Source organism: Puma concolor, chromosome F2 (genome assembly GCF_028749965.1).
Source record: "Puma concolor isolate L17-30 chromosome F2, mPumCon1.1.hap2, whole genome shotgun sequence".
In the NCBI taxonomy this organism is placed as follows: domain Eukaryota; kingdom Metazoa; phylum Chordata; class Mammalia; order Carnivora; family Felidae; genus Puma; species Puma concolor.
Genome location: NC_141684.1, coordinates 45943408 through 46015496, shown reverse-complemented (window position 1 = coordinate 46015496; position 72089 = coordinate 45943408). Strand labels below are relative to the sequence as shown.

At 39.7% G+C, this 72089-nt stretch overlaps 1 protein-coding gene across 2 annotated transcripts; it reads right to left on the bottom strand.

Moving 5' to 3' along the window:
- Positions 1 to 25034: 25034 nt before the first annotated feature.
- On the bottom strand, positions 25035 to 52557 carry TMEM64 (transmembrane protein 64). 2 transcript variants are annotated; one of them, XM_025922546.2, is made up of 3 exons: positions 51549 to 52554; positions 34358 to 34513; positions 25035 to 28891 (listed from the first exon to the last, which is right to left on the bottom strand). In XM_025922546.2, the coding sequence occupies exons 1-3, from the start codon at positions 52344 to 52346 to the stop codon at positions 28700 to 28702; spliced, it is 1146 nt and encodes a 381-aa protein (XP_025778331.2). In that variant the 5' UTR covers positions 52347 to 52554; the 3' UTR covers positions 25035 to 28699. The 2 variants fall into 2 exon arrangements, with proteins under 2 accessions (XP_025778331.2, XP_086551765.1); XM_086695639.1 differs by lacking the exon at positions 34358 to 34513 and having other exon boundaries at positions 51549 to 52557.
- Positions 52558 to 72089: the final 19532 nt, after the last annotated feature.

The window sequence follows — 72089 nt, the reverse complement described above, 5'->3', positions numbered from 1 at the left end:
AACAAAGTGCCAAATCATCACAAACACTCCAGACCAATGCCTCCTAATACAATCATTCACAACAGTTTCCTCAGACCTTTAAATTGAGCACGGCCGTCCCTTTGAGAATGCATGCCAACATCCTAATTTATTTTCAATTAGTAGGTAATTTGCTTTAAAATGTAAGTTATCAACACTACCTGGTCCTGAGAGTTTTCAGAGTATTGGGAACCCACCTCATTTCCCTTTTGTGAAGCGTTAATAGGTCACAGAAAACCACAGCCTACTCTGAGCAAACTTCTAGAGAGACACATGAGGCTGCCCAAACCTCAACATCCTTCTGTGGCAGCTCAACTCACGGCTTGTTTCCTCCTCAATGGGGAACTGAAATTATCCGCTTAAAAATAATTGTTAGATGAGATAGTCCCCCTAAAAGATGGTATAAATAATAGTAGCTTTCCTATATAGGAAAGATGACACTTCAAAACTGTGATCCAAATAAATGCCATTTGAACACCTGGACCATCCGGGGAAAAAACAAGTAGATGCTTACTCTAATAATTTAGAATAAATAAATTTCATATGGATTCAATATTTATATAGATACGTATATAATACCCTACCAAAAAATATGTAAGTCACTACTTTTATATTCTTGAAGAGGGAATGGCTTTTCCAAGTGTGACACAGAACCCAGAAGCCACATAGAAAATATTTGGTGATTTGCAGGTTTGATTACATAAAAGATCAAAATTTCCATACAGTGAAAAGACAGCACAGAGGTAAACTACGTGAACTATAGCCCAAAGGTAACAGGACGGGAAAAATAGTAAGCTCCTACAAATCGATAACAAAACAAGGTAATAGGCAAATGAGCAAAAACCATGAGCAAGCAACTTATTGATGAATACAGGGGCCAATTAACATAGGGAAAGATGCTCAACCTCACCCCCTTAAAAAGTAGTCAAATACCTTTCCAATCAGACTGAGAAAAGGTTTAAGATTATATCTGGTCTTTTAAAAAGATAAGAGAGCTAGCATTCTCTAACGTTCTAGGTACATTTTTGGAGCACTGTTTGGAAAAACCTATTAATATTTCAAATGGCATGCCTTTTGACCCACCCAGAACTATCAGAGTATTGGGAATCTGTGTTGGCACAAGAGAACAAAGATATATCTGTTAGGGTATCCATTTGTTGGCAATTATAATGGGTAAAAAGGGGAAGTAATATAAATTTATCTGAAGAGGAGGTGAATAGGTAATTTCATTATGTAATCCTAACAGTGAAAAACTCTGAGCCCGAAGGAGAGGAAGAGACAGATGCCGAAGAACATCTACCTACACTAGAGTGTGCAAGCACTCAACTATGGTCAACTTCAAAAAGCAATTTACAGAATAGTAGGTGTAACATGTTTCTGGAGACATACATCATCTCGTTAGCCATGCATATCTATAGGAAATGAGGTTAGAGGGCAGAAGGATTTCCGTTTTTTTACTTCATATCAGAGACTACAAACTAGTGACCTATCAGCCTAGATTTAACCAGCAGATTTATTTTGTACACGCAAACATATAGACAGAGAGAGGGAGAGAAAGAGAGAGAGAGACTGAGAATCAAGGTTTTAAAAATCAAAAGAATTCCTGAGAAAGTCTGGATTTCCTGATCTCTCTTTTTTTTTTTTTTTTTAATCTTTTTTTTTCAACGTTTATTTATTTTTGGGACAGAGAGAGACAGAGCATGAACGGGGGAGGGGCAGAGAGAGAGGGAGACACAGAATCGGAAACAGGCTCCAGGCTCTGAGCCATCAGCCCAGAGCCTGACGCGGGGCTCAAACTCACGGACCGCGAGATCGTGACCTGGCTGAGGTCGGACGCTTAACCGACTGCGCCACCCAGGCGCCCCTGATCTCTTTTTTAAACAGTAAGATTCAGAAACCCAGGCCCTGTATTGGCCGGAGCCGAGAAACACTACTCTTTTAAAAGAGGTGTGCCCTCTCTCAGTGTCAAACTTGACTCACGATGTTACCGGCCAGCTTTCCAGGGGCATCAGAATTTGTTTTCCTTATTCCATATGCTCTTGTATTCTGTGAATTTGTTACAAGCAAGCATTACTTCTGTAAATAAAAAATAAGGATTAAAAGAAACGATGGCATACTCTGCAAATTTGGAAACAATTACAGAAGAATCACAATGATAACATTTTGATAGTATCGTGGTACAGTTCAATTTCCAGGGGTTATAAATCCAGCATTTTCAATTAGCGGCAACGAAGTCAAGTCTAGCTAACCCAGAAACATCCTACATGGTGAAATCGGATATTAATAGGTACAAGCACTAAGGGCTCATGCGCTTTCTGCTATGCACAGCTCGTGGCCTATCATTTAGAGCCTCTTGATTCCATATTTATCAAATACCTATTATGCGCAAAACAAAATGATAGAGGCTGCACAGGATGCAAAAAAAGGGGTAAGACACTATTTCTTTTCTTTCTAAGTCACTATCAAGTATCTCAACACCTCGCTGGCTGCCAGACATTGAAATATTTTTTTCAGTGTTCCTCACATAACTTATTTTACATCCCAACATATAACACCATAACAGAGGTTTACTGCTATTTCAGTAATCTTTTTATTATTTTCCCATCTTTGCTGACCAATCAAGTCTGTATTCTACGATCACATTAATCTCTGAAACTCTAATCCTGACATGTCCCCCTTATAACTTCCGTTAATACTTTAATTGTAATTTTATTACTTTTTAAAAAGCAATTTTACTTAAATTACTTTAATTAATTTTATTCAACTCCTTAATTTAGAAAATCAAAGCATGCCTCAGTTTGACCCTAAAATGTCTTTTCAGACTTAAGTTGAATGTACTAGTTGTCAGTACTCTCTTTTTCGGTCAAAACTTAATTGCCGACTGTTTTCTGAACAATATAACTTCAGACCTTCTTGCACTCGCTTGAATAGTTCTTCTGCCTGGATTGCCAACCCCCTCTTCTACTTATGGTTCAAAACCCTAGCCAGTCTTCAAATCTGCACTCAGAATGCCACCTCCTCCATGAAACTTTCTTTCACTCCAGTCAGAGACCTTTTCCTCCGAATGGCGGTCGCGGTTTGCTAGGATTCCTAATACAGCACACTATCAACTGATTTGCATCATGGTAACTTAGGCATATGTCTTTTCTCTCCTAAATGTAAGTTCCTGAAGGGCAAGTATTGTCATTTACAAGCATGGAGCTTTGCATAGTGTTAAAGTTCAAAAAGTCCATTGGAAAAGTCATGAGATGTGCACAGTAGTGTTGAGTAGAAACAGAGCAGGTGGAACTGTCATGGGGAAGCTAAGAAGGTAGACCTGGTAAGGACGTGTCCTAGGAATTCAGGCTGCATCGGGGTGCTTGTGTGGTGATGGGAGGCACGTGTCATTACACATGCGTAACACATGAGCCTGGTACCTCCTTGACATGATGGCAATAATGAACCTCTTCTCAGTAAAAACATGTTCCAGCTGACATCGACAAAGGATGTGGGACGAGTGGCTGCTTCAAAATTCTGAAGGGGAGAATTGCTTATGGGACAGTTTCTGAGGAAGGTCAGATAAAGCTTGTAGGACAGTGTCAGGTGGGCTATAGGAGGACTTGCCACAGCCCTCTGTCATTCAGAGAGCTGTTGATGGTTTGGAAATGAGTTACGTTGAAGTCATTAGCCTTGACTGTCATGAGTCCTCATGAGGAAGTGACACCAAGCCTTGGTAAAACTAAATAGTCATCAGATCTTCTCATGACTGTGACAGATATACAGATCAGTTAGTGAAATTTCCAACATGAAACTAGGTCAAACTCATCTACTGAGGCCACCAACCATGCAGTTTATTTCAGTTAGAACTAGATTTCCATAATAGGCCAGTACATACGGCATATGGCAAAGAGCGGATGCCTGATTACCAAAGCTCATGAGGGTAATTAAAAGCAAAAGGAAAAAGTTCAAATAGGCATCGGTGGAAAAGTCTGGAGGATGAATGGTTGGCAATAATGGAGTAAACAGGATGAAAGTTGGCCAGGAGTCATATTATTCATTACTCTTTTCCCACATGGGAATGGAAGCCTGACTTCTTTGAAGTAAGTCAGAGCCATTAGAACACATGCTTCCAAAAACCTGCAGATAAACAAGGACTGCAAGGACTCTGAGAATTTCCATCATTCTGTCCCTGCATAGTAGGATCTTGTCCCTCCATAGCTGGACCTGGACAAAGCCAGGACTGGGGTTATATAGGGCACTTCCAAAAATCATTGAACAGGAAGGAAGTTCAGTCTTTACTCCTTGAGGCAGGGTTTCGTGGGGCAGCTCAAATAGTATCTGGGAGGTCATTAAGAAAGGCCTGGAGCAACAGGGCGCCTGGGTGGCTCAGTCTGTTAAGTGTCTGACTTCAGCTCAGGTCCTGATCTCACACTCCGTGAGGTCGAGCCCCGCTTCGAGCTCTGTGCTGGCAGCTCAGAGCCTGGAGCCTGCTTCAGATTCTGTGTCCCCCCTCTCTCTCTGCCCCTCCCCTGCTCATGCTCTGTCTCTCTCTGTCTTAAAAATAAATAAAAACATTAAAAAAAAAGAAAAAAAAGAAAGGCCTGGAGCTGATGAGAAGAGGTAACAAAGGTTGTACTTGAGAGCAATGGATTATGAATCAGAAATAGCCAGAAAAAAAGAAGCATAAATATGGGAAGTGCTCAGGACAATTTTCTGTTCTCTCTGTCTCTCTTTGCCTCTCTCTCTCTCTTTCTCTTCCTTCCCCCCTCCCCTCCTCCCCCTCCTTCTCCTCTCTTTCTCTCTCTGTCTCTGTCCCTCTGTCTTTGTCTCTTTCTCTGTCTGCCTCTCTCTGTCTCTTCTCCCCATAAGGTCCTCCCTAATGAGACACCCCAGCACATGCCATCTTCTGTCCAATGGCTCCTTAAAGGGACCACTGGACACCTGACTGGGACTCCAGAACCACCAGTCTGAGTCTGCTGTAGAAGTGAACAGGTCCTTATGTCTCAGTATCCTCTGAGTACATCATTACACAATTAATACTGAGGGAGACCTTGAATCACTAAGTTAAATCATGTTTTCTTTTCCTGTAAATAGATAAAACTAGTCATATTTAAAGGCATACAAGTGTATTTTTCACATGAGATTCGATTGTGTTTTTATAATTCCATTTTTGATAGCTAACATATGCACTTGGTTCAAAATTGGCATTCCTGTCCCCGGCCACAGAGCAACCAATGATAATAGTTTCTGTATATTCTTCCAGAAATTATTGATGTGCTCACAATTACATATGTAGGCATCTCACATGCCTGAATAATTAATGTTAATACCTATAATGCATTATTAACGTTAATAATACAGTACTGAAAATATGCAGGACAATGCCTAACATTTTCATTATTCTATTTTCATCACTCTAATGTATGTTATATTGTGTCATGGCAACCCCCAACCTCCAGTTTCCCAAACCACATATCAACCACGGTAGAATGTTTACATATGTAGCAAAGTATCACATAAAAAATATAAATTGCTTAAAACATTGCTTCCTAATCATCAATTAAGAGAATGATCAACAAACTTTTGCTGTGTGTAGATGAATAGGGCATCTTCAGGCACCAACCTCAGGGAAGTAGATGACCTTTGTTGACACTTGTGAGCCTCCCCAAAGTGTACATTTGATTCTTAACCTACCAGTTGTGGCTGTACTATTATTTGAGGTTTTCCCAAGCATTGTTTTGTTCAAAATGTTGTAGTAAGTTTAGTGGACATAAATAATCTTTTTCTCTGTTTAAAATTAGCCAAGAAGTTTTGAATTGAGACATATATTTTTTTCTATAAGATGTCTAAAATCAGGATGTGTTCTATCAAAGAATAAAAACAAAACCAACAACCATGAACTAAGGAGATTTTGCCTGCCTTTTTCTATCATTTTTCACAAATAGGTGTTCCATATATATACTATTTTACACTATTATTTTCACTTATTTTTATACACACGAAGTTTTAGATTAAAATTTAATAATGATATAAGTATTAATATTAAAATATTAACAATATTTGTCTCTGGATGGTTGGATTATGGGTGATTATGTTCTTTTTTATGAATTTTCTACATTCTCCACATCTTGCATCAAGAAAAGATTTTTAAGAGTATATTTTTAAAAAGGAACCGTTCAATTATTTTTTTTTTAAATCACTGTGTGACCTCACTTCTCAAACCAGATAACTAAGTCATGATAGTTTTGGAAAGATAGATTCATTAATATGTAAATCCAGCTCATAAGCTATTCATAGTTTATGATTTTTAACAGAAGATGTTTCTACATATACATGGTCTCCTAATCAATCATTTGTACTTTTAGTTGAAGTATGTTATTGACAATTACTATGATAACTATAATAATATGAGCCTTAGGATGCTTACTTCATCATGTATTCATCCATTAAAAGGCAAATAATATCCTTAAATAAGAATTTCACACTTTAACTTCCAGCTACTTAAAATAATTTTCTGTATTTATTAAAATCTAAAAGAAAGCTCTGTACACTAAAAAATTGACAAATCAGGGGCGCCTGGGTGGCGCAGTCGGTTAAGCGTCCGACTTCAGCCAGGTCACGATCTCGCGGTCCGGGAGTTCGAGCCCCGCGTCAGGCCGTCAGGCTCTGGGCTGATGGCTCAGAACCTGGAGCCTGTTTCCGATTCTGTGTCTCCCTCTCTCTCTGCCCCTCCCCCGTTCATGCGCTGTCTCTCTCTGTCCCAAAAATAAATAAAAAAACGTTGAAAAAAAAAAAAACATTTAAAAAAAAATTGACAAATCAATTTGCTGTGCTTTGTAAGGCACAATCTTACAAGAAGATATTAAAGTAAACAAATCACCAGAGGCAACAAAAAATTATTGTAGAAATGAATCTTGAGAATAGCGCCTATTTGAGGACCATCTATCTATTTTGTTTCAGTTAGCCTTGGGGAGAAAGCGGTTGAGCATATCTTCAATTCAGATCCACAAAAGAAATGTTCAACACAATGAAAACTTACGTAAAACACTTTTCAAATCAACTAACAGGTATATAACATAAACCTAAATTCATGATCCAGAAAAACAGCTGAGGAATGGTTACAAGACACCATCTATTACAATTAAACAAAGTCAAAGTCATATTTGAATTAGGACGTAAACAAAACAGAATTTCAAATAATTCAGCAGTTTTTGCCTTCATAATCGTACACAGTTTTGCTGACAGCATAATTTCCAACATCTTTGCCCTAGAGTCAACGGGATGTAAAGATAAAGAAAATGCATTTCTTGATTTAAAAAAAAAAAGGATTAGGAACTGAGAAAGAAAAAGATACTTCTTTTTCCGTATTAGGGAAAATTTACATTAAAAGACTATAGATCAAGGGTCAAATGGCGGACTAAATTTAGTCTCATACAAAATCAGCTTGATCTTCACCATGCTGCTTAAGTGCCTTCTCTTGCCCCCTGCTCAGCAGCATTTCCCAGCTGGCCACTCTCTGGATCAGCGCATAAGTTTTTGCTGACACTACCTAGAGGACCAAGGTTAATTTCCTATAGACTGTAAGTATATGAACAAAACCCAGAAATACTAGCAGGATTAACCTGTCTGTCTAACAAGCTAAAGAAAGAAGAGAGGATGAAAAGAAAAAAGAAAAGAAAAGAAAAGAAAAGAAAAGAAAAGAAAAGAAAAGAAAAGAAAAAAAAGAATGGGAAATAATTGAGTTAAGTGAGGATATCAAAGCATCTAATAAACCATCCACAAAGTGCAAACCAGCTGATGAGGGAGTGTGTGCCATGCCACTTAAGGGTTGGAGAAACTTCTATATCCCGCAAGTACGAAGGCTTCAGTCATGCCCCATTATTTCGCCACCTAGACTTGGGTCCAGGGAAATGAGACCAGACGATCCAATCTGCCAGCAATATGAGGTTAGTCTCACAAGTTTAGGGCTGGAAGATAGACATGAAACTTGTATTGTGACCAATGTTAAAGCAAGGAGAGAACAGAATGCCGTGGAACACGCAGGAGACGCGATGAATATTCCAGCTGAGAATGAGGATGGGAAGAGGTTAGTCAGCCAGGCAAAGAGCAGGGAAGAGTGTTTCTCTCACAGAGAGGGGATGGATTCTGCAAATACCCAAAGGCAAGACAACTGTTAGAACGCAACACAGACTTGGAGGAGACTAGTGAAGAGCAGTGAGGTAGGACTGGGCACCATCGGAAAGAATACTAGAAGATCTTATCGGGGACAAAGGTGGCCAATGAAAGTATAAGCAAATCACTTGAAAAAAATCATTTATCAATGACTGGCACTATGTATAGTTTTACTTTCAGACTAGAGGAATTTTAGCCTAGAGGAATTAAGACCGTTAGGCTAGAGAAGAACTAAGAATTTTGCAGAGCCCCAACAATTTCGTTATGGCTTTTAATCATCATTAAACTGTAATGGAGATGAGCCCTGCATATCCTACAAGTGGCCTTTTAGCTTCATCACCTAGTATATTTATTTATGATTTAGCTCTTTCTTGTGAACATAATGTTATTTTTTTAATGGCATTGGAGTTTCTCCTACTTAAATTTTTTTTTAATGTTTTATTTATTTTTGAGACAGAAAGAGATAGAGCATGAGCAGGGGAGGGGCAGAGAGAGAGGGAGACACAGAATCCGAAGCAGGCATCAGGCTCTGAGCGGTCAGCACAGAGCCCGATGCGGGGCTCAAACTCACAAACTGCGAGATCATGACCTGAGCCGAAGTCGAATGCTCAACCGACTGAGCCACCCAGGCGCCCCAATGTTATCTTTTAAAAATGTCCTGGTCCTTTGGATTACAAAAAAAATAAATGCTTATTATATTTTAGAAGTGCTGGAAGTTCAACTCAAACTCATGAGAATTCCTAATATTTTATAGTTTTGAAAGTTCTTTAAAACATGCTCTCCAAAAAAAAAATTAAAAAAAAAAAAAGGGGAGCCTGGGTGGCTCAGTCGGTTAAGCATCCGACTTCGGCTCAGGTCAGGATCTCGTGGTCCGTGAGTTCGAGCCCCGCATCGGGCTCTGTGCTGACAGCTCAGAGCCTGGAGCCTGTTTCAGATTCTGTGTCTCCCTCTCTCTGACCCTCCCCCGTTCATGCTCTGTCTCTCTCTGCCTCAAAAATAAATAAACGTTAAAAAAAATTAAAAAAAACAAACAAACATGCTCTCCAGACTATTTTTTGGTCACTTATTTCATCTATAAAGCTTTTGAGTATGTCCTTTATATATATATAAACATTTATATGTATTTATACATATTTATATATATTTATATATATTTATACATTTATATATATTTATATATAGAAATATATATAAACATATAAATATAAATATATTTAAATATAAAATATAAATATATAAAACAAAATAAAATATATGAATATATTCTATAAGTTATACTGTATATCATAATGCATAATTTCAAATATAAGTTATATATTATGTATATTATAAAATATATACATTATAAAGCATATAAAAAATAGAAACTAAAAAATAAGCAAAAAGGAAAGAATAGAAATAGAAATTCTAATAACAGAAATAGAATCTTCCAAAGGGGCTATCTTCTGGACCCTGTCTGGAGACAACTGTTATAACCTACCCACATAAAATCTCCTAAGTGATTCTTGATTTTTTTTTTCATAGAGACAATAAATTCTACAAGTGGGACTATATATTTCTTATTTGAATAGAAAGCATTCCTAATTCTTAATTTATAGGCACACCATCACAGAAAATTGTCCAAATATTCTTCCTATTTTGCTTACAAAAGAAAAATTCCAACCACAAGAATCACTGAGGTCACCAGTTACTCTTGAATGGATTCAGCATATTAGGTTGACAAGGAATTTCAAACATGTATGTTTGTTTGGCCCTCTTGAATCCTTGTTTCCTACTGCAAGGGAACAGAGAACAGATGGATTTTAGTATTAAAAAAAATTACACCTAAGGACCTCAATAAAAGAAAAATAAAGAAGATAAAGGGGTGGAAGTGTAATAAATAATTTATGTGCAGTAATGCATCATTTAAAGCCCTCTAGAGGTTGGGGCGCCTGGGTGGCTCAGTCGGTTAAGGGTCCGACTTCGGCTCAGGTCATGATCTCGCAATCCGTGAGTTTGAGCCCTGCGTCGGGCTCTGTGCTGACAGCTCAGAGCCTGGAGCCTGTTTCAGATTCTGTGTCTCCCTCTCTCTGACCCTGCCCTGTTCATGCTCTGTCTCGCTCTGTCTTAAACATAAATAAAACCTTAAAAAAAGAAAATTAAAAAAAAAAAATAAAGCCCTCTAGAGGCTTCCCAATTTAAAGGAGTCACTCAGTGACTGCTATTGAGATCCTGCATTTGAACATGCCACTGAATGTTCTGGCACGTTGGCCAGACCACTGGTTCTTGGGTCAGCTGGCTTCATCCAGTTCTGCCACTGACTGTGTGAAGTTAGGCGAGTTACTTACCCTTTCTAAGCCTTTGTGTGTTTTTATCTATACAATGGGTATGAGTGGCATCTACCTTCTAGGATTACTGGGGTGGATTAAATGAAATAATGTATGCAAGGTGCTTAGCACAGTGCCTAGGCTGTAGCAAGACTCAATAAACACCAGGATAGTTGTTCAAAGAAATAGAAGTATATAACCAAACACAGCATCACCTTTTCTGACAAAGAGCCCAGAGTTAACATAAAATGTAAACACTTTTTTTCCCCTTTTGTTCTTGCAGAATTTTTGTCTCTCTCTCTCTTCATTATCACAGTGTCCTTTCAAATGTCTGTCTGAATCATTGGCGTTTTGTGTAGATTAAAAGCTAGAGATAGGAGGCTATCCAACTTGCTCTGCAAAGCAGCAGAGTCCTGAGGGCCAAGGGTATGGATGAGATAAAGGTAATTAAATCACAAGGGCAGTGATTTCCAGCCTACAGTCTTAGCTTACGCCAGGCAGACAGGCAGATGGGGCCTCACTAGCAGAAGGGCAAATGAGGTGGAAATTTCAGTTCCCAAATACTGGAGGGAGGAGCTGCGAGGTGGCTGTTGGCAGAGACGCGAGGAACGGTCTCAAGGAGAAAGCGTGCTGGAAAAGTACAACGCAGACTCACATGCATCTTTCCTAAATCTAATATTTACCTGCATTCCTGACTACCTGCCACACGCAGCACTAGGGATTTTCACAGGCTGTCTTTATCCACCTATTTTACAGATGAAACAGCCAAGGTTCAGAGATAATTGCTTGCCCAAGATCACACAAAGAAATTGCATTCAGAGGGTGGCATCTGTTGTTTGCAGTAACAGTTGTAGTAATGTGGGTCACGGGCATCGGAAAGACCAGGCGTGAAGGCACTGAGCTAAGGAGAAACAGTCTGCTCCCAGACACAGCAGTTTTAGGCGTTCTACTTGGTAGAACCACATTTGCACTGAAAAGTCACTCGAGTAAAGAGGTAAAAGCCCCAAGAGATTTCCTGTGGGTAATTCATCGGGAAGGAAACAACTTGCTTGGGACTTGATGGCTACAAGCTTAGCGGTTGTTACTTTTTGTCGGGGAATTCAAAATTGGCATCGTTGTACAGAAAGGAAAGCGGACTTGCCAGGCAGGGAAACACTCCACGAACTCATATGCATGATAAAAAGAAACAGGTTGTGTAATTGCTACACATCTGTGAGAGAAACGTTTAAAACAGAGCTTTTTCTGAATAATTAATCCTATCTCTTGATTTAGTCCCTCATTTTTTAGTAATGAATATTTATGTCTCGCCGTTTTGCTTACTGACTGCAAATTTGCAGTCACTTCGGGAGAGGAGCCGTGAGGCTGATGGCTAAAAAGCTGCACTACTCAGGCTGAAAACTTTTAAACTCAGCCACAATTAAAGCGCCGAAGCATTCGAGCTCCCTGTCAGAAGTATTTTCAGATTTTATAGTCTCTGGGAAAAAAAAAACAAAACAAAAACACAACAGAACTCGGCTTCTGTGATACTTGTGGAAGTGGATTGGGCATTAAGAGGCACTGAAGAGACTTTCCTACTGAGATTGTGCCTTAATTAGCAAATACTATCAGGAGGGTGGCAGAAGTTAGGCCTTTTGAATGTGGCCCATGTAGTACAGAAACACCAGGAATCAATGGCTAAGAAGCATGGATTTAGCTTTTACTGTTAATTTTTAAAAAATTTTTAATAAGCCAGACACCAAAGGACAAATGCTGACTGTTTCCACTTACACGAAGTATGGGGAATAGGCAAACTCAAGACAGAGAGAAAGTAGGATGGTGTTATCAAAGTCTGGGGGGGGAGAGAGAAATGGGAAGTTACTGGTTAATGGGTACAGTTTCAGTTTGGGAAGATTACGTTTTCCAGATGGATGGTGGTAATGGTTACACAGCAATGTGAATATATTTCCTGCCCCTTAACTGTATGCGTAGAAAATGGTTACAAGTGGCAAATTTCATGGTATGAATGTTTCACCACAATAAAAAAATCCTTAAGCCACAATAATGCCAATAATACCAACTGGTATTATTTCAGAAATATAATACAAGCTAAATGCTTTTCCTGTGCATTCTCCTGTTTAACCCCTGAGGTAAATACCAAAGAGAATGAGATAAAAAGTTTAAGTCATCTGTCTCAGCTTCACACAAATAGCAAATGGTAGAACGGGGTTTGAACCTGCGTCTATTTGCAAAGCCCGTGCTATAGGGATTCCTGGGTGGCTCAGTCAGTTAAGCGTCCAAATTAGTGCAGGTCATGATCTTGCAGTTCATGAGTTGGAGCCCTGCATTGGGCTCTGTGTTGACAGCTCAGAGCCTGGAGCCTGCTTCAGATTCTGTCTCCCTCTCTCTCTACCCCTCCCCACTCATGCTCTGTCTCTCTCTCTCTCAAAAATAAACATTTAAAAAATTAAAAAAAAAAAAAAGAAACAGGCTATACTTATATCATTATACAGATGTTAATATTTATATATAATATTAAAAATATATATTAGAACTTTAGAGAACTTTTTAAAGTTTATAATATTTTCACATTTAATAAATATTGTCACATCAGACCTAAAGCAAGTTTTAAATAAAAACAAATACTGAGGCTCAATGTTCTAATGCTACAAAGTAGCTTTATTCTCAGCTGATGCTTTTGTAACTCTCCTCCATCTACAGAATCTCAAACACACTGCAAAGACAATGTTGGGGCTCAGCATCTTTCTGACAGTAATTTTGTAATTTTGACAGTAAGAGGAGGGGGGAAAATTAATTTATTCCCTTTCCCTTCTGCCCCCTACTGTTGTTTCACTTGATGGCCTCTGTATGCTTGCTGAATGGACTTCTGTTACTTTTGTATTGTTTTTGCCCCCATATCTTCTTCTATTTTCAAAATTGTCCCCACCTCTCCCCTGGGTGGTCCATCAGGGGCTCCACATGCTCTAGACTCACAGAGGTAGGAAAGCAACCCCAGCAGAGACAGAGTCATTTTGGGGAAGTGAATGTTAACTTTGGTGTTACTTAGGGAAAGCCTGCCTTCATGAAGATGAGGCCAGTACCTAGAAAACCAGAGCCAAGAAATGAAGAGTCTTATTGACATTGTTTAAAAATTTCTGGCCTTTTCCAGGAATGGCTGACACACAATGGACATTCAGTTATTTTTCCTTGAGATAACATGCCATCTGACCAATTTATGAGAACGCCAAGATGTTGATTTCTGACATGTGGCCTGAGCACAGTCTCTTCTCATTCCACTCATCTAGTTCATTCAGTCAATGAAGATCTACTGCGTAGCAGGTGAGAAAGAAACCTGAACAGGTAACTGTCATCTGTGGTGAATGTAGCATTAGAAACAGATACAGAGTATTAATGGGAGCACAAAGGAAGCCCTCCAACTCTGTGGGGAGAGCATTCCAGGTTGAGGATGAAGAGGGGCTATGCTTGGTGGGTTCAGGAACATCAAGGTGGCCCGTGTCGCCTTTGTCAGCCTTTGTCACCAGCCTTTCTCCTCCTGTGAAGTTGGTTATCCCAGTAATGTGATGAGGCTCTTCAGTTTATCCTTATCTTTTCTTTCTTAGAGAGAATGTCTCTTTCAACCCTAATGCTACGTGTAGATATCTCCAACTGAAAACTTCTAGTGCTAATCTTTTCACATGATCCCTGCAAACATTTTTGATTGCCTTCATGAAATTGTCCCTTGAATCTCCTCCTGGTTCCTTCAGATCTCCATGTTCTCCAAAGAATTCATCGTCTTCACCCCAAACACACCCCACTAGCTCCTCTGCCTGGTAATACTTTCCTGGACAATGGCCTGTTACCACTGAATTAGTGAGGCTTCCAGCTCCAAAACCACCTTTGCTTCTTCTTCCCTGGTATTTCACATGGAATCAGTTACCCAGACCAGATGACAAATAGTCAAAGCTCCAAAGATGGCCCCCGCCAAGTTACTAAACAGGATTGGACATGTGTAAGTGGGCAATCATTTGCTGGCTATTGCAATCAAGAGGAAATGGATTTTTTTGCCTCGTTGACTCCTCTGCAACATGTTTATCTTTACCCAAAAACTTCTTGAGGTAAAATATGGAAAACCACAAACCACACTTCCAGATGAGGTTCCATGATTAATGAATTGTGAACACATCATTTTAAACACAATGAAAACATTTGAGTGCATGTGTCTATATTTTAAGCCAGTTGGGATTGATTATCAGTTGGGTTCATTCTGAGCTGTTTCTAAGGTTCCCAGGGATTCTAAACTATTTTGTCTTTATTTCATTCTGGTACTGAAGTGATGTGAAGTCTCCAAAGTCACTTTAGTTGCTACACAAGAGCTCTTGTGCAAGAACATACTTATTTTCGTCCTCCTATTTTTTTAAACCTGCACATCCTTTCTTCAAAAAGCATTCCCTTATTAACCTTATGCAGCCTTATGCACCCTTATGGTTTGTGTTTTGTCATATCTCAACATTCAAGGTGAACTATCTGTCAATTCAATTAATTGGGAAGCAGGCAGCCCAAATAAACAGTCAAAAATGAATTATCAATAATAATTAAATAACGTCAGTTTTAATGATGTTAGGACTTCATGGGAACTCTAGTCAGGGTTAATGTTGTCTAATGTGCAGGGAAGAACAATTAATACAAATTATAACAAAATATCAATGGAAGAAATGATTAGCCTTTGCTCTCAAACCTTTTTGCATTTATAATAGTTGGACAGGAAGCAACATAAAGTAGAATTATGTAAGGTGGACATGTGATCTCTTGTCAAAAAACAGTTGAATCTGAAACTTTATCTTTTTTTTTTTTTTAATTTTTTTTTTCAACGTTTGTATTTATTTTTGGGACAGAGAGAGACAGAGCATGAACAGGGGAGGGGCAGAGAGAGAGGGAGACACAGAATCGGAAACAGGCTCCAGGCTCCGAGCCATCAGCCCAGAGCCGGACGCGGGGCTCAAACTCACGGACCGCGAGATCGTGACCTGGCTGAAGTCGGACGCTTAACTGACTGCGCCACCCAGGCGCCCCTGAAACTTTATCTTAAAGTCAGTTACAAATTAGGAAACACAGTTAATATGTTTATCTCTGAGTATTTGCTTTGCTCTAGGGTGATGTGCTTGTCAAATACTTTCACACTATGGCACACATAGAAAACAGTCATCTTTGTGTAGCACTGGTATAAGTGGGTGAAGCTGTTCATGACCATGAGAACAGACTGGGGTGCTGGGCTACCATTCCTTCCAGCAAACCCCGGGGCTGAGGAGACCCATATCTTAGCACAAGCTCTAGTCTAGAAAATAGGAAGGCAATATAGCACAGTGGTCTTAATTTCAGCTCTGGACTCAAACTGTGTTCTCAAGCACCTCCTAAGCCATGAGAGCTCCCTGCTCCTCAGTTTCCTCATTTGCAAAGGAGGCTAATAAATTCTATCTCACAGGTTTCAATTATCCCTGTAAAGTGCTTAGAATTGTGCCTGATACTCAGTAGGAGCTCAAAAACTGTTAGCTGTTACCTTGGGACTATCCAAAGAGGAGGAAGCCAGATCATATGGAATAAAGAAGTACAGGACCTTCCCAGGAGATGGGTGGGTCACTAGAGAAAATGCTACATTGTTACCATGGAAATGTCCCTACTCTGCTCCTAAGAGCAGTTATCATAGCTAAAATAGATTGTGGCGTACATTTTTCCAAAGAATAATTCCAAATACATAATAGAATTCAATGGGCAAACAGGATCGAACTTACAGGATTTACAGCACAGATCCCTATTTCAGAAATGAATCTATTCTCTACATTAAAATAAACATGATTTGAATTATTTATTTTGACCGTAACAGTATTTTCTTATTAAAAATCTTAAGATAATTTGGGCTTTGCAATATAACAACTTAATGTGAAAATTTTATAAGTCTGAACGTGAATTTAATGAAGTTAAGAAATAAATTTACTTATCTTGAACAAGGCCATAATATATGAACTAAACAGATACTTGTTAATATAAAGGAGGGATAATACTTAAATAGGATTTAATTCTCAGACTTTCTCTCTCTATTTTATTAATATAATTAGCATCTCATTTAGCCAATTCATACATTCTGTGGGTGAAGGGCAAATTTAATTAGAACTTTATTTCCCAATGGATAAAATTAGAACATATAATCTATATCTGAAATCTGTTGAGAATTATTTTGAGTTCTTTATATTTTCCCTATGGAGAATTTTCTACAAAGAAATCTTGTTATAAAATAACATAATAATTCTGCTCTGGGATAATACAAATCACAAGAAGCACAAAAAAGAAAATCCAAGATGAACAAATTTCAATATTAATTTATAATGGCGCTAGGGTCAAAATACTAGAATACATTTATTGCCGTTATTTTGAGTGACAGTAATAAGTACACGAATCTGAAGCAGGAGCTATCGTGTGACATGTTAAATAGGAATTGTTCAGATGTGTTCTGAGTCACAGACATTTTAGTGACTTTTTTTTTAACGTGTTCATATTGGCTATACACCTGCCCAGTTATGTGGACAATGATGACAATAATATTCAGCTCATATAGGCAACACTTTTACCCGGAAACATAAATGCTGTGTCAAAATTTTAATCACAACCTACAGATAAGCCATAGTAATCATGAAATAGTATTTTTAAATTTAGGAAAATAAAGAATTTATTTTGAGTAATGTTAAGCCATTCATGTAACTTTCTTCCTCCTCTGATTAACATACATATCAAAAAGTTTTAAAACTAGAAAGAAAATGACACTTTTAGGGGCACCTGGGTGGCTCAGTTGGTTAACCGTCCAACTCTTGGTTTTGGCTCAGGTCATGATCTCATGGCTTCGTGGGGTCGAGCCCCATATCGGCCTCTGTGCTGGCAGTGCAGAGCCTGCTTGGGATCCTCTCTCTCCCTCTCTAGCTGCCCTTCCCCCACTCGTGCTGTCTCTGTCTCTCTCAAAATAAATAAGTAAACTTAAAAAAATTTTAAGAACAGAACACTTTCAGAATGAAGCAAATCAACCACAGTGACAGAAGTGCAATGAAGAACATTGTTTGCCTTTCACTAATTTCTATTATCAGTGGGAAAATGGTAAATTTAATAGCTTATTTTATTATAAATGTAGACAGATATTAAATCATTAACATAATCTATATAAACTCCCGTGTGCCATTGACCATACTCAGAAATCAGTTAGGTAATTGCAATACTTTTGATTATTCAGAACCCATTTAGTTAGCATGGATTCTGGTTCCACAAAGAACACATACAGTTTTAAAACCTTTTGAGAGAATGATACCTGCAGGACAGTTGACTTCTTTTCTCATTTCTAGAAATCTGACTGTATATATCTAAAATAAATTCTCTCTCCTCTTTTTTTTAAAAATAAGCCTTATAAACTTGTTTTTACTGTAGATGCCTCAGATATCCTGGAACTTAAGAAATACACCAAGTAAGATGTTCATACATTTTATTTTATAATACAGTTATTAGCTATTGACAGCCATGATTTCAGATCTTTGGAAACAATCAAGAGGAAAATATTTTTTAAATTATCGGTTATACAGAAATAACTTACATATACTTTTCAGTAGAGATAGTCCCAATTTGGGTTGGTTGGTGTGGCACTGTAGGAAGCAGGAGATGAAGTGGAGTCTTGAGCTAATTATGAAGCCAGAACATTTGGTTGCTACCTTAGGGGAGCATCATTTTAATTGTGAACAAATGAATTTTTGATGTTACAAATAATGCAGATCTATTATTAAAAAAAAAAAAAAACAACTAGGAAATAAGTGTTTGAGGCTTAGCCCTGCCATTTACACATGCCATGACTTTGGGCAAATTAGTTTAACCTCTCAGTGCTAGGTTCGCTAATCTATAAGATGGAGATAATGATAGCACTTACCTCTTAGAGTTGTTGTGATTACATAGATTGATATAGGTAAAACGCTTAGAACCTTGTCTAGCATATAATAGGTGCTCAATCAAGATTAGCTCTTACTGCTTTTACTAAGTGTACATTTTCCTCCAACGCTGCACACGTTTGATGTTATCGTGTGTGTGTGAGCGTGTGCGTTGTATTTTACTTTATAGAAAGAGAGAGAAAGCATAAGCAGGGGAGAGGAGCAGGGGGAGAGAGAGAGAATCTTAAGCAGGCTCCACACTCGGCCCAGAGCCCGACTTGGGGCTCCATCCCATGAGCCTGGAATCATGACCTGAGCCAAAATCGAATCGGACGCTCAGCCAACTGAGCCACCCAGGCACCCTTTTTTGTGTGTTTTTTTTAAGCTTTGATGGTTTAACAAAATAGCACCATCATCGTCTTCATTTACATTTCCTTAATTATTAGTGAGACTGAATTCTTTTCCAATTATTCACAATCTGGATGAATCTCCAGAAAATTATGCCGAGTTAAAAAAGAAAAAACACAAAAGCCAGTTCCAAAAGATTCCATACTGTATGATTCCATTTATATTAGCAATTTTGAAATGACAAAGTTGTAGTAATGGAGACCAGATTAATGCTTGCCAGGGTTAGGTGTGGGGTAGGGACAAGAGGCAAGTGTTGCTATAAAAGGGCAAAATGAGGGACCCTTGGGAAAGAACTCATTTATATCTTGACTGCATCAATATGAATACCCTGGTTGTGATACTGTACTGATAGTTCTGCAAGATGCTACCACTGGAAGGGACTGAGTGAAGGGAACACGGGATCTCCATTATTTCTTACAACTAGATAAGGATCTCTAATTAAATTTTTAGGTATGTGTAAGTCATCAGTAAAATGAAAACATATTGGGAAAAATACTTCTACAAATATCAAAGGGTAAAGATTTTGCAATTGCCTATCAATGGCAGAGAAGCGCTGTATTAGAAACCTCAGCAAAGGACACAAATAGGCAATTCACTCACATTTCTCTCTCCCCCCCACCCGCCTCTTTCACAACATAAATACATTAATCACCAAATTACTCCATTTTTAAGAAATATGAAAATTTCTCACATAAAAGTAGATTTTAAATATATGAACACTTGAATTACTGAAGGTAAAGTAAGAAAATGAATTTCTAGACCTAATGACGATTTATTTCCATTATACTGAGCTCTATAATATCCCTTGATGAATTTTTAAAAATATTCAGAAAGTCTTTATTGAATTCACAAGAACTTAAATGTTGTTTTCAGTAGTCCAGCAAAAGAAATATCCTCTGGTATAGCATAATTTGGAGTATTATATTGTATTCTCTGGCTTTTATATAACATATAAAAAGTGAAAAATGACTTAGAGCCAACATTTTTGGAATATTTATTAAATCCAGTGATGTAAGCAAGTCATAACCTTGCTACACAATCTACACAAGGTTATGCTGCTTTGACTACTCAGTAAGTCAACAAATATTTATAATGCACCTACCAGGTGCAGGGCACTCCTCTAGGTGCTGGCAATGCAGTGATGAACAAGGCAGAGAACAAGACAAATAGATGCCTCTGAGGAGTGAGAGTGAAACAAGAGAACTGTGCGCCTTAGTAAGGATCTCTAAGACCTCATGGAAGATGTTATCTCCAGGTATCTGCTTCAGCTGAACCCTATTCAGGGTCCTTGGTCAACTCTGGGAAAAAGGAGAAAAGCAATCACGTATAGACTGGTGACGTGGAAGAAAGACTGTCCAGTTGGCCCCTTCTTTTGCTCTGTGCAATGGCAAATACCATTCGAGTAACTCAGTCCACTACTACTCCTGATTCCACCATTAATGCTTTAGAGGGTCGGGAGCAAAGAACTCCAGCTAGGCTCATTTATAAATGTGAGAAGGACAAAGAATAGGAATCTGGGGAAAAGTCAGAACCAAAGTCCATTTAGTGAAGCTTCTCCCTAGTGAATGGCAGAGCTGAGATAGAACTCTGTTAAACTGACAGATTAGGTGAAACGCTTTAAGTCTTTCAACGTCAGCTCTCTCGAGGGCTCTCAAGGCAATCTTGAGTAGGGGTTATACAAAGTACACACCTTACAGGGCCCTGGAAGGGATTTCTTGATCACTATGAGTATTTGTGACATCTTCCTAGAAATGCTCTCACTAGGGCATCTGGGTGGCTCGGCTGGTTAAGGATCTGGGATGGAGCCCTGCATCAGGCTCTGCACTGACAGCACGGAGCCTGCTTGGGATTCTCACTCTCCCTCTCTCTCTCTCTCTCTCTCTCTCTCTGCCCCGTCTCTACTTGTGCACATGCTCTCTCAAAATAAATAATTTCTTAAAAAACCCCTCATCGAAATGTAATCAAGATCACCCCCCCCTTTTTTTTCCCACTCCTAAGGAACTGTTTTCCTGCCTACTTAGTTTTTGCTTTCCTACTCATCTATTACTGGGGTACCCAAAAAGAACTACCACCTATCTTTGTCTAGAGAATGTTGGCTATTTTTATTGAATTTGTGTAACGGCAAACATATAAAAATACATAAAATCAATCTACCTATGTTTATATCTTTCAGACACAAATCAGTTAATTTTTTTTTTTTTTTTTTTTTTTTTGAGAGCACCAGCGGGGAAGGGGCAGAGGGAGGAGAGGGAGAAAGAATTTTAAGCAGGCTCCACTCCAAGCCCAGGGCAAAGCCCAACACAGGGCTTCATATCAAGACCATGAGATCATGAATTGAACCAACATCAAGAGTTGAAACGCTTAACTGACTGAGCCACCTAGGGTTCCTGGCCCAGAGTTAAAAATTTTTAAATGAGAATGTTTTCTGAAAGAATACTTAAGTAGCCTTAAGCTAACTGTATTTAAGAAAACTGTCATTACAATTCCCTTTGATCGTAACAATTATAGTGAATTGAAAATGAGAATAGTCTTCTCCCTCATATATGTAATAAGTCAACTAGGTATCTGTTTGTTAAACCTAGGAAGCTTCTAATGAGACCCAGGAGAAACAGTAATTCCCAAAGTTCTTATGAAGAGTGAGCCTAATACAAGTGCAAATTTAACCACCTTTAGAGCTCAGCTTGTTTTCAGCCACTATTATTACAAAGAAGGATGATGCTGGAAGGCAGGAATGGTCAGCCCATGTAGCCTAAGGGAAAACTCTAGTAGAGAACATTTTCTGAGGTAGGAGCCAACAAATCCAGCACTCTGGCATGCCTTCCTTTTGGATAAACATGCAGAACCCTACCTATATCCCATCTTAAAAGTCTGGGACAGATGAGTAATTATTTAAATTTGTTTCATCATAATTGGTCTCCCTAGCTGCAGTTCCTCTTCTAACTCACCTGTAAATTTTGGAGGTCATCAGGGTTTAATTTAGGGACTTTCTTTAATGTCTACTTTTTCTCTGCAGGTGATCCCATCCATCTCAATGGCTCTATATGCCGTTAACTACTAAATTTACATCTCTGCCCCAGACTTCTAAGTTCCCGACCCATATAACCAACTGCCTACTAACACCAGGATTCTTAATTATCACATAGCTAAAAGAGAACTCCTGAATTTCTTCCCAAACCTATTATTCCCTCCATCTTCCTTGCCACCTACACCAAGTGGCTAGCCTCCGTTCAGTTGCTAAAGCCAGAAACAAAAAATTACCTTGACTGCCTCTTTTCCTTATCCCCCGTGTCCAATTCATTAATGAGTCCGGTGACTTCTATCACTTAAATCTGCCTTGGATCTCTCTTTGCTTACCAACCCTGCCGGCCCACTCGTTCTTAGCTGGACATCCGCAATAGACTTCCGACTCGTTCCAGACTTTCCTTCTTTGGTCCCTCTCAGTCCATTCTCCATATCCCACATTTACTTTTTGAAAGATGAGAATTTCAAATTTACAGGCAAGTTTCAGGAATAGTGCAAAGATCTTTATCTTTCTGAACCCGGTTTCAGACATGATGACCAATTCATTAGCCCTGAATTCTCCAGTGAACATTTTCTCCCATGCCATCAAGATGGTTACCACCATCGAACAAAAAGAACCGGTTCAAGTTTTCCAATTATCTTAATAATATCCTTTGTAACAAATTCAATACCGTATCACACATTGCATTAAGTTATCTGTCTCTTATTCCTTCAACCTGGAACAGTTTTTCAGTCATTTTATATCACAATCTTGACAGCTTTCAAGACTACAGGCCAGTTGCTTTCACAAGGTACCTCAGTTTGGGTTTGTCTGGTGTTTCCTCATAAAGAGTCACATCAGGCATTTTAGGCAGAAATATCACAGAAGAGATTTTTGTCTCCTCACTGCATCATAGATTGGATGAGTTCCAGTCTGCCAAGAAACAGATGCATGTTGAACTAAACACAAGAGACTTACTGGGAGAAAAGGCCTGTGAGGAATAAAGGGGAAGAAGCAGGAGTTGGCAGTGAGGGTCTTTTGACCAAGACTCGAGACCAACACCTGTGAAAGGAGAGAAGGCTGGACCTCAGACTGCAGTTCAGTCCCGAGAAAGCCTCAGCCAGACTGATGGGGTGTCCCTAAGAAAATGTTTCCTGTCAGAGGAATCCCACATCAGCCAGGAATGTACAGGCCCAAGCACCCCCACCTTGCCCAGTGACTGGCTGGGAGAAGTGGGCCTCAGCATTCATTGGCACACATCTAAGTTCTTTCTCTCTATGAAGTGGCTGGTTCAATCTCCACGGTGTGTGTATGCTACAATCTGAGCCGCCGATCCCCTAAAGCGGTGTGCACTTTGTTTCCAGTTGTTTGACACTAAGAACAATGCTGCAATTACTATGAGACCTCAGAAATGCCAGGGATGGAATGTGAAGCAGGCGAGCTGTGAATTCCTTGGAGGAACTTTGCAGGAAGCTTCTCCGGATATGGTCTTCCTGAATTCTCTCCTTCTCACGCAGTAGGAAATATTCAGGCTGCTTAGCTGCTCTCAGCCTACTGGAGGCCAGGGAGAGCTGACATCCTTTGGTGGGGCCCATATCAAACTTCCATTCAGAAAGCCCACGAATTTCAAAGTGAAAGTCTCCCCAAGGTCTGCGGCTCTCCCGTCTTTGTTCCCAATGGAGAAAGCCCTATTCTGTTTTTTTCTGCCAACACTCCCACCAGAAAGCAAGCCTCATCTGTGCCCAGAAGTCTGTAGATCCTAGCAGCCAAGTGGGGGGAAGGAAAGACAACCTCAGGCTCAATGTTTCCCGAATCTGTTCCAAGTCCATCTAATAATTTAATGCAGTGCTATGAAAATTACCTAGAATGTGAATTCCAAGCAAAGCTGTTCTTTTGTAAGTTTGAAGTAGAAATGCGATGACACAAAACCACTTAATTAACTGAAAGTCAGAGTAATGAACTGAAAAAACTTAATGGAAAACCATTCAGCTCCCTGCCCTCCTTGCTGAGGTCAACTTATCACAGGGCTGTAAGAGATCAGGAGTATGGAACAGGTCATGCTTCAAAACATTTCTCCTGAAAATAGCTTTATAACTAATAAAGACAGAATCAAAGAATTCCCTCCTGGCTTCTAGATGGTGGTCATGGATCTTATGCATCCTAGGATAATACACTTACATTACCACATACTACTCTAATTGTATACCTACGATAAGAATTTTGTAACTTTCAAATTATTCCTTTTTGGTTCAATGCATACTCTACTCTTTTCTATTTAACTTCTCTGCATATTTTATGATTTTTAAGCCTTTCACCCAGCAGATTACCCTACAGAATATTAGTCAAAGACAGTAGTTATCAGTAATTACTCAGTTCGGATAATCAATTTTGTTGAAACATGGCAGAATGATCAAATTTACCATATACACATATGCTGTTTTAACACTACGATGCATTTAATGCCATCTCTAAACAGGTCCAATATTGAACTCCGAATACAGTATACTGCTTATACATGTTTTCCCTGCAGTGAGTGCTGACAGGTGGCCTCAACCAAGGAGGGCAAGCATGGCAGAAAGTACTATACAACTTTGGGTAATGAGCACACACACTGCCAAATACGCTTATCCAATGGGCGCTCCACTGCACCTCTCTACTTGAAAGCAGTCTGTAATGGGTGGTATCCCCTCTTTGGCCTATTTTGTGTTCTAGCAAGCAATTTTGACCAAAAATGGCCCCACACGGTGTACACGTGATAGTATGGGACCCGCTACAAAGAAACAAGGGCAAGTGGTACTCTAGGTGCTGAGATGAAAGTGTTATGACAGCAGGAACATGCCCCCAAGGAAACAGTCACGGAAGCAGGGTAGAGATCAACCAGAAATTATATTAGTCAAAGTCTTTTGACATTATGAAGGCATTGTAAACATTACTGCAGCCTGGGACAAATGACTAACAATTTTCTGAAAGGCAGGTAGCATTTCATGACTTAGGGGCATCAGAAAAAAATAAAACGAAATGAAAGTGCAAATGCCAAGTTAGACATCACAGTCCTTTCTCCACAGGACATCTGCTATAACAGTAACCATAACCGCCCCCACCTAGGGTCAATTAGCACCACTCCCCCTTAGGAACATGTCCTCCCTTCCTCCTGACTTGCTCCCTCCCATGGCATATGTCTCTATATCCATCAAATTATACGAAGAAAGAAAGAGAAGGAAGAAGGAAAATAAAACATTACCTTTTATTTTCTCAGGCACACAAGTGATCTAGGGTATCAATTATCAAGAGATTTTACTGATTCACCTTTAGAATGATCTATTTTAAATCTTTAGCTACCATAGAAAATAGTTTGCAGCAATTACTTTGCAATTCAGAAGTACCATGTTATAATTTAGTTGTGAAATAAATGAATAGTTTATGTTCAATATGCAAGGTTATTAGAACTCCTGAGTTTCAAATATCCTGTGGAACAGATTCCTCTCCCTTCTTTAAAGGCTTTTAAAATTAAAGAGATGACCATTAAAAAAATTATTTTCTAAATAGCTAATTATAACAGAAATTAGCAACATCTAATCTGAAAACCAGATAGTGTTATTTTGACCATCATTCTGATACCCTGAGTGGCCTCTGATTCCATCACCAAAGTCATCAACCTAGGTCAGTATCACTATTCCTGAGGTCCTCATATACTTTTCTTCTTCTCTGCAAATGCCACTTGCTTTTGAATAGCACAGATTTAGTTTACCATGCATCTGAGGATTTACCTGTATCACCTGGCACATACCTAGCTGCTTTCTCAAGCATTGTAAAGCTAGTCCCACAAATACATAAATAAGCCAGAGCACCTTCCCCCAAGAACAGTCCAAATCAGCATTGCACATTAACACACACGGAAACGCCAGGAAATGCTTGTAGCTACACCACTTAGCTCAGTTACAGCAAGAACAAGGAAGAGTAACTAGTGAACTTAGCCTCTCAAGGAGGGAAATGTTTCATAGTCATATATTTGACCCTATCAAAGCAAAATCATCTTAGCAAGGTTTGCAGTTGGTTACAAAGTACATAAAACAAGAGTATGGGGAACAAACCCACACAGTCACTCTTGAACACAAACTCAAAACACACATTCTAATGACAGAGATTGGGTTCTGGTATTTTCATAAACCAGAGTACAGATTTCAACGTATTTCGCAAACCATATGATCAAACGAAAATGGACATGAAAGCACGTTTAATTATGTACATGTTTTTTAAAAAGAGGTGCTGTTTTAAAATAGTCCACATGACAAAATTTGGCAGAGTACATAAAATCATTAACAATAAACCAAAAAGTATGGAAAACTAGGGGAAAGGTCCAAAGAACCAAAAATAGAGCATATCTTTCATCAGATTTAGAAATTATGTATATTGTATGCTTTTTTTTTTTTTAATGTGCATAAAGCAACTCTATGCTGCAGTTTGAGAAATCAAAAAGATTTTATTTTACAAACACACACACTGTATGACTGGAGGCATTATTTGGGCAACATAAAAAGATCCGGGAGAAACTTGTTGCTGCCATAAATCGGGGATGCGGGGTTAAAGATGGAGTGAATGAGGCATGGCGATACTTCGCACAACTTTTAGGGAGCACATCTAAAACCCAGTAACCAAAAATCAGCTGGCAAATGGCATGAATATAACGGATTATTGTTTACTTGGAGACCAGAAATAATGATGAAAAGGAAAACTGCAGCTTTAGATTAGTATTTCAGAAACAGTAAAACCATACTATTTTAAGTAAAAATGGATGATTTTATTATATAAAATTATGATGGGCAGAATACAGAAAATTTATTTCTCTTCTACCTTTACATATTTAAGTATGAAACAAAATGCAACAACTGGGAGAACTCATTACAAACTACCAAAAGGGGTTCATTTGGTGAAATTATTCAAGTTACAAAATGCTAAGTAAATAAATGCACTTCAAAATACATGAAGTGTAACACAAGTATGAAAGTAGTGATCTTAAATGATTCCTTTAACAAAAACTAACCAACAAACAAGAAGCACAAGAAAAATATTGTCAAGTTAGACAAGAATAAATCAAACATATTGTTCACTGGGATTATTAAACAAATTCTTTTAAAAAATAAAAACACCTAAACAAGTAATTAGGATTTAAAAAAAGAATAAGAATATTCCAGTATTATATATATTTTTTTCTATCAATGAAAGAAAGACTGGAGGCCAATTAAGTACTATAGACCCAGGTGCCTCTAAGATCACTTGCACTGAGGTCTTCTTGGCATCGACATGTAAGTGAACTTCACCATTACCCAAAGGTGAGAAAATTTATGCATTATAGAGGAAAGGAAAACAATTATGACTGCAATAGGGCAAAAAACTTATGCATTAAAATGATTAAATGCAATGCATTCTCTAGCATAAGACTAGAATAACCTGCTCCCAAAAGAACTCTTTTGCACTTTAGTAAATCAGGGCAAAGGTTTTACCCTGAGGAAAAGGCAAATGGGAGGTCTCTGATAAGGTAGACTCTTCATAGCCAAAAAAGACACCAACCAGAAAATGTGCATTCATGTCTATAATCTGGGTTGTAAAAACCTAATCATTAAGTTCACAAACCATTTTAAAAACATAAGATGATAAATGAATACTACATATGTCATATGGATCATATGCCAAATTACTGTATGCTATACTCCTAAGTGCTATTAATAAATACACTCAATTCATGCTACAAGAGAAAGAATTGAGACTTAATTTCACATTTCAGAATTCCTGAGTCTTATCAGAGAAAAACAAGTACCAAAAAACAAACAAAATAAACCTACGTTATAGTAGGGCAAATAATACAAATTTGGGTATTAAGTCAATATTACATTTATAGTTTTAAAGCTGAAGACTATGGGGACAAATATATATGTAATTCGGTGGTATTATAAACATGATTTTAAAGCTTGGTTTTTTAAAAAGGCGATTTGATCAAACAAGGCCACCTGAGTGACATCTTTAATGATGGAAAGCCCATCATTTTAAAAGAGTAGATCTTTATCTCAAAGCCTAATGATGAATATAAAAAGAAAAAGAAATTTACTTTACTAAAATTTTTTAGTAAGACTGCAATGGGACAGCCCTTTGATGAAAGATCTAATGAGCGTAAAGCCAATGTAATGGAATTAGAACTTGAGTTCTAATTTGAGCCACCATCCATTAAATAATTTCCCTTTTGCCTTGCATATTACACAGTGAAAATAAAAAGGTATCTTAAGAGCACTTCAGTCCCACAATGTAGGATTTAAGCTTGTGTGAATAGGTGTAAATGGCCCTGCAATGATGCTTGCAAAAATACATTCAACCCAAAGTTAATGTCTATATTCTAACTAGTAAAGAAAAGGGAAGCAAAGTGGTCCCTCTTAAAACAACAAAACAAAACAAAACATTATCTTTTCTGGAAAGGACAAAGAACACCTAAATAATGTCATACATTTAAAATTACATACTTCTACTCATCATTGTAAGTAGGGAAGATGCAAACAACTACTCAGGGACTTTATAAATAAAGACACTAAGCAGAAAAATATTTGGGTTATTTCTTTGTTCGTAAGTACCCAGAAAGAAAACAATTAAAAAACACTAAAGTGCAGACCTATAGGCCATTGCGGGCATAATAAACGATAAAGAGGTGCAGCCCAAATTTGCATCTACGTTTACACTTACATATCCAGAAAATGATTCTTCCTTTAAAAAAATTGTGCAATTTAAAAACGAGTCAGTTTTGTTTGTGCCGTAATACAATTAGAACTTGTCTCTGCCCACTAGTAAGGTGACCACTAGACCTTGGACAGCACACTAGCTCTCGACAACCATACATTTTGTTAGAGTCATACAATATTGATTCCACCTCCGGAAAATGTTAGGGTCCTCTTGTTGTAGAATGAAGAGCCACTGGTATTTGGTTGATTGCCTTGAACCAGAGAGGTTTTCAGTTCCATTTCACAAGCTACAATAGCTGCATTCAGTTCCACTTGAGCTCGGTGAACTACGTAAAACATGAGGCCTATACTTATAATAATCTGTGGACAAAAATAAAACATGACAGTTAATCATATTTTACACAGAAAAACATGGAGAAATAAATCCCATAAATATCTAGCTTAGAAATGTTTCAAACGGGATGCCTCTCCAATATGGTCAGGTAAGATTTTTAAATGGGTTACACACAGTTTCCATTCATTCTTTCCTTGGCTGCTTCAACTGGGAAGAGAGGGCTGAAATCTAGAAGTAACCATCAGAGGATATCAGGCTAGCACGCATACATCCTTTTTAGTCCATATAAATGATGTTTGCTTGATACAAGTCAAACTCATCTCCTGGTACCAAACAGCTTCCTTCAAGGAATAAAAAAAATAAAATAAAAAAACAAAACAAAACAAAAAAGTCTAAAAAGAGGCAACAGCCGGCTAAACTTTATTAATGTAATTAATGTAATATATCTTTGCAGGACTATAAATGTCCACAGGTATTCCCAAGCCCACTTAGAGAGAAGCACTACTACCATTTACAAATGAACTATCTGGTGCAGCCAAACTTTAAAATATTATGAACCGCTTTAAAAAAGTGAAATGTCAATAAACTTCAAAAGAAATTAACAAGAGATCATGAACATGAAACTGTCTGTACTTAAGGAAAAGCAAAAACAAAGGAAAACATGATGATCAAGAAAAAAAATGCCAAAGGGCTATGAAAAAACGCATTGAAATCAAAATCCGGTGCTAGTCTTGACTTAACCGCTCAACTAGTGATGTGATTTCACATCACTAGGGAGGCTTCTCCCACTGTCCTATAGGAACCTGTGGTCCCTCTTTATATGTTAATGTGCTTTAACATTCTATATACAGTTCATCAGAATGTCTAGGCAGTACATATCTTCTAAACGGTATTTATTCCAAACTTCATTTGTAAGTCAGTTCTTTCGAATTTGGAGCAAATATTCTCAGGCAACAAGGTTAGGACAGGTAATTTTTAATGTCCCAGTAAGTTTCAAAGGCTACTCTAACCATAGTGACCCTAAAATATAACATGATATAAAATAAAAGCCTATCCATAATTTTAACAGTTTTGTGGGAAAAGTATTCTAAATAGAAGCATTGAGGGTAGTGAGGGAAGTGCCAAGGCAGAGCATAGTGGGTGTGGGTTAGCGAGGGGAACTTGGAACTTGTGCAAGGGGGGGCACTAATAAATGGGTATCCAGTACTCAATAAAATTCTTATTTAAGCTTATTTATTTATTTTGAGAGAGAGAGAGAGAGCAAGAGCAGGGGAGGGGCAGAGAGAGGGAAGGAGACAGAGAGGGAGAGACAGAGAGACAGAGAGAGACAGAGAGAGAGAGAGAGAGAGAGAGAGAGAGAAACTTACAAGCAGGCTCTGCATTGTGAGCATGGAGCCCAACGCGGGCTTGAACTAATGAACCACAAGATCATGACCTGAGCCCAAGTCAGATGCTTAACCAACTGAGCCACCCAGGTGCCCCATAATTCTGAGCAAATTAGGTATTTTAAAGGTGGGCCTTCAAATGCTGTATTTGCTCTCCTAAAAAAACAAGATATACTAACTGATACATAAGTTTGATACCTATCAGTGTTATGGTGACACCATGGAAAGATGTGGAAAACTGACTTGGGGAGGGTACGGGAAAGCTGCTGAGCTCTGCCTCAGACATGCTGGATTTGAGGTGCCTGTTGGATATCCAAGGCAGTGCAGTGAATGGGTCCAGAGCTTAGAAAGAAGGCTGAGCTGAAGATGTGTATTTGGGAGTCTTTATGCAAATAAACCTAATAGCAGCCACCATAATAACTGCATTTCCAGGAAGAAGAGTTTTCAGAGTAAGAACACAAAGCTTAGGTTAGAATCTTGAGGAATATCAATTGTGGGGTGCAAAGAAGAAGAGATGCTGACAAATGAACCAAGCACGTGGGAAAAAAAAAAATCAAAACAGCTAAGGGAAGAAAGCGTTTTAAAAAGAATCTTAGGTTGCTGAGAGTTCAAGTCAGATGACAACTGGAAAGTATACCTGATTTCGACAAAATTAATGATGACAGCCACAGAAAGTAGGCTTAGATCTAGTGAAAAACTTTTTCAGGTTTCCAGTGAGGGTAAAATCTTTACATGGGATTTCCCCCAGATGCCCTTGTAGACCCAAGGCCTGGCAATATGTGCTGATTCTTTCCCCAACATACTACCTTATTAAAGAGTAAAAAAAAAAAAAAAAAAAGGAACAAAAACCTGTTTTATAAAGTTTCCTTATGAACACAAAAGAATCAAACACAAACAAATGGACCAGCCTTCCACAGAAAGGCATCTCCTCCACCATCGACTAGACAGCAGGCTGAGAGCATGAGCAGAATACCAGACAGTTAGTAGATTTCTTAGATGGAAATTGAGGGGTTTCCCACTTGAAGGGTTCTGATTTTTCTGTTAATCAAGAAAGGCAATCTGTTGAGAATGAAGTGGAAAGTGGGGACAGGAGCCAAAATTACAAGGAGTGAAGATAGGTTTGCCATAGTCATTGAGGAAATGGGGGGTGGGAAGACAAAGGAAACAGTTAAGTTATGGGGAAATACTGAGAAACCAGAAGTTTTGCAATCATGAATTAAATATTACCAATGTGGTTGTATGACTTCCCCCAAAACAACAGGTGCGAAACATACCAAAACTTGGATTCATCCAGGGTTTTGGCTGGTGGGTACACCGAAAAATACAGGGCATGGACAAGAGACCACAGCATCTTAAGTTAGATTTTTGTACACGAAATAGTTGTTCCTTCCTCTGAACATCTATTTTGTATTGCTTTAATTTTACAGACGCTGTGGATTCTATTTAGGTGGCTATAAAGCTCAGAGGCAGACGAGTGACTTATTTCTAGCAAATATGAGAAACCTCACGAATACACTTACTCTACTAACTTTAACCTAAGCTTCATCCTTTGTTCCCATGTTAGTTTCCCTCTTCACGCGGACTTCTTTTCCCTCTTGTTTTATTCTGTGTTCTTTTGTAAGCTGAATGAAATCCTTTCTGAAATATACTAAGTTATAAGGAACATCAACAAATAAATCCGAGGTATAAACATGTCTTTATTTTTTTTGTTGTGGCAGTTATTATTGTTTTTATAAACGTCTGGGCTAAAAAATATTTGCCTTTCCCCCGTCTTGTAGCCTAAGCTGAATTTGTCAACTCAAAGGGGTAAGAAGTTGTTGGAAAAAAACAAGACCCTATATTTTTAGAAGCACTACTGACAAATGCATGAACTACTTTGTTCTATTATAACTCCACTAATTATAGTTGAGTGATTTACTAAGATACATAGAAACAAAATATCAAATAATGAAAAACTTATGAAATCTACCGATAATGACCAATTCTAATTACGCAAACATAATGTAATGGGAAAAAAGGTATTTTGAATGGGTTACTCATTTTCAGAGAACTAAAAAAAACATAAAATGTGCTTAAATGTATGCTAAAAAAAATCTATCATTCAGGGGCAGCTGGGTTGCCCACTTGGTTAGGCTCTGACTCTTAATTTCAGCTCAAGTCATGATCTCACGGTTTGTGAGTTTGAGCCCCACATTGGGCTCTGTGCTGACAGCGTGGAGCCTGCTTGAGATTCTCTCTCTCTCTCTCTCTCTCTCTCTCTCTGCCTCTCCCTTGTTTGCAGCCACTCTCTCTCTCTTTTTCTCAAAATAAATAATAAACTTAAAAAAAATCTATCATTCATGGGGTGCCTGGGTGGCTCAGTTGGTTAAGTGTCCGACTTCAACTCAGGTTATGATCTCACGGCTCATTAGTTTGAGCCCCATGTCAGGCTCTGTGCTGAGAGCTGAGAGCCTGGATGGAGCCTGCTTCAGATTCTGTGTCTCCCTCTCTCTCTGCCCCTCTCTGACTCACACTCTGTGTGTCTCTCTCTCAAAGTGAAATAAACATTTAAAAAAATTTTTTTTAAATCTATCATTCAGGTTCTTTAAAATACATACACATACACGCATGATATATATATATCATGCGTGTGTGTGTGTGTGTGTGTGTGTGTATGTACATATGTATCACTTTGTACAAACAAGTAAAAACAAAATGGGATTCCCGAATAGGAAAAATATTACAAATTTTTTCTTAAAGTAAGCCATTCAATTGATAAGCTTTATTTATGGCTCAATGTAAATATTCCTGGACTTACTAAACTTCTACTACATAAGCACAAAGAAAATCAACTCTGGCTTTACTTATCATAGTATTTTTACTATAGTAACTTAAAAATTAAGAATAATGCTAAAAGCAAATTTGTAATATGATTAGCATATATTTAATAACTATAAATTAAACCTACCAAGTGAAGAAACCAGGAAGATAAGCTGGCTATCTCAGTGTTATCTGCTCTGTAAACTATCGTCCTGGCTATGAGCATGGTTCCCATGGCCAACTACCTTGGTTCATGTCCTGGTCCAACCCCTTGCAGCTGAGACTTTAGACAAATCACTATCTACTGGTGTGCTGATAAACTAGCTCTTGGAGATCAGAGGTAGGAGTCTTGATTTGGAGCACCTGCCATTTTCCATAGTATAAATATTCCTGCCACTGCTGATGTTGCCGAAGAGTTGGGGAGAGATGTACGCAATTAGTTGGACATAAGAAAAGGACATACCTTCTAGTGTTTTGGTAGGGATTAAATGAGCTTAAATATATGGCATACAAAGCTCTCAAAAGTTATTATCATCGTCTTACTAAACCATCAAAAATTTTGGTGATTTTATATTTTCATAAATCTCAGGAAGCAAATATAGCATAACTAACGAAATGAATTTTGAACTCTTCCCGTTGCAACTTAAAGGCACTGAATAAATGTGCCTACATAACAGGATTTTTTTTCTTTTATCAACCTTTTATATGGAATTGTATTACCCTAAACTATATTACAATTTGCATGGTAATAATAATCCATTATGCAAATCTTACAGGAATTTGTAATGGAATACTTCAGACACTTTTATAAAGCAATCCTTTCTAAAAAAAAAACATTTTTTTCTGCATCAAATTGTACTGGAAAAAAAATTACATTGCCAGTATAATATTTTTTAAAAATACCAATTAGAGAGTTCAGTAATTTGAAGATAAAGTCAGATAAAAACCCAACCCTACCAAATCTCACTAAAATTATCTTCAGAAACATAGTATTAACAACACTTCACAAAAACTCGAAATAGAGCGATGACTGAAAATCACTACAAAAAGAACCCTATTTTTGTCATTCCCTTTGTTTTAAGAGAATTTTTAAGAAGCATCAGTTCAGTTCTATACACTTCCATATATCCACAGTTAAAATGTAAATGTTGTAAAAATATGAAGTATGATTGAAAGAACAAGAAAAGAAATAAAAAGGAAAAATTCTCTTAAATCATTCTCAATGAAATCTGTTAGGTTTAAAATAAGCAATGCCATACAAAAAGAAAAAAAGAGAGAGAGAGAGAGAACCCTTAGCCTTAAACTCACCTGTAAACAAAACACAAAATATCCACTAACACTCTGTTCTGCAATGACATCTTCCATTGTCCGCAGGGTGGTACCCAAGTAAGAATTCAGAAGCTGGGTAGGAAGCAGTCCAACCGAAGATGCCATCAGATAGTTGGGTAAGGAGAGATCAGTAATCTAGAAGAGCAGATTAAAGGGAATGATTCGTTATCAAGTAAAATTTCAATTTTACATAAAACTGTGCAAGTCTTGCTAATGGTTTTTCCTTGGGAGTAGGAGCTGAAATATTTTACAAAGCATTCTCATTTTTTAAAATGATTATAAAGGGTATACATGTAGAATGTAGATTGAGAATGAAATAAAAGTTTAAAGAAAAATTTTAATATTCCATGATTCTACCACTAAAAGATAACATTGGTGACAATCTTTTTCTTCGATGTAAATAAAATGTGCACACACGCGGATCACTCTGTAAAAACAGATTTGTAAGTTTTCCTCATGTCATGAGAAATCTTCATAAGCGTGTTTCAACGCCAGTGTGGTTACTGGGCTCTGAAGCCAGATAACCCTATAATGGCATGCTGGTGCTGAGAATTCAATGAACTCTTTTGTCTCTGAGAATCAGCATTTTCAGCTGTGACCTGAAGGTAATAACATGGTTGTTGTCAGGATCAGAAATATTAGCACAGTCAGGAGCAAATGCCTAGCACGGGACTGACTCTCGAAAAGGTAGACATGATCATTACTACGCAATTATACTACCACTGTGTGGATACGGTACAATTTAAGCATTCTTCTGCTATGGAATATTTCAATTGCTTCCTTATTTGTTTCTTTGTGTATATGTGATTATGTATTTATATTTTTGCTATTATAAGTTAAAAAAAAAACACTCCGATGCAAACCTTTGTATGTTAACCTGTGTGGGAGTGTCTAAAATATTCCAACCAAACCCCTCCTCTGGTATTCATGCCCTTATGTGATATTTTCCCCTAGAATGTGAGTTGGACCTAGTACTTACTCCTGGCAAACAGACTATGGCAGAAGTGAGGAGATGTTTCTCTCAAGATTAGGTTACAAAAAGAATGGACCTTCAGCTGTCCCTCTAGCAGGTAAGTAGCTCCATGGAGAGCGCCATGTGCAAGGAACTAGGGTCCTCAAGCCCACAGCTAGCAAAGACCTGAGGCCAGCCAACAGCCACATGAGCGAGCCTGGAAGCAGATTCTCCCCCAGCCAAGCCTTAGGATAACTAGAGTCCTGGCCAACGCCTTGATTGCAGGGTTGTGAAAGAAACCTGAGTCAGAGGCACCCAGCTATGCTGCACAGGAATTCCCAACCTACAGAAACGCTGAGATAATAGATGCTTATTTTTAAGTCACCCCCTTTTTGGAGTGTTATACAGGAAGAAATGACTAATACAATATGTATCTCCACTATTTAGGATGCATCACTAGGAGTAGAATTACTGGATCTAACAATAAAACCGGTTTTCCAAAAAAGTTCACACTGATTTACATATCTATCAATAAATAATGCGTAAGTATGTCTATTTCATATACTCTTACCAACTTTAAGTATTAAACTTCAATCTTTCCTAGTCGATGGGGTAAAAATGATATTTTATGATTGTTTAATCTATACATTTTAATATATATTAATATTAGTTTTAAACATACATTTTTCTGTTTGCATTTTTTATGGCTTTCCTTGTTCATATTTGCCCAATTTTACTGGAATATTAATTTTTTTCTTATTTATTCATAAGAGCTCTTCATATATATGGGCAACCTTTGTCCATTATATTTGGCAAACATTTTCCTCTAAAGTATTCCTTATCTTTTAATTTTATGTTTTGACATACAAATGTTTCATAGTTTTTGTATAATCAAATATTACCTATCTTTTCCTCTGACTTTTCTTTTTTTTTTTTTTTTTTAGCTTTAAAAGGTCTTTTTAGATTTATTTTTTTTACCTGCATTTCTCTTCTGATTCTATTTTCCTTTTTAACATTTACCACTTTTTCCTTCTGGAATTTAATTAAAGGTGAAGATACAGCCTTATTCCTCCCCTTCTCCAGTAGCCAGTTTTCCTAGCATTACTTATTGAATAATTAATAACTTCTCCTATGATTTGTGATGTTTACTTTATAACAAATAAAGTAATTATATGTAAAAGGGTCTACTGGGAGCTCTAACACTATCCACTGACATCTTAAATCTTATATTGAAACCAGATTGTCGTAAAGACTATCAGTTAATATCTGGATACAGAATTCCCTATCCTGCAAACCCCTTTATTAGTCTTCTTTTTAAAAATGCCATAATTGGGGAGCCTGGGTGGCGCAGTCGGTTAAGCGTCCGACTTCAGCCAGGTCACGATCTCGCGGTCAGTGAGTTCGAGCCCTGCGTCGGGCTCTGGGCTGATGGCTCAGAGCCTGGAGCCTGTTTCCGATTCTGTGTCTCCCTCTCTCTCTGCCCCTCCCCCGTTCATGCTCTGTCTCTCTCTGTCCCAAAAATAAATAAAAAACGTTGAAAAAAAATTTTAAAAAATGCCATAACTATTCATACCTATTCATTTTTACAGATACATTTTAGGACCATTCTATCATTCAAAAAGAAAAAAATCAGCAAATTTTCTACTGGGATTAAGGTAAATTTCTAAATCTGAATAGAACGGAAATCCCCAGAACATTCAATTATTCTTATCCAGAAATGTGTCTATCATTATTCAAAACCTTTCACATCTCTTACTAAAGTCTGATGGTTTTATTCACATATTATACATTCCTTATTCATTTATCTCTAAGCATTTGTGTTGTGGTTGCTCCTGCTTTTAATTTTGAGAGTAACTTTTCTATAGCCCCATCTAGGTTTACTTGTATGTAAGAAAGTTTCTGGCCACTTTACTAAACTTCTATTTGCTAATGTGAAGATCTGATATGTTAAAAGAGTAACCTACAACTAGTCTAACTACAATCTAATCTAATAATCCCGTAAATCCTATTTTCAGTAAAGCTACATTCATCTCTCTGCACAGATCATTAACTGGAGACATGCCACTGCTGGTCTGGAAAGAATACTATAGTGACTGGCTAACAATTCAACTAAACAATCACTGACTCCATTTTGCCCAGGCCAAGATGTTCCGGTAGGTGCCTGCAAGGGACAGAAAGCAGGGTACAACTTCTACCTCAAAGGATTTACAAACTGACAAGGACACATCAACTACCCTAGGAAGGGGGGCTTGAGAAGGACTGTGTGGAGCCTTAAAGAGTAAACAGGGATTAGTATGAGCTGCAGGAATAGGGGCCAAAGGGCAACCATGTAAAAAAAAAAAAGCAGCATTCGAAATGGACTCTGAAACCTAAATATGCATTTGGCAAGCAGAGATAGGTGGGATGAGGAAGCTAAGGCGTTCTAAGAAGAGAACGAACAAGGAAATGTGATACAGAAAGTACAGGATGTATCAGTGAAGTTGGCAGTGAGGTTTGGATTGTTTACAGAGCACACGCAAGGGAAGCCTGTACAGGACAAATACTTGGGTGATACTTGTTAGGGGCCCGGAGGGAAAAGAGAAATAAGTCTGTACCCAGTAGAAAAGTACTGGGGAATGTATAGTCAAGGAATGATGTGAATCGGGTGAAGAAAGGTTCCTCTGTCAGTTTGGAGTACTTATAGGAACAGAGACCTTTCTTTAGAATAAACATGTCAAATAAATGAGTAAATATGACAAAAAAATGAGTCACAAAAACTATGATACTGCAGTTAATAAGATGACATTGCATGTTTTGGAAGCTATCTTACTTTTTTAAAGTTTATTTATTTTGAGAGAGAGAGAGAGAGAGAGAAAGGCAGAGAGAGAATCCCAAGCAGGCTCTGCACTGTCAGTGCAGTCTGATGTGGGTCTTGAACTCACAGAACCATGAGATCATGACCTGAGCTGAAACTAAGAGTCAGATGCTTACCCAACTGAGCCACCCAGGTGCCCCGAAATTTGTCTTTAAAATAAATATTTCAATTCCCAAAATGTCAGAATGCAAAGCTTTAGTCCATAGTCTTTAAATGAAGACTTAATAAAGTAATGAAGTTTCTCTAAAATGCAAAACTGACATTCAGATAGGACATCAGTAATATCCAAATGGTGATATTAAGAACAGATCTCATAAATGTGAAACAACTCTGCAACTCAACTCTTTAGTCCTTTGTCCAAAGCAGAAAGCAAAGTTCATCAAACCCTTTTTTGACAAAACCTCATCCTAGGGAAAAAGCAAGTGTTATTGTTCAAATACATGCCCTTTCTGAAAAGATGTATATCCAAAGAAAGCATGCTACATGCTAAGATCTTACTCAGAATCTGCATCTAGCTCCATTCTTTGAAAATCATAATAAAGTGAGAATACTTGTTCCCAAAGAGACCTATCCAAACTTCTCTCAGTAAGTTCTTATCCACCAACTTCTTAAAAATCTGTCTGCTTGTCCTACTTGCCAGAAAGACATTAAATGTGAGCCCAGAATATTTCCATTGGAATTCCTGCCTATAATATCCTGGGATCTTGGCTCAAGATTGTTTTCCTACTCCAAAGAACTCCTAGATATCTCAACCTAGGATGCCATTGTTGTCCTATTAGTCGGTTTCTATGATCATAAATACTCCAGTAAGAGTTTTAGGGATGGTGAATGTTACTTGACTGCCATCCTCCCATGCTTTTAATACTCTAGAAGCACCATAAAACTATATGCATTCCTGCGGGGCTTGAACTCAGGAACCCCAAGCTCATGACCTGAGCCGAGGTCAAGGTCAGACACTTAACCAACTGAACCACCCAGGTGATCCTATGCATTCTTATTCCCAAAGGTACTGGGCTTTTTGGGGCACCTGGGTGGCTCAGTCGATTAAGCATCTGACTTCGGCTCACATCATGATCTCACAGTCTTGAGTTCAAGCCCTGCGTCGGGCTCTGTGCTGACAGCTCAGAGGCTGGAGCCTGCTTCGGATTCTGTGTCTCCCTCTCTCTGACCCTCCCCTGTTCATGCTCTGTCTCTCTCTGTCTCAAAAATAAATAAACATTAAAAAAAAATGTTTTTTAAGGTACTGGGCTTTTACTTGGGGATGTAATTCACTTCTCTGGGCCAGTGGGGGTTAATGTAGAACTTTCCCTTATACCAAATAGATCCTGAAAACAAACAGCCCACCTGAGAAGGAAAAAACAAAACAACAACAACCAAAAAAAACAGAAAAAGAAAAAAAAATGCTTAACTCTGAAGAGCAAGAGCCAACTTACGTTTGGGGCTGACAGTAAGAGAACCTCTATTTTCAGATGCATCACTCGACTGCTTGTGGAACCTTGGGACTGCTGACCTCTTAGGCACTGTACTAAATACCCTCGCCAAGGGCCTGCTGTCCTCTTAGGCACTGTACTAAGTACTCTCGCCAGGCAGCCCTGCCTCAAGCCCCTCCACTTTTTCAGTTTATAGCTATTTATACAACGGTTTTACCGGCTTTAATTTAATCCACTAAGAAACTTTATCTAATTTTTACATAGAGTATCCTGACATAGATCTAATTAAGAATATAAACGTGATCTACTGTATTCAGAGGAACTCAAATTTTATCCATAGTTCTATGAATCTAATATTAGTTTTAGTGAATTATGCTTTCCTGAATTTTCTTGGTTTATACAACATGGATGCTGTTTTATTGACAAGGTTGCATTAAGGTAAATTACAATTAAACACGTATTTAATAATATTATACAGAAAAAAATCATGAATCCCCAAAATATTTATTTTTATTTATTTTCTTATATAATTTATTGTCAAATTGGTTTCCATACAACACCCAGTGCTCATCCCAACAGGTGCCCTCCTCAATGCCCATCACCCACTTTCCCCTCTCCCCACCCCCATCTACCCTTAGTTTGTTCTCAGTATTTAAGAGTCTCTTATGGTTTGCCTCCTTCCCTCTCTGTAACTTTTTTTTTCCCCCTTCCACTCCCCCATGGTCTTCTGTTAAAGTTTCTCAAGATCCATATATGAGTGAAAACATATGGTATCTGTCTTTCTCTGCCTGACTTATTCCACTTAGCATAATACTCTCCAGTTTCATCCACGTTGCTACAAATGGCCATATTTCATTCTTTCTCATTGCCAAGTAGTATTCCATTGTGTTTATAAACTATAATTTCTTTATCCATTCATCATTTGATGGACATTTAGGCTCTTTCCATAATTTGGCTATTGTTGAAAGTGCTGCTATAAACATTGGGGTACAAGTGCCCCTATGCGTCAGCTCTCCTATATCCCTTGGGTAAATTCCTAGCAATGCTATTGCTGGGTCATAGGGTAGATCTATTTTTAATTTTTTGAGGATCCTCCACACTGTTTTCCAGAGCAGCTGCACCAGTTTGCATTCCCATCAAGAGTGTAAGAGGGTTCCCGTTTCTCCACATCCTCGCCAGCATCTATAGTCTCCTGATTTGTTCATTTTAGGCACTCTGGTGTGAGGTGGTATCTCAGTGTGGTTTTGATTTGTATTTCCCTGATGAAGAGTGACATTGAGCATCTTTTCATGTGGCTGTTGGCCATCTGGCCCAAAATAATTTTTAAGAAAGGAATGATCAAAGGAAACGAAAGTGAGTACAGTTTGATCTTTTCATCTAATTACTATTTATTGATAAACTGTGTGTTTTATCATATATATATATATATATCCTCAAAATACTTTATCAGTATTTCAGAAATAGTTTGAAATGGCAACTATTTGACCCTTGACCCTTGAACAAGGGTGTGAACTGTGCAGGTCTACCTGTACATGGACTTTTTCCAGTAAATACAATACAATACTGTAAATGCATTTCTCTTTCTTATGATTTTCTTAATAATATTTTCTTTTCTCTACCTTACTTTATTGTAAGAACATAGTGGATAAAACATTATTTGTATATAATAACATACAAAGTATTTGTGAATTGGCTCCTTATGCTTCTGGTCAACAGTAGGCTATTAATAGTTATGTCTTCTGGGGAGTCAAAAGTTATTTATAGATTTTTGAGCGGAGGGCGGGGTTCAGTGCATTGAGAGTCAACTGTAGTATTCACTTCCAGAAATATAAAAACTTCAAAACCAGTTTAAGAAAAAATATTAACTGCCCCATCTCCCTTCCTTTTCCCTCCCTCCCAAAATACCTCTCCCTGTGTCCCCTAGCTAGACACATCACAAGTCAGTCACACAGCTCATTCCTCCCTCATTCCCAAATCCAATCATTTGCCCTGTCTTGTCAATTCCACTTTCTAAATACCTACGAAATCTACCTACTGTCTGTTCTATTCCTATTCAATCTCTCCTCTCTAGTCTCCATACCCAGACTTAACCTGCACTCACCACCTATGCTAATTCCTGCTGAAATCTTTTAAAAATGCAAATGCAGGGGTGCCTGGGTGGCTCAGTCTGTTGAGTACCCAACTCTCAATTTTGGCTCAGGTCATAATTCCAGGGTCATGGGAGCAAGCCTTGCATCAGACTCTGCGTTGAGGTGAAGCCTGCCTGAGTTTCTCTCTCTCTCCCTCTACCCCTCTCTCCAGCTGCTCTTTCTCTAAAATAAAAAAAATAAAATAATTTTTTTAAAAACTTTAAAAATGCAAATCTAATCCTGCTTTAACTCTGACTGCCATCAGAATAAGGTTCACATTTTTCAACAGGCAAAGTGCTTCACGCCCTAGCCTCTGATTATCTCATGCTTCAAATCACATTATGTTCCAGGCACATCAAAATTCTCTTGTTCTTAGAACACTTCTTGCTCTTTTTTCCTTTTGGGCCATTGTACATTGTTCCTTCTGGAGAGGAAATTCACACCTCCTCCCACTCCTCTACTTGGGCAAAAGTCCTACACTGTCTTTCACTACTCAGTCATCAGTGTCTCTAGCAAACCTTCCCTAAGCTTCCAGGTCTGCATTAGGAACAACATTCGAGTTCTGTGACAGGACACTAGGCACTGTCACTCCCCAGTCCCCTTCACACTAGTGAGTAACCGAAGACTTCACCATCTGTTTGCCCTTCACCCCTTCCCCAGACTATAAATTTTGTAAAGAAAGGGACCTATCTGTCTTATTCTTCACTGTGTCTCTAGTCTTCAGCAAGATGCCCATTATATATTATTAGGTGCTAAATATATGTTCGTTGGATGCTGACTGTATCAACATCAGAACTGTTTTATAAATGTGGAGACTTACAATAATTGCCAGTTTTTAAACAGGTTAGGATGCAAGTCTACTTGTAATCATCTGTTCTGAAATTGAGAATACCTTCCTCTGTCCCCCAAAAGGAAATCATGTTATAAATGGAAATTATCAGCAAAATGATTGCCATAGTATACCCAGAATGCGATTTCTCCACTAGACTGTAAGCACCTTAAGGGATTTGGGATGAACTTTACGTTATGTACTGCGATAACTCTAGCATCTAGAACAGCCGTGGGCACAGATTAGACACTTACTAGTTACTTATTAAGTGAACACTGAATAAATACTAAAAGCATTTCCAGTAATCTCTGAGGTCAAACTAATGTCAAGGCTGAGACCTTCTGGTTAAGTGGCAACTGGGAAAGTACTGAGAAAGTCTTGGTACCGGAAAGAAAAAAACAAGGCAGGGGCTCTGAGAGACCCTACTCTAACAGCTGAAGAGGCTTTCAATGTACAGGCTTCTACTGACAAAGATGGTTAGGTCAGTAGGTCTATTTACAATGCAGAGGCCATCTTCACATACACAGACTTTTTCCTTAGTTTGATGTCCCTAAATGAGGAATTGTTTTTAATGGTTCCTAAATATTTTAAGAATCCATTTGAGAATCTGATTAATACACACACATACACACACACACACACACACACACACACACACACACACACACACACACTAAACCCTTTCCCCAGAAAATAAATACACTCATACTTCACTGCATATAATTTCTGGAACACAGTCAAAAAGATCTTATTATAGAGTTGAAAAACTATATAGGCTAATTATTTTTACTCACCCAACAAAAATTTATCAAATGCCTTCTATACATAAGACCCAGCTCTCAGCAGGGATAAAAATACAAAGAAAACCATAGTTGACTGTGTGGTCACTGTCTGTCATTCTGTGCCAAATTTAATAACCACAATGTTCATTACATCCAGTAAGCGGCCACAAAAATCATTTACAACATTTACTCACAATGTTATATAAGGAAAGCACATGCAGCCATCAAGGCAAAGACTAGAAAAATAAACACTAAAATGTTAATGACTGTTTTCTTCTTTGTACTTACTATACTTTGCAAATTTTACAATGAACACTGCTAAAGAAATATTGTTGAAGTAAGTTTTAATAAGACTTGTCTGCTTTTAAAGAATTTTTTTTTTTTTTTTTTTTTTTTACCTAGGAAGGGGTAATAAGACATTCAGTATGTGTTAAAAGATGCAGTAGGCTAGAGATACTGATTTGTGAATTGTAAGCCCAAAGATGAAGCATAAAAACCACAGAAACTGATGAGATAACTGAAGAAAAGCACAAAGAGGGGCAAACAGTTTCAAGGAAGTAATGGCCAGTTGTACTCCGTGTACTGTGGGGCCTAAGGGTGTGAGTTGAGGTGGCATCACATTTGTCAACTTGGCCATATGTGACCCTTCAGAGACAGACCCCAAGCTCCTTCAAAATACAGCCTGATCTCCATCTTTCTATTCCCTCCAAACTATACCACTGGCAGTGAATCAGTGTATTTTAACAGGGAGAAGAAAGGATCATTAGATACACTGGTACAGTGACAAGTATCATAACCCATCAACTATACTTGAATCTGTGGTTATATCCATGATACAGACAAAGAATTTAAGACGAGAAAACATTTTTTTTTTAACATTTATTCATTTTTGAGAGTGAGAGAGACAGAGCACGAGCGGGGGAGGGGCAGAGAGAGAGAGACACAGAATCCGAAGCAGGCTGCAGGCTCTGAGCTGTCAGCACAGGGCCTGACGCGGGGCTCGAACTCACGAACTGCGAGATCATGACCTGAGCTGGAGTCGGACGCTTAACCGACTGAGCCACCCAGGCACCCCAGCTAACGCATACTTCTTTAAAATGAACGGTTCCAATGAGAAGTGAGCCAGGGTGAGGGGTCAGGCTGTGCACTTTTAAATTTACTAAGTTATTCATTTCTATTTTGTTTGCATTTTACTCACAGTGCACATATATTTATTGCTTTTGTTTTCAAAAACATAATTTGTCAGGGGCACCTGGTGGCTCAGTCCAGTAAGCAGCCGACTTTGGCTCAGATTGTGATCTCACGGTTCATGAGTCTAAGCCCCAGATCTGACTCTGAGCTGGCAGTGAAGCCGGCTTGATATTCTCCCTCCCTCTCTCTCTCTCTCAAAATAAATAAACCAAAAAACCCCCCAAAAAAACAAAAAAACCCACACTATTAAAAAATATATTTAATTTTGTTAAATACAAAGGTAAATAAGACACATAGCAGAGCATAAGGGTCTCTTCCTACAGTTGCAGGGCTCAGCTTAATGGTTGCTTTATTACAGTGACTGATGAAGCTCTAATACAAACTTTTTCTATAAAATGCCAGGCAAGAAATATTTTAGGCTTTGTAGGCCATAGGGTCTCTACTGCAACGGGGCCATTTTAGCTTAAAAGTGAGCCACAACTAATATAAATATGAATGACCATGGCTGTAGTCCAATAACACTATTTAGACACTGAAATTTGAACTTCATGTAACTCTGACATGCACAAAATAGTCTTTTGACATTTCTTCCGATCATTTAAAAATGAAAAAACCTGGGGTGCCTGGGTGGTTTAGTTAGTTAAGCGTCTGATTTCAGTTTAGGTCATGATCTCATGGTTCCTGAGTTCAAGCCCTGTGTCAGGCTCCACACTAACAGGGCAGAGCCTGCTTGGGATTCTTTCTCTCCCTCAATCTCTCTGCCCCTCCCGACCCCACCCCAACCCCCCTCCCCTGCGTGCAAGTTCTCTCTCTCTGTCTCTCTCTCTCTCCAAATAAATAAATAAACTTTAAGAAGATGAAAAAAACATTTTTGGTTTGTATACCATATAATATCAGACAGTGGACCTAGTCAGGGACCACAGTTTGCTGACCCCTGTTGTAGAGTCCTGGGATGATGTCTAATTCAACTATGTAGGACTGTGCCTAGAGCCTGACACGTGGGAAGTCCTCCATAATATTTATGTGATGCGCTATAGGCCAAGTGCTCTGAAACTAGAACCAAGAAATCTCTGATAAATTCAGCTCTTCTTGGAACAACAATGGAATACTGGGTAAGTTCATGACTACCGTTTACTAACTGTATGCTCTTGGGTTACTTTGCCACTTTGCATCTCAGTTGCCTTAGTGGTAAGATGAGGTTTAGGGTTGATATGAGCATCAAACAAGTCACTATGTGCCTGTGAGAACAGTGCCTGGCAGTTAGCAAGTGCAATACAAATATTTCTGTTAAATTACAAAAGAAAAAAAACTCTGAGTTTCCATGCCCTCCTTTTGGAATGCAGAGGATAGAGAGAAGGAAATGGTAAATAATGAGCAAACTATATATTTAATCACATCACGTAACAAGTATTATTAAACACACTTTACAACAGAAAGTATGGCTCAAAAGAGTAACTATAAGTATCTCAAGACGTCACACTGAATGTCAGGACCAAATCTGATTTCAAGGGTGTGATATCTGTCCTCTATATCACTCCACCTTTTAGGCAAGGATAGCCCCTCAAAGGACTGCTGTAACGATTAAGGAGGATCATGTATGTTAATTTGTTCTGCAAACTGCAAAGTGGTATATAACATATGAATAAGAGAATCTTTCACGCTTTGCTTCATGTTTTTATTTTAGGTTTCAAAAATTAAATGATGATGGAAACAAAATTTCCCATGGGGAACTATGTAAGAAAAGGAACCTACCAGACCTTTGACTTTTTAAGTTTTTCTATGACCAAAGTAAAAAAAGAGAATGACTTTTAGGATTTCCCTTCTGGCAGCTGCAAGTATCATTATGAATTCTGTTACTCATAACAACCAATTATCACATAATATTTTGGGGATTAAAATTGACATTTCACAGAAGGTAACTGCAAACTGTAGAAAAGTCCAGATGTCTCCAAGGGGGCATCTTAGAACAGAACTTACAAGACCATTCTAATGCTCATTAAATATAGGATGGGATGTTCTTGTGAATGTTTTCAGTTTTCAACTTTACAGACAATTTTCTGCTAGACGGCTTTACTCTTTTAGGATTCCAGCTCCTTCTACACCTCCACCAACCGTCCTTCTCTATTAAGAACTAGTGTGTTTTCCAGCAACTGATAAAAAGGAAAACTTGGAAGTTGCAAGGCTACAGGCAAGACTTGCTGTCTGAATCTGAAATATCATGTGTACCTCTTAGAATGCTTGGGATTCAAGAAGTTAACACATCAAAAGGCACTTAGTAACCAAGGAATGGCAGGAGACAGGCTGCAGAGGTATGTATGCTGTGAGGGTTTGGAATTTATCCTGAGGGGAAAAGAAAACCCACTTGAGAGTTTCCTGCAGGGGAGTAACAAAATCAGATTTTTCTGGATAGAGAAAAAACTGGAAATCCTTAGCCCAAAGGCAAGGAAACCAGGTAGGAGGCTTAGACGCCTGAACCAGACTGATGGCAGTGGGCCAAACCGAAGTGTTCGGGAGGCAGAATCCACAGGGTTTAGCCAAGATTAAGTGGGGGAGAGAGAGGAGGTAATCAAGTGACAGAGTCATGAAGACTGCTACCCAAACACCCCAGTTTTATCTCCTTCCTGGCACACGCATCGCTCTTTTGAAATCAGCGCTGGCCACGTAACTTGTTCAGGCAGTGAAAAGTGGGATTATATCCAGATGAAAGCTTTAAAACCCAGTTGGCAATCCACTGTGTCCCAGTAACCAAGTGAAAGAGGGTGGCTCTGTCAGCCTGGATCCCAGGGTAAAAGTGACATAAAGCAAAGATTCCCTGCCCCTTCCCCAAACCAAGCTGTATCTGGATCTGTCAACAGGTAAGCAAACCTTTAATTCTGAACCTACTGAGATGGAGGGGTTTTCACTACCGCACAATGTAGCCTGTCCTGACCGAAGCTGTAAGAAATGCTCATCCTAGGGGTGCCTGAGTAGCTCAGTCAGTTAAGCGGCTATTTCTTGATTTTGGCTCAGGTCAAGATCTCATGGTTCGGCTCCAGAGTTCGAGACTTGCATGGGGCTCTGCACTGACAGCGTGGAGCTTGCTTGGGATTCTCTATTACTCCCCCACGCTTGTGCTCTCTCCCTCTCTCTCTCTCTCTCAAAAGGAAAGAAGGAAGGAAGGAAGGAAGGAAGGAAGGAAGGAAGGAAGGAAGGAAGGAAGGAAGGCAGGCTCACCCTAGAGGTGTGTCCATAAAGAACAGTAGTTAGAAGCACACATAAACTGTAAGTCTATATATCTGTCTTAATAGGCAGTAATAACTACAGATACAACATTAAAAATGGGGAGGGAGGAGCTTTAACTATTTCCCAGCAAAAACAATAGCTACTTTTTTTTTTATTTTTATTTTTTCCAAGTTTATTTATTTTTTGGGGGGACAGAGAGAGACAGAGCATGAACAGGGTAGGGGCAGAGAGAGAGGGAGACACAGAATCGGAAACAGGCTCCAGGCTCTGAGTCATCAGCCCAGAGCCCGTCGCGGGGCTCGAACTCATGGACCGCGAGATCGTGACCTGGCTGAAGTCGGACGCTTAACCGACTGCGCCACCCAGGCGCCCCAGCACATTTTTTAAAAAGGAAAAAATTTAAATATGTACTTGGGAAATTATATTTCTTATGATCTAAGAATTGATACTATAGAGTGTTATGTACTTTTTTCCTATTTCAACAGTTTCAAAAGTGGAGGGTCAGCTTGCATATCCCTTTTTAGCACAGACGGGAAGAGCAAAGAAATATGGTTAATAACAGACACAAAGCAAGGGAAAACCCCTTTTGTTCTATATGTTAACCATTACAATCAACTTCTGCCTCTAAAATGTAAATACCACTTACCTCCACCACTAATAATAATAATTGCTAACAAAGACTGAGAATTGACTATGTGTCAGGCAAAGACCACCTTCACTGCTCTAGCTTATTTAACCTTCATAACTCATCATGGCTAATCAAGGACTATTTCCAAAGCCTATGCCTCTCATGATCACTATATCTCACTTAAAGTAAGCTCAGATAAATTTCTTTAATCATGGACATTAAGAAAATGAGTTTTAAGTGGAATAGAGGAGAAGAGGGGGGAGGAAGATCTTTAAAAAGACAGGAAGGGAAAAAGAAAACAAGAGAAATATGCCTGGGAAGCAGGCAGCTGTGGGCAGTCAGAGGTTTATGGGGATACAGAGGGTAGAAGTAGAATGATGTTATACAAAGCAGAAGAGAAAATCAAACTATAGCAAAAATCAGTCTAACCGAAGCTTTCTTTTCATCCACATACCCTGGGTGAATTCAGTAAGCTTTCTGGTTGAAAGAACTACTAAAGCAGATAGTGAAGAATAACAGAAATGACCAAAGAGAAAGTAACAGACTATATCCACTGGCTCTACAACCCACCCTGCTTAGGGCTAGAAGTAAGAATTTTACAGTATAACGCACCTTATCAGCCCATCTTGGTTCCCAACCTCGGCTCCCCACCTGGTAGGTGAGTGACCCTGAACAAGTCACTGGAGGGTTGAGCCTCTGTCTCTTCCCCAGTAAAACTGTGCCAATAATATCTATTTCAAGAGAACATTTTTCTTTTTTTCCTTCTTTTCTCTTGAACCCACAGCACCAACTTGAGACTTGCCCTTTGTCAAGTGTGGTTTCAACTACATAATTACGTTCAATTATTTCCAAGCACAAACTATAACTTTTTATTCACAGATTTAAAAAGACATTATAAAAAAAAAAAACTGTCCTACCTTTAATTAATAAATATATAATGAATCCTCATTATATAACCAGGACTACACTATGTACTAAATATGCGATGCAGAAATAGAGCCATGGGTTGAGACCCTATCATCAAACCATAGTGCAGAGTTTTACTTTACCATTTATTTAGTACTTAGGTGCCCTTGGGTAATCAAATAGTAATGGTGACAAAAACCAACATGTGTTTGTTAAGCCAGGCTCTACTGCATGTATTTACCTTATGTAACGGTCTCAATAATCCTATGAAGTAGGTACCACTACTTCCCCCATTTTTCAAATAAGGAACTGACCACAGAGTGGATAAGCAACTTGACCAAGGTCACCAGACTGTATGCAGACGACAGGCCTCTAGAGCACCAGTCCTGTGCTCCAAACTATTAAACAAGAGTCTACACTATACGCATAAGCACATTCTCCAGGGCTGTTTTAAGGATTACAAATAATATTTTTGAAGAGCTTAGGATAGTAAGCACACAGTAGGTGAACAAGAAAACACACAAGGATGCAAGCCATACTGGAGAACAAAGCAAACGTTAGAAGGAAATTATTCGGGTTCCTTAGTCCCAACCCTCTTCCAAAGTCTTAGGACACTTGATCTATTAGTATCCAACATAAGGTCAAAGTTCCATGTATATACTTCATACTACAGATTGTTGTAAAAGGGAAAAATTTAAGTCAAAAAACATAACAAACCACCATAAACACCAAACTTTCTCTTCACAGAAAACCCCTGAGCTATCTCCATGCCTCCATGAGCTTCATTCTACAACCATTGCTGATGTTGGTCAGAATGAACATGAGATTTGCAAAAGACGTTTAAAAAAGAAAAGAAAAAAAAATTCTTAATTTCATCACAAAAATGGGGTAGGTTGGTTAGAATTCTTTTTTTTTCTTTAGATAAACTGCGAGTTTATTCATGTTGTTTAACCTGATGGTTACAGCTTGTTAAAGTTATATATTGCTTTAAGAGCGATTGGTGGTGATAAAAAATTATTCACAAAAATGAATCAGAAGTCATTTGGGCTTTAAAAGGATACCACACTCCTAAAAATACCAATTTTTATCTGTTAGGAATGGGTGGTTGGAATTATTCTTAATACAAAGCAAAATGAAAAAGTTTCGAGAGAATTTGTTTTTGAAGCAATACAATGTATCAGAATCACTAACAGAATATAAAATACATCTATCCCTATGGTTTTGAATGCTGTGTCTCTTAACTTCCATACAGTTTTATTTAAGTCAAGCTGAAGGGCTGAGTTCCTAGAAATCTCTGTATGAACTCTTTGTAGTTTTGAATCATTGAATTTGGGGAACTCAGTAATCTAGTTCAACCCCTTCACTTTAGAAAAGAGGAAAGCAAGGGAAGAGAGAGTTAATCATTCGTTCCAAAGTCATGAAGTTTGTAAAGACTGGCTTCCTTTCTTCCAGTCGGATGGTCTCCTCACTAGGAGTATTCCTATTCCTCAGTTGCACTGAGCTAGAGAAAGCTAAATTGGATAAGCAGAACATACGAGTATCGGGCAAAAAAAAAAAAAAAGGTAGGTGTGTATAAAGAAAAATATATGCTCACTAGGCAAAAGGTCATACGTCCTATTTTGTTTTATCCTCTACCTAGTGATTTCAAAATGAAGTTCCTCCAAAGAAAAATGAACTGGAGGATTTCTCCCTTTGCATTGTACTAAAGCAAACTACTTTATACTTTATGGAGAAAAGGCCTACTACAAATTTTAGGAAACTCTGTAATATGGAGTCTGAAGCTACGCCCTCCACTGTTTATCCAAACACTTCCTTTAGCCCCGTGTCCTTAAAAACTTGAGTCAAAACCCGGGATGCATTTATGCAGGCAAGAGGGAAAGCTAGGAATGTGAAGCCGTCACTCCCTGACTGTTGCCAAAGCTGCTACAGAAATAAGATGGCAAATGTATAACATGGACATTTTCATTCATTTCTCCTTAAAGTTAAAAGGACTCTTCGTTTTTGATCAAACTTATACGCCAAAAAGGAGTAGTTCTTTCTCTACCAGATGTCCCTTTGAGGCCCCGACTTAAAATCGGTTTTATTTGTGTAAGATTCCTCAGCGTGCGACGCAAAGTGATCGGAACTCCTGTTTGTCAATGTCACTTCTCTGTTGGCATTTGTCTGATGGAGCGCCCTCCCAGGGCCGTCACAAGACCGCTGGAAAACAGCCCTGGAAACGGATGGGGGCAGCGGGATACCACTTACCGAGAACACCGCATTCTGAAGCCCAAAAGGTATGGGGGTCAGTCTGGCCAGTGCCACCACTTTCAGGCCGCTTCCTCCCTCCACCACGCGAATAACGGCGCTCAGCTTCTCGCTGCTCTGGATCCTGGCGGCCACCCAGGAGGTGAGGAGCCGCTTGCAGACCACATGGGCGATGAAGGTGCCGATGAGGACGCCCACCACCATAAGTCCCATGCCCAGCACGAAGCCGTACAGGTAGCCCGCGGCCACGTTGAGCACGATGTAGCCCCAGCCGCAGGGGAACGACACCACGATGAAGCCCACGACGAAGAGCAAGACCCCCAGCAGCGAGTCGAGGCTTTCCACCCAGAGCAGGAGGTGCTGCAGGTAGCGGCGGACCAGGGCCAGGGAAGCGAAGCACAGCGCGGCCAGCACGCACACCAGCACGAGGCTCCGGCACCAACAGGTGCTGCCGAGGCAGCAGCAGCGCCAGCTTCTCACCTCCGCCACGCCGACCACCACGCCGCCGCCGCTGCCGCTCCCGGGGCCGCCCGCCAAGGCCCCGCCCGGCGCCGGCAGCTCCGAGGCCGCAGGCGGACCGTGGCGCTCCAGATAGGCGCCGAGCAGGGCGCCGGAGGCAGCCGCCGCCGCCGCTGCCGCGCTCGCCCCGCCCCCGCGAGGGAGGCGATCCGCCGCGTCGTCCCCGCCCGCCGCCCGCGGCGTGGCCCAGCGGGCTGGCAGCTCGGCGCGGCCCTGGAGGGCGGCGTGCTGCAGGAGCCGGGGGAGTGCCTGGAGCAGGCTCCCGCCGGGGCTCCACATGCCTCGGCCGGCGCGGGCCCTCAGCCGGCCAGCCCCCCCGCCGCGGCGCCTGTCAGGCGGCGGCCCTTCATGGCGCCCCTCACGCCCTGCCTCGACTCCCTGCGTCCGCTCAGGGGGCAGGAGACGGCCCGGGGTGAGGGTAAGGACTCAGCGGCGGAGGGACGGGTCCGGCGGAGAGTGTGAAAACTCTGGACCCAGCACCGGCCGGGCCCGCCCCTTTTCGGCCAGAGGAGGCGGGGCCTCGGCGCGGGGGCGGGGCCTAGCGCGAGCGGCGTTCTGGCACCGCCCCCCGTGACGCACAGTCCAGCCCACTACAAGGACCGGTTGGAGGGGGTCTGCGGCCGGGTGGTCCGGCCGGGGCTGGGGCTGCTGGGGGAGCCGTTTGGAGGAGAGAAGGATCCGAGGGGACGCGGGCACCGGAGAGGGGAGGAGGGGGCCGTCAAGTGGAGGGTGTGGTGACGGGCTGGGGGCCCAGCGCGCTCCCGGCCTCCGCTGGCGGGCGCGCGCGTGGCTCGTATCCGGGCGCGCGCTCTTTGCCCCCGCACCCAGTCCCAGTCCGCAAGCTGCTTGGATCCTTGCCCATTGCTTATTGGGCGTTTCTGCAGTAACCTCTGATCCGACGGAGCGACTCTTGAGACGCTCACATCCACAGCTCCTTTGGCGACACTGGAGGGAGAAGAGTTCTTGATGTGCTCTGAGGAGAATTTGCTAATTGTTTACCTCCCCAGGTAGTGAAGTCCCCGTGCGAGTTTCACGTCACCGCTTGGTCCTTCAGGGGATGAAGAAATTATGTAGAAAGGCCCACCCTTGACGGAATGCCCCTTCTGACCCCAAACGTCCATTACGGAATGCCAGGCACTCGGACTAGGGACTTCTCAAAAAGGTTCACAGAAAGACATTTGTTAAGGATTCGCACTATCCAGTGGCTCCTCAAACTTTTTTTTTTTTTTGCTGGTTTCCGCCCTTTAACTTTAATGTTCCCCAGGTCCTCTTTCCTTCTTTCCTTCTCCCTTTTTAGAGTTGGTTGAGCCCTCTCATTCATGCCCATAACTTTGACCCCACCGTGTTTCCCATGTGTTGATGACCACCAAGCCCGTCCTTCCCTTGTGCCCCAGTCTGTGGACACATTCAGGTGGAGTTCATCATGGCTTCGCAGACAGACAGCAACTTGGGCTCCAATGCAAAACAGATAGATTTACTAAGTGTGTGTGTAGTCAAGTCATTAACCTCTGAATCCCAGTGTTTGCTTTTAAATTGTAAAATGAACATCATAATACAACTTTACTATGTAAAATTGTTGTGAGGATTAAATAAAATACAACTGACCCTTGAACAACACGGGTCTGAACTGCATGGGTCCACTTATACTCAGATTTTTTTCAGTAAACACAGTAGAGTACTGTAAATGTATTTTCCTTATGATTTTCATAATAACATCTTTTTTTCTAGCTTTATTATAAAAATATATATATATGTACACATATATAATACATATACAAAATGTGTGTTAACCAACTAATTATTGCTAAGGTTGCAGTCAACAGTAGGCTATTAGGAGTTAATTTGGGGGGGAAGTCAGAATTTACACAGGGATTTTTGACTGTGTAGGGGTCAGATCCCCACATTTTTCCAGGGTCAGCTGTAATGAAGTAAGATGCTTGGCACTATGCCTGGAATCAGTGTTCAACTATGTGAAGTATCCATAATTAAAAGACCCACAGACCTGCTCTTCCTTTAGAGTTTCTTATCTCGATGAATGACTTTCCACCACTTGCCTGCTCGATAACTGACCAGAACGCTTTGGGTCCTTATTGATCAGGTTCCTGTTTGCTCCTTCATGTCGTTCTCAATCCACGTTGATTTTGCTGAATCAGGAAAAGTACCTCAGTGATATCAGACACATGCTACTTCCTTCACTGCTTCCTTCACGTTTTCCAACTGCTGTGGTTCACATGGTAGAGCAGTTAGCTGAAGTTTTTCTTCTGCTCTAAAAGCTTCCAGAACTACCTTCCTATCACCACCACACTCAACTTGATGTTTGCTTTCCATTTCTACACTATTTGCTACATAATTATCATCACATTTGTCCACTGTGTTGAAACTTTTATTTGCATCACTGTCTTTGTCTTTAGACTGAATTTCGAGGTGGGCCCATTACTTACCTGAGCACTAAAAATCAGCAAGCACTCTATAAATACTTGTTGAATGAAGAAATGATCACAGTTTATAGGAAAACCTATTAAGGCAGGAAAAACCAGACAGGAGGCTAACAGAATTTTCTGGACAAGAACCCATGGAGGGCTGAACTAATGGTCATGGAGTTAGTAGGATGAGAATAAACTAGAGGAAAACATCTTGGATGTTGGAAGAGAGGGAGGAGTCAAAGATAACATCAGGGTTTCTTATTTGATATAGTGGCTTGATAATGGGTCCATTAACCAAGAGAAAGAACACAAAGTTTCTGGGAAAGATAAAGGGTACAGTCCTGGTACTTGATATTTGAAATGTCTATGATATAATCCAATTGTGGCATTCCAGTAGGTAGTTGAAAATATGGATAAGGAGTGAAAATGGGGCATCTCCTAGAAATGTTAACATTGGTCTATAGGCAGCAATTAAAGCCGTGGTTATAGACGAGTGAATGGTGGTGAGTGTATCAAATATTTTCTGTTCTCTTTCAGGTACAAGTAGGATTGCATTTCCTGGCTTCCTTGTAGCTGGGATGAGCCACGTGACACATTCTGTCATGAATTGTGAGCCTAGCATCTAATTGCTGATGCAAGACCTTCCGGAACTCTTTTTCCCTTTGCCGTGGCAATCAACAATGTTCCAGAGAGTATATACTCTGTAAGTCTTGGTCTTGGAGAGAGGATGATGCAAAAAGAGTCCCATTCACCTCATGATGGGTATTTAAAGTGAGTGAGAAGTAAACACTGGTTGTTTTAGGCAACTGAGATTTCAGGGGTTTGTTACCAGAGCAGATCTTTGTCACTTCTGACTAACGTGAAGAAGAAGAATGAATGAAGCTTGAGGACATTAGTGCACTCATTAGACTGTTGTGCGTGCAAGAAGGAGAGACCCAGTGACCACCTTAACTGAAAGGATGAAAACAGGAATGTTTACATGGATATATGAGTAGTTATTAGGAACCAAGTCACCTCTAGAGAGAAGCTGTTCTCATTTATTTCCCATTGGATCTCCATTTTTCTCTGCCTCTTTGATCTGTCCTTATAGTACCGACTACTAATTATCTTCTTATCCTCTAATCCACATTTCAGAGGAGCACAGCCTAATTGCAAGAGCCCTTATCTCTAAACCACATCATGGGCTGCCAACCAGTCTATCGTTGGGCTACTCATGTGTCAGGCACATGACCTGACCCAAACAGTGCCACCCCTACACAAAACACCACCCAGCAATCCTGAATGTGGGAACTCGAGTCAGGGCAATGCAAACTGTACCAAGATTCTTGTCCTGCCACAACTTATTTTTCACAGAATTGTGGAAGCATATTTTACGAATGGAAAGTAGGTATATCTTAACTTACAAACACTCTGACCTCCCACCTCCAGCCTAAAACCTTTCTGTTGCATTAGTGAACCTCCCCCCACCAATTCCTTGCCTGGTCTACCAAGCCCTTTGTGATCTAGCCTCTGCCAACCACTCCTGCCTCATCCCCTGCCACCCTCCCTCCAGCCACACTGATTTCCTGTCTCTCCCTGGGATAAGCCAAACTGGTTTCCACTTCAGCATGTTTGCACTCTTCCCCTGCTAATCTCTCTTGTTTAAACACTCATCCCCTAGTGTCTAGAAAGATTATTATTCCTTCCTTCTTATTTAAGTTCTGTCATCTCAGAGATAGAGTCTACGTTAGAGTCATGGTAGTCCTTTTCTTCATTTGTATCTATGATCTGAAGTTTGTATGGTTATTGCTTACTGCCTTCCCCAAGGAGAATGAAAGCACAATGATAGTGGCCATCTTTTCTGTCTTGCAATCCTCTGTATTCCCTAGAATAGTTGCTGGAACATTAAATATCTTTAAGTGAATAAGGGAGTGGTAGGGAGTGTGCTCATGCCCTGGCTGTTCCCTGTTGGTTCTCCATCTGGATTCATCCTCTCCCCTTCTCTACCTTGCTATGTGTCTCAGGAGGCTGAGCTCTAGAGTTTACATCACCCAGCCTCTATGCTCTGGGTTTCCAGCTAGGTTTGACCAATGAAAGGCACCAGAAGAAGACTGGAGGTTAGTAGGAGTAGGAGATGGTCAGGGCATTTACCTCTTCCCAAACCAGTTTACTGTGTTTTGGGCAGTGACTGAATTCTTCCGTGACCATAGTTCCTTTATCAAGTTTCTAGCTCCATCCTGGCTCTAGTAATGGTTTCCTGTTGCATCACCATCCTCGTAATACTCCCTTGATTAGATTCTCTTTAGTATGGCTTCCGTTGCCCACTGGGACCCAGACTGACAGCTGGAAAGGTCAAAGGCTGATTTGTTCAGTACAACTAACACCGGAGTTCACACAACTCACCCAAGGCTACAGAGAGAGTCACGGAACCAGGTTTTAAATTCAAAGTTCAGGGATTATTAAAGATAAGAAGAAATTGTTATACCAGAAACCCAAGGAAGAGAGAATGTTAAGGAAGGAAAGGTCAGCAGTGCTCAATGTTACAAAGGGTTCAATGTGAAAGAAGGACCCATAAGTGTTCCTTTGATAATCTGTTTTAAAAGTAGCCACTGGGGCATTAGGGAAAGTACTTTTCAATGAAAGGCAAATTGCAGAGGTGTGAGAGTGAATGAAAGGGGAGTAGAGCAGAGTTTAAACAGCTTTTTTGATGATCCTGAACAGAAAGGAAGGAAAAAAGGTAAAAAGGGGTGACAGCTAGAAGGTAATGCCGGTGAGGAAGATAGGGAGATTGGGTGATGTTGTAGTGTGTTTATAAGTTGAGATAAAGAAGCCTGGGGAGAGAAAAGGTCTGAGAAACAAAAGAAGTGATGAAACTAGGTTCTGAACAAGATGAGGGAGGGATGGAATTAAGATCTGGGGAAAGGATTAGATGGAGGAAGGCCGTGCTGTCTCTGAGGTTTAAAGGAATGATGTAGAAATGAATGCAAAGTTGCCAGTGCTGATTTAGAATTGTAATAGAGTCTGTCATTGGGGGTTTATTTGGAGAGATGCAGATAGTTTTTCTCCCCCCTTTGATAGGTAACAGCATGATTTCCATGAATTTCCCTTATCACAAATAATTTCCCTGATTTATCTTCTCAGCTCTTCAGGTGTCAGTCATACAGTGGGTAGAATTTTCCAGCCTCCTTATTATGAACTTTCCATTGTGTTTTTCGTTTGGATTCCTTATTTTATTAGTATCGGTGAGGAGAGGGAAGAAAGTAGAAGAGGGAATCCATTGTTAATTAATCATATTTGAATGCAAAATGGTAATATGCTATTAAAAACTAATTCAGTGATAAATTACTCTGCAAACACTAAATTATTTTATAATTATGGGTGTCATAATATTTCACAATATTATCTTCGCTTAAATTTAAGTACATCCTTAATGATAAATGCATTGCGATATGTGGGTATTGAAATTAATAGTTAAAATTAATTTGCTGAGATTTATTGTTATTCATGCAAAATGTTTCTCATGCACAATTAGGAGTCTTTGCACAATTGTGATGACTTTACCTTTCTGTGTCTCATAGTTACATCTTGGATTGGTATGTTTTGGGGAAGAGTATAAGGTTCTGGGATTGAAATTAGAATCTGGCTTATTTGTGTGTTTTTTAACTTTGTTTATTTATTGTGAGGGAGACAGAGACAACATGAGCAGGGGAGGGGTAGTGTGAGAGGGAGAGAGAGCATCCCAAGCAGGCTCCGCACGACCAGCCCAGAGCCCGCCGATGTGGGACCCGAACCCATCAACCGTAAGATCATGACCTGAGCTGAAACTGAGAGTTGGACGCTTAACCGACTGAGCCACCCAGGCATCCGAATCTGGCTTATTTTGGAATAGACTTCCAGAAGCCTTGAATTCTTCATGAAACTCTGTGCCAAATGAACACACATGCCAAGCATCCTTCAGTGATTCCTCCTGAAGTCAAAGGAAATCCAAGCGTCAGTAATGCATCAAATGGTAGTATCAGAACAGTGCTGTGCTTAAGCTCTCCAGCTAGCAAGGCAAATACTTTGAACACCATTTGGAGCACATCACAGAAGACAGGTGCCTTCTCTTTTCAGTCTTGCTTAAGATACATAATTTAAATGAGTATCTGGACCCTGGCTATTTCAGTGTTAGCAACTAATTATTTCTGAATGATGTGCATTGAACTTATTTGTTCAACAAGAGGATATTGGGGATATATACTTTGCTACCTGCCTTGAGAATATAAAGATGAACTAAAGACATTTCTTGCCTTTAGGAAGTACAGTCTAATTGTGAAGAAGAGGACATTAACTCAATTACGGAGCATGGGTAATGGGTGCATCAAAGTGATGTCAAGAAGTTTGGATGGCAGGGCAAGGTAGATGATTCCTGATAGCTGGCCACATTTAACATGTGTTCTTCATTCTGGTGCTGGCTTGTATTTAACTAGACACTTGAAAGTGACGGTTTCCTTAATTCCATGAGCAAATTATGAATATAACCAGTTTTTTTTTAATATGAAATTTATTGTCAAATTGGTTTCCATACAACACTCAGTGCTCATCCCAACAGGTGCCCTCCTCAATACCCATTGCCCACCCACCTCTCCCTCCCACCCCCCATAAACCCTCAGTTTGTTCTCAGTTTTTAGGAGTCTCTTATGTTTTGGCTCCCTCCCTCTGTAACCATTTTTTTTTCCTTCCCTTCCCCATGGTCTTCCGCTAGTTTCTCAGGATCCACATAGGAGTGAAAACATATGGAATCTGTCCTTCTCTGTATGACTTATTTCACTTAGCATAACACTCTCCAGTTCCATCCACGTTGCTACAAAGGGCCATATTTCATTCTTTCTCATTGCTACGTAGTATTCCATTATGTATATAAACCACAACTTCTTTATCCATTCATCAGTTGATGGATATTTAGGCTCTTTCCATAATTTGGCTATTGTTGAGAGTGCTGCTATAAACATTGGGGTCCAAGTGCCCCTATGCATCAGTACTCCTGTATCCCTTGGGTAAATTCCTAGCAGTGCTACTGCTGGGTCATAGGGTAGGTCTATTTTTAATTTTCTGAGGAACCTCCACACTGTTTCCCAGAGTGGCTGCACCAGTTTGCATTCCCACCAACAGTGAAAGAGGGTTCCCGTTTCTCCACATCCTCACCAGCATCTATAGTCTCCTGATTTGTTCATTTTAGACACTCTGACTGGCACGAAGTGATATCTGAGTGTGGTTTTGATTTGTATTTCCCTGATGAGGAGCGACGTTGAGCATCTTTTTATGTGCCTGTTGGCCATCTGGATGTCTTCTTTAGAGAAGTGTCTATTCATGTCTTCTGCCCAATTCTTCACTGGATTATTTGTGTTTTGGGTATGGAGTTTGGTGAGCTCTTCATAGATTTTGGATACTAGCCCATTGTCCGATATGTCAATTGCAAATATCTTTTCCCATTCTGTTGGTTGCCTTTTAGTTTTGTTGATTGTTTCCTTTGCAGTACAGAAGCTTTTTATCTTCATGAGGTCCCAATAGTTCATTTTTGCTTTTAATTCCTTTGCCTTTGGGGATATGTCAAGTAAGAAATTGCTGTAGCTGAGGTCAGAGAGGTTTTTCCCTGCTTTCTCCTCTAGGGTTTTGATGGTTTCCTGTCTCACATTCAGGTCCTTTATCCATTTTGAGTTTGTTTTTGTGAATGGTGTAAGAAAGTGGTCTAGTTTCATCCCTCTGCATGTTGCTGTCCAGTTCTCCCAGCACCATTTGTTAAAGAGACTGTCTTTTTTCCATTGGATGTTCTTTCCTGCTTTGTCAACGGTTAGTTGACCATACTTTTGTGGGTCTAGTTCTGGGGTTTCTATTCTATTCCATTGGTCTATGTGTCTGTTTTTATGCCAATACCATGCTGTCTTGATGATTACAGCTTTGTAGTAGAGGCTAAAGTCTGGGATTGTGATGCCTCCCACTTTGGTTATCTTCTTCAATATTACTTTGGCTATTCGGGGCCTTTTGTGGTTCCATGCAAATTTTAGGATTGCTTGTTCTAGGTTCGAGAAGAATGCTGGTGCAATTTTGATTGGGATTGCATTGAATGTGTAGATTGCTTTGGGTAGTATTGACATTTTAACAATATTTATTCTTCCAATCCATGATCACGGAATGTTTTTCCATTTCTTTGTATCTTCTTCAATTACCTTCATAAGCTTTCTATAGTTTTCAGCATACGGATCTTTTACATCTTTGGTTAGGTTGATACCTAGGTATTTTATGCTTCTTGGTGCAATTGTGAATGGGATCAGTTTCTTTGTCTTTCTGTTGCTTCATTATTAGTGTATAAGAATGCAACTGATTTCTGTACATTGATTTTGTATCCTGCGACTTTGCTGAATTTATGTATCAGTTCTAGCTGACTTTGGGTGGAATCTATCGGGTTTTCCATGTATAATATCATGTCATCTGCAAAAACTGAAAGCTTAACTTCATCTTTGCCAATTTCAATGCCTTTGATTTCCTTTTGTTGTCTGATTGCTGATGCTAGAACTTCCAGCACTATGTTAAACAACAGCGGTGAGAATGGACATCCCTGTCGTGTTCCTGATCTCAGGGAGAAAGCTCTCAGTTTTTCCCCATTGAGGATGATATTAGCTGTGGCTTTTCATAAATGGCTTTTATGAAGTGTAAGTATGTTCCTTCTATGCCGACTTTCTCAAGGGTTTTTATTAAGAAAGAATGTTGAATTTTGTCAAATGCTTTTTCTGCATCAATTGACAGGATCATATGGTTCTTATCTTTTATTTTATTAATGTGATGTATCACATTGATTGATTTGGGAATGTTGAACCAGCCCTGCATCCCAGGAATGAATCCCACTTGATCATGGTGAATAATTGTTTTTATATGCTGTTGAATTTGATTTGCTAGTATCTTATTGAGAATTTTTACATCCATATTCATCAGGGATATTGGCCTGTAGTTCTCTTTTTTTACTGGGTCTCTGTCTGGTTTAGGAATCAAAGTAATACTGGCTTCATAGAATGAGTCTGGAAGTTTTCCTTCCCTTTCTATTTTTTGGAATAGCTTGAGAAAGATAGGTATTATCTCTAATTTAGACGTCTGGTAGAACTCCCCTGGGAAGCCATCTGGTCCTGGACTCCTATTTGTTGGGAGATTTTTGATAACTCACTCAATTTATTTGCTGGTTATGGGTCTGTTCAAGCTTTCTATTTCTTCCTGTTTGAGTTTTGGAAGTGTGTGGGTGTTTAGGAATTTGTCCATTTCTTCCAGGTTGTCCAGTTTGTTGGCATATAATTTTTCATAGTATTCCCTGATAATTGCTTGTATCTCTGAGGGATTGGTTGTAATAATTCCATTTTCATTCATGTTTTATCTATTTGGGTCATCTCCCTTTTCTTTTTGAGAAGCATGGCTAGAGGTTTATCAATTTTGTTTATTTTTTCAAAAAAACCAGCTCTTGGTTTAATTGATCTGCTCTACAGTTTTTTTAGATTCTACATTGTTTTTTTTCTGCTCTGATATTTATTATTTCTCTTTTTCTACTGGGTTTGGGGTGTCTTTGCTATTCTGCTTCTATTTCCTTTAGGTGTGCTGTTAGATTTTGTATTTGGGATTTTTCTTGTTTCTTGAGATAGGCCTGGATTGCAATGTATTTTCCTCTCAGGACTGCCTTCTCTGCATCCCAAAGCATTTGGATTGTTGTATTTTCATTTTCATTTGTTTCCATATATTTTTTAATTTCTTCTCTAATTGCCTGGTTGACCCATTCATTCTTTAGTAGGGTGTTCTTTAACCTCCATGCTTTTGGAGATTTTCCAGACTTTTTCTTGTGGTTGATTTCAAGCTTCATCGCATTGTGGTCTGAAAGTGTGCATGGTATGATCTCAATTCTTGTATACTTATGAAGGGCTGTTTTGTGACCCAGTATGTGATCTATCTTGGAGAAGGTTCCATGTGCACTCGAGAAGAAAGTATATTCTGTTGCTTTGGGATGCAGAGTTCTAAATATATCTGTCAAGTCCATCTGATCCAGTGTATCATTCAGGGCCCTTGTTTGTTTATTGATCCTGTGTCTAGATGATCTATCCAATGTTGTAAGTGGAGAATTAAAGTCCCCTGCAATTACCACATTCTTATCAATAAGGTTGCTTATGTTTATGAGTAATTGTTTTATATATTTGGGGGCTCCCATATTTGGCACATAGACATTTATAATTGTTAGCTCTTCCTGATAGATAGACCCTGTAATTATTATATAATGGCTTTCTTCATCTCTTGTTACAGCCTTTAATTTAAAGTCTAGTTTGTCTGATAAAAGTATGGCTACTCCAGCTTTCTTTTGACTTCCAGTAGCATGATAGATAGTTCTCCATCCCCTCACTTTCAATCTGAAGGTGTCCTCAGGTCTAAAATGAGTCTCTTGTAGACAGCAAATAGATGGGTCTTGTTTTTTAATGCATTCTGATACCCTGTGTCTTTTAGTTGGAACATTATTCCATTTACATTCAGTGTTATTATAAAAAGATATGGGTTTAGAATCATTGTGATGTCTGTAGGTTTCATGCTTGTAGTGATGTCTCTGGTACTTTGTCTCACAGGATCCCCCTTAGGATCTATTGTAGGGCTGATTTAGTGGTGACGAATTCCTTCAGTTTTTGTTTGTTTGGGAAGACCTTTACCTCTCCTTCTATTCTAAATGACAGACTTGCTGGATAAAGGATTCTTGGCTGCATTTTTTTTTCTGTTCATCACATTGAAGATATCTTGCCATTCCTTTCTGGCCTGCCAGGTGTCATTAGACAGATCCGTCATGAGTCTTATAGGTCTCCCTTTATATGTTAGAGCACGTTTATCCCTAGCTGCTTTCAGAATTCTCTCTGTATCCTTGCATTTTGCCAGTTTCACTATGATATGTCGTGCAGAAGATCGATTCAAGTTATGTCTGAAGGGAGTTCTCTGTGCCTCTTGGATTTCAATGCCTTTTTCCTTCCCCAGTTCAGGGAAGTTCTCAGTTATGATTTCTTCAAGTACACCTTCAGCACCTTTCCCTCTCTCTTCCTCCTCTGGAATCCCAATTATGTGTATATTATTTCGTTTAAATTATGTCACTTAGTTCTCTAAGTCTCCCCTCATACTCCTGGATTTTTTTATCTCTCTTTTTCTCAGCTTCTTCTTTTTCCATAATTTTATCTTCTAATTCACCTATTCTCTCCTCTGCCTCTTTAATCCGATCTGTGGTCACCTACATTTTATTTTGCAGCTCATTTATAGCAGTTTTTAGCTCCTCCTGTCTGTTTCTTAGTCCCTTGATCTGTAGTAATAGATTCTCTGCTGTCCTCTATACTTTTTTCAAGCCCAGCAATTAATTTTATGACTATTACTGTAAATTCATTTTCTGTTACATTGCTTAAATCGTTTTTGATCAGTTCGTTAGCTGTCGCTACTTCCTGGAGTTTCTTTTGAGGAGAATTCCTCCATTTCATCATTTTGGATAGTCCCTGGGGTGGCGCGGAACTGCAAGGCTCTTCCTCTGTGCTGTCTGAGTAACTTGCTTTGGGGCCGCAGTCAGACCTGATGTCTGTCCCCAGCCCACTGCTGGGGCCATAGTCAGACTGGTGTGTACCTTCTCTTCCCCTCTCCTGGGGACAGGACTCACTGTGGAGTGGTGTGGCCTCTGTCTGGGCTGCTTGCACACTGCCAGGCTTGTGGTGCTGCTTTGATGTGATCTGGCGTATTAGCCGGGGTGGATCCGCAAGGTGCACAGGGGCAGGAGGGGCAGGCTCAGCTTGCTTTGTCTTTGGTGGTCTGCTTCAGAAGATGCCCTTTGGAACTGGAAGGAAGGCAGACCCATTGGAGGGATGGATCCGCAGAAGCACAGCATTGGGTGTTTGTGTGGTGCAAGCAAGTTCATGATGGGAACTGGTTCCCTTTGGGATTTTGGCTGGGGGGATGGGCGAGGGAGATGGCGCTTCCCAGCACCTTTGTTCCCTGCCAAGCTGAGCTCTGTCCTTGGGGGCTCAACAACTCTCCCTCCCATTGTCCTTTAGCCCTCCCGCTCTCTCAGCAGAGCTGTTGACTTATAACATTACAGATGTTAAGTCCTGCTGGCTGTCAGAACACACTCCGGCTGGCCCCTCTGCTTTTGCAAGCCAGACCCGGGGACTCTGCTTTGCCTGGTGGGCTGGCTGCCCCTCCACCTACCTGGCTCCCTCCCGCCAGTCCATATATCACGCACTGCCTCTCCGCCCTTCCTACCATCTTCCATGGGCCTCTTGACTACGCTTGGCTCTGGAGAGTCCATTCTGCTAGTATTCTGGTGGTTTTCTGGGTAAATTAGGCAGATGTGGGTGGAATCTAAGCGATCAGCAGGACGCAGTGAGCCCAGTGTCCTCCTACGCCGCCATCTTCCTCCGACTTCCTCCTAACCAGTCTTCTTCTATAACTCCCTCTGTCCATCACTACAGTTGTGATGGGAAATGCTATAATCTTACCCGAACTTGACCTGCCATCATTTTGTTCATGTACCTGTCCATCCTTTACGAAGTACATATCCCCCCAAAGAGTGTATCTCCAACCTCCCTCTCCTCTTATACTGCTCTTCAGTGTATATTTGACCCAGAAGAAGTGAGTCTTGATGGAGGTGACAGGTAAAAATTGGTGGAAAAGGGGGGAAGTACCCACTCATATCAGCTGAGTAATTGTTTAGCTAATTACCACTCACAGTAAGAAAATGGAAAATTATAGGCTGATGCTACAGATTTAACTTCTAGTCCAGAATAGTCAGAAGATTTGGTGTTTCTAATTTCAAGTATTTTCAATTCTGTGAAAACAGTATATCAAGGTTAAATTAGAAAACTGTGGTTCATTCACGATAGTGGATGAAAATGCCAACCTTTGCAGTTGTTATAAATCTGTTACTATATAAGTAGATGTGCACCCCAAAGATTACTCAGTCTAGCCAGTACATTAATTAGCACCATATAATATATTAGGGAGAAAATGAGTATAAAATATTATGTTTAAAATTTTGTTTTCAAAGGAAGAAAAACAGAAAATGAGAATATCTTACTGACAATGAGCCTTGTTTCCCAGTGTAGAAAATATGATCAAAGACTGGTATTGAGTATTTATGTGGGCTAAATCTATTATTTTTAGGCACACCATACACATAATTATATTTTCTAACATTTATCAAATATTTATGGCTTTTCAACTATTGTATTAAATCAAGCTGTATGGAGAAAATTTGATTAGGGAATATTTTTAAAATTTGGATTTGTATCAGGACTATTTGTTTCATTTCTCAAGTATGAGTTCAGGGGGAAAGGCATAATCTGCTCACCTCCAGGCACAATGTGAACCATCAGGCTGATATTCTTTTGCCTCATCTGTTCATGTCATCCCCTCTCAAATCTGTGCTCCCATTTGAAGTGGAAGAAGAGAGCAATCTTCCTTGGAAGAGGAGGATTCATCTTCAGTTAAAAGAAAGGAATTGAAAAAAAAAAAAAAACGGAGTAGACAGGCTTGCTTGTTAAACCACCAAATAAGGTCTTATTTTAGTAATTACTTATTGAGAATGGCTATGATTTCAGTGTTTTAAAGGACACATGAGGGTGAGACTCCACCCTCATAGATCCCTCTTGCAGTGAGAGGCATAAACACCTACAGCGTGGAGTGTTAGGTACAAGGCAGCACAAAGGAAGGATTGGCTAAATCTGGGAATCAGAGAACGTTTTGCAGCAAAGGTGATATTTGAGCTGGGTGTTGAAGGATGAGTATACACTTATTTATATTCTGCTCATTCCAAAAGGATTTAAGGTGCCTTGGAGGAGTTGACCAGATAGTGGAGGAGTAAAATAGCATTTCAGACACAGGCAGTGCCAAAGCATAGAAGTGCAAAAGGGCACGATATGCTTGGGAAGCCATGGGAAGATCTGAGGGAAGATGCACAGAGTACACATGTGAGCCTGGGGGAAGTGAGGCAGATAGCAGAACCATTGTGCCAGCCTCTAGCAGTGGTTTGCAAACTTGAGCATGCCTCAGAATCCCCTGGAGGCTTTTAAAGGCACAGATCACTGGGTCTCGTCCCCAAAGATTTTGATTCTGCAGATTTAGGGTGGGAGAGGGCAAGAATTTGCATTTTCTTAAAAAAAATTTTTTTAATGTTTATTTACTTTTGAGAGAGAGAGAGAGAGAGAAACAGAGTGCGAGTGGGGGAGGGGCAGAGAGAGAGGGAGACACAGAATCCAAAGCAGGCTCCAGGCTCTGAGCTGTCAGCACAGAGCCTGACACGGGGCTCGAACTCACAAACCGTGAGATGATGAGCTGAGCCAAAGCCAGATGCTTAACTGACTGAGCCACCCAGCACCCCCTGCATTTTTTTTTTTTTTTTTTTTTTTTACAAATTCCCTGGTGATGTTGATGCAGCTGGTCTTGGGACCACACTTTCAGAACCACTTCTTTAGAGTCTGGATTTTGTCCAGTAGTCAGTTGGGAGTACCTGGAATGTGTGTAGCTTGAGAAAGAAAGAATCAGTTTTGGATTTAGAAAATTTCCTGGCAGCTGTGAGGAGAATTAGAGAGGGAAAACTCTTGGTAGATTATTTCACATGTCCAAGAGTCAAAGTAAATGGGCCTCATCGCATTTATAGAAAGATGAAATACTCTTGAGAAGATCTAGAGACGTAGTCAAGATTCCTTGGAATGATGGGGCACCCGGGTGGCTTAGTCAGTTAAGCATCCAGCTTCAGCTCAGGTCATGATCTCATGGTACATAGTTCAAGTCCCATGTCGGGCTCCACACTGACAATGCAGACCCTGCTTGGGATTCTCTCTCTGTCCCTCCTCCTCTCTCTGTCTTCCTCTCTCTCTCTCTCTCTCAAAATAAACTTAAAAAAATTACTTGGTGTAATTGAATATGTGGAATGAGAGAAAAGAAAGAATCTCAGAATGTTAAAATCATGTTCCATAGGGTAAATCAAATGCTATAATATTTACGTATTCAAAGAATCCCATGCTACCAAAATCTTTAAAATGATGCCGAAGAAATCGCACAAAACATCAGATGAGTTTCTTGCCAGTGCGATGTGTGATGCCTTTATAGCTAAGGAGAGAGATGGCTTGGCCATGGTCATTCAGCAGTCCCTCAAAATGTGTGACGTGAAGCCCACTCTGATATGGTCGGGCCTTTCTAAGGCAGCACTCTCTAGGGGTGCTGTTTACTCACTGTGCCCACCCTGAGCATCAGAACTTTGGCTGCAAGTATCAGGTGTCGTCTTTCCCGCCTCAATATACTCTTAATAACTGTAGGAGTTTCCCCTACTACATAGGACTTTGTAGATAAAATATGAAGGATAAATTGCAAGCGGCTGAAACCACAAAATAGAACAAGAAGTATATATGAGAAACTTGATCCTAAATTGAACCCATAATAACATTCAGTGAAGTTTTGATCTTAGCTTCAAGTTTCTCTTAGCCAAGTGTACCTACAGAACCTCCTCTGTTCTGTTCTCTCTTTGTTGTTCTTAAGATGCCAGGTTCTGTTGACTCTTTTCTTGTGTTTTGTGCCATTCTTTCAATTGCAGGGCTGTTGATATGGTTGCTTCCTTATACATGCCCTTTTTTAAATCTTTTTGCAATCTTTGAATTTTTCCATCAGTATAGTCTCTGCCAATGGGATTTCTAAAGGAAGCTGCTGTGTTCAGTTCTCATTGCTAAATACTTACAACCCATTAGCTGCTCTTTGTTTTTGTAGCCCATGAACCCTCTGTGTGCTGCCCCTTGGTAGTAATGAGGTGGAGGGGGGTGGGAGGTAGGTATGGAGTGGGGTGCCAGTCAGGTGTTATATTTTGTCCCTTTTGACTAGCTTCACTTTCAGATTGGGTGTAAACTGAAAACACATCTCTCCTTTGGACAGAAATGTTACCCTTTCTTTAACAACATTAAACATAATCTTTGGCTGTAGCCTCTCAGGAACTTTTCTGATTCACTATTTTATGCTCACAAATTATGTGGTACACAAAAAAGCTTCATAATACATTTGGCCATTGTTGAGGTTAGAAGGGTTTGTATATTACTCTTTCTCCTCCCCACCTAAATTCTGAACTGATTGAGAGAGACACATGAGTCAGGAAAAGGAAGGTCAAAATTTTAACTCTATTACTGATAGGGTTGATGAGGAATATGTCTTTGGAGGAAAGACAAGTAATGACAACCTACTGACACCTAGTCCTTTGAACAGCTTGACAGAGAGGAAGTCTGAATCCTTAGTGCAGACACATTAACCCAAGCCATTGGCTGTCCCCCTCCTCCCAGGTAATTCCTTCCACCACCATGTTGAAGAATAAAGGGGTGGCGGGTGAAAAGTCCAGATAAACACTCTTTCGTGGAGACCAGGCAATGAATTATTCAAGACAGATATGTTTTCTAATGATGTTTTAACAGTAGTTCTAAGAAAATAACAACGACTGACCATAACAGTGTCTACCAACTGACTTCTGAACGGTGGAAAATTAATTTCTTCCTTTAAGATAATGTCAAACACAGTAGGAATTTTTAAAAATCAGGAAAGTTAAAGTTTATTCCCCCGTCTATGAACAAACATGATGAACGTTGTAATTAGGTGCAAACTTGTGATAATTCCACTAATGATCTCTTCAATTTAGCAATATATGATTCAGAGAGTTGAATTTTTTTTTTTAAGTTGTCACATGCTGTTAGTTATCCCCGCCTTTCCTCCACCGCATTCCTCCACCTTCCAATAGTGGTAAAGTTATATCCGGCTACACAGCCACCCCATGAAAGAAACCCTTACCCAGTCTTTCTTACAGTGAGAGGTAACCATGTAAATATGTTCTCAGCAATAGAATGGCAGAGTATAAGTGATACCTGCAATTCCAACCTCATTTGCTTAAAGGAAATGCCTTGCTCTCCACTTTCTTTCCTCTTCTTGGGCTGAGATACTGAGATGATAGAGACCAGTGGCATCAGGGACCCTTAATAAACTAATGGACCAGAGCCTTTCTACCAGCTTAGACTGGCTGGACTTTAAGATGAGAGAGAAACACACTTCTGTCTTTTTTAGGCCACTGTGTTTTTTGAGTCTCTTTTTAATGTCAACCTAACATTTGTAGCAACTAGACAAATATTTACACCTATTTTTAAAAGTGTTAAAATATTCAATAGGAAGAAATCTGTACAATGGACTATTGTAGTGGGTTGAACGTGAGCTTACTTGGAAAAAGAAGAATTATGTTAAAGATCTCGAGGTGAGATCATCCTGCATTAATTGAGTGAACCCTAAAGCAAATGACACATGTCCTTATAAGGGACAGAAGAAGAATACAGAGGATAGGGAGGCCATGTGAAGATAGGGAGGGATTCAAGGAATGCATCTACAAGCCAAAGAAATTCCAGAGCTTCCACAAGCTGGAAAAGGCAAAGGAGGATTCTCCACCTTCAGAGGGATCATGACCCAGCCTGTACCTTGAATTCAGACTTCTGGTATCCAAAACTGTGAAAGAGTAAATTTATGTTGTTTTTAAGCCACCCAGTTTGTGGTGATTTGTTACAGCAGCGCTAGCTATCTAATAAAATTTGATAATGATTTTTAAGAAAATAATTCATAAATCCAACACCCAAAGGAGAGCATTTTGGTGTGTTTCCTACCACAGCTATCTAATAAAATTTGATAATGAAGTTGGAGAAATTCAAAAATCCTTTTTTGTTTTGTTATGCAATACCAAAAGGAGCATAGAGCACTAATATGAAAGTGGTTCATTCATTCCTTTGTAAGACACCTTCTTATTGCCTGAGGTATATCAGCCACTGAAAGGTACAGAGTATATAAAGATCAGAGAGACATGGTCCCAACCTTTAAGATGTTCATAGTCCTTGGAAAGGAGATATGTATGTGGACAACACTGTTTCATTTGTTAAAAAAAAAAAAAAAAAAAAAAAAACTAAAAGGAAAGAAACTTTTTGTCACAATTATAGACTACTCGGCAACGAGAAAACCAACCACGGAGTTTTGGGGCAAATATGTTTGACCAACTCAGAAAGTCAGATATTCTGTTTGTTCCACAGCAATCATTCTGTCGGGGGAATATGACAAAAACTGTATTAATAATGGTCCTTGTATTTGTAAAGCTTTCACTTTATAAGTTGGGATTATTATGGATTTGGATTCCTGTTTTTTGTATCTTTATTAACTTAAAAGTAAGTTTATGAAATACCATTCTGTTCTAACTAGTGAACGTCTCCAATTTAGAGTAAGTTTTAAAAATCTATTTCAGGGTGCCTGGGTGGGTCAGTCGGTTATGCATCTGACTCTTGATATCACCTCAGGATGCAATCTCGTGGTCATGAGATTGAGCCCCATGGTTGGACTCCAGCTCCGTGCTGGAGCATGGAGTCCGCTTGGGATTCCCTCTCTCCCTCCCTCTCTGCCCGTCACCCAACCAGTAAATAAATAAATGGATACATAAATAAGTGAACTTTAAAAAAATCTACTGAATGCAGAGAATTTTTCTAGAGTAAAGAGAATTGTTCATAATTCCTTCTCACATCCCCAGTTTATGAAATTCACTTTTTATATCTGGCAACCCCATAAATTGGGATCTATTTCAAAATTATGTTCAAAACAACAAAAATTGCCCTTATGATCACGTAGAAAGAATGCATTGAGTATTATTTCTTGGACTGAATTTATTTATTTATTTATTTATTTATTTTATTTTTGGGACAGAGAGAGACAGAGCATGAACAGGGGAGGGGCAGAGAGAGAGGGAGACACAGAATCAGAAACAGGCTCCAGGCTCTGAGCCATCAGCCCAGAGCCTGACGCGGGGCTCGAACTCACGGACCGCGAGATCGTGACCTGGCTGAAGTCGGACGCTTAACCGACTGCGCCACCCAGGCGCCCCAACTTGGACTGAATTTAGACTTTGGTATGAACAATGCAAGGTTCTCCCCTATGTAAGTAAACTATTAAACAATATGGAATCTATTGTCTAAGTTACCTCTAAATTTTATTATGGAACCAAAGATCCTTACTAGATTCTTTTTTTTATTATTGTTTATTACTTTTGAGAGAGAGAGAGACAGAGACAGCAAGCAGGGAAGGGGCAGAGAGAGAGGGAGACATAGAATCTGAAGCAGGCTCCGGGCTCTGAGCTCTCAGGACAGAGTCCGATGTGGGGCTCGAACTCACCGTGAGATCATGACCTGAGCTGTAGTCAGCCGCCCAACCGACTGAGCCACCCAGGCGTCCCCCTTATTAGATTCTTTTATTGGGAAGGACATCTTCCTTAATAACTCCCACTGTCTTCAACGTGATGTAGGTAATGTGAAAATCTGATTCTACCCTCTCTCCTAGTACTTTAATGTTTCATATCATTTTTTTTATTTTTTATTTTTATAAGTTTATTTTTGAGAGAGAGAGAGGGCACAGGTGGGGGAGAGGCAGAGAGCAAGGAAGAGAGAGAGAGAGAGGGAAAATCCCAAGTAGGCTCTTCACTATCAGTGCAGAGCCAGACATGGGACTCAAACTCATGAACTATGAGACCATGACCTGAGCAGAAACCAAGAGTTGGAGG

Excerpts from the sequence above, each read along its gene's own strand:
- TMEM64 (XM_025922546.2), bottom strand. The coding sequence starts at position 52,346 with ATGTGGAGCCCCGGCGGGAGCCTGCTCCAGGCACTCCCCCGGCTCCTG. Across the intron at positions 34,514-51,548 it reads TTCAGAATGCGGTGTTCTCG|ATTACTGATCTCTCCTTACC; the intron begins GTAAGTGGTATC and ends CTGCTCTTCTAG. Across the intron at positions 28,892-34,357 it reads ATTTTGTGTTTTGTTTACAG|ATTATTATAAGTATAGGCCT; the intron begins GTGAGTTTAAGG and ends TTTTGTCCACAG.